This window comes from Seriola dumerili, unplaced genomic scaffold (genome assembly GCF_002260705.1).
Source record: "Seriola dumerili isolate Sdu_G_001 unplaced genomic scaffold, Sdu_1.0 BDQW01001168.1, whole genome shotgun sequence".
NCBI classification, from domain to species: Eukaryota; Metazoa; Chordata; class Actinopteri; order Carangiformes; family Carangidae; genus Seriola; species Seriola dumerili.
Genome location: NW_019175423.1, coordinates 382,418 through 454,506, shown reverse-complemented (window position 1 = coordinate 454,506; position 72,089 = coordinate 382,418). Strand labels below are relative to the sequence as shown.

Here is a 72,089-nt window from a genome sequence, read left to right as displayed (position 1 = left end):
GACGGTGTTCCCCTTCTCCAAAACTCCCTCCCAGTCAGCAAAGTCCCAGTACACCTGCTTATGTCCAGATGGGGTACATTAAAGATGGGCACCAGCATCCAAGGTGTCCACCATCATCTCTCCTATCCTCTTGCCCTTCTCCATCCCTCCTCCAGTTACCCCCTCCCTCTCTTTCACACTGCTCACCTTCCCCATCTATGAGTCTGGCCCATCATCAACCTTCCCACTCTCACTCCTCCTCTCATCCTTCATTCCTTCACTCATCGCAGAATGCAAACAACAACAACAACAACAACAACAACTTTAACTTAGCTGGTTTACCAACAGCGGTCAGCAGTGGAAGTAATATCAGCAGCTGTAGCATTAACGGTGCTGTCAATAATGGGGGTTGGTCAGGAAGTCCTCAGAAGACACCGCTAGCTAATGGTAGCACTAATGCTACAGTAATGCAACAAACCCATGATCCTCTGTGGTTGGGGTCACACAACCGTGTAGCTCGGCCTTTTTCTGCATCCGAACCCAACTCACGAGTTCAGTCCCCAACTCCCTCCCCGACCCCTGCTTCGTTTGCTCGACTCTGCTCTCCACCTCCTCAACATAAGTTCTCCACCCCCATGGCAAACAAACCTCCCCACCCCCTGAGCACACGGGCAGGAGATGCAAGTTCCCATAATCCACTAGGCCTCACTTTGGAGCTTCCCAGGGCCTCTTCAGCAAGTTCGGCATTAGTACAGTCATCGTCGTGCCTGAGCCCTCGTATCCTCTCCCCTCCTCCCATTGGCGTGTCAGTGAATGTTTGGACAAATAATGTTGCAACACCTCAACCAAGAAACCCCAGATTATCTTCCTCTTCTCCTTTGTCTCCCTTTTTTTCCACCTCAGGCTCAGCAACTTTTCCCACTTCCTCTTCTACTTCAGTCCCACTGCATAGCTGTAGAGCCTCTTCCCCGTCTCGACCCTGTCCTCCTGCGGTCCAAACACTCCACAGGTCTTTCTCCTCCAACTTGGCAGACAGACCCCCTAGTCCAGCCTGGAGCAACCCGAGCAGACTCCGCTGCTCCTGGGCAGAGAGTAGCCATAGGTCCCTTTGTTTCAGTGGAAGTGGTCGAGGGTCTTTCAACCAGCAGGAGTCCTATCCAACCAGCCCACTGAGCGGATGGTCCTCATACAACACCTCGCAGTCCTGCCTCAGCCCCCGACCCAGGCTTCAGTCCTCACTCTCAGCTAGCAGGCTTACCCCAAGGAAGGGCACCCTTGGTGGCCAGCATTTCACCAGCGTGCCATGGCCAGATGTTCGAGAGCTTTCAAACAAATATAACGGGGCTGACTGTCTCGATACAATTGGTACTTCCACTATCATCGCCACCTCTCCTTCTCTCTGCTCCCTCTCTCAGTCCTTCCTCTCCTCTCCGGCTCCATCAGACAGTCAGACAGAATGGGGAGACCCAGAGCTAGAAGAGGGTAGCTGTCGTAGCCAGCTCATCTGTGCCTATGTTGCCCACCCCTTCCGTGAACAAAACCTCCCCTCATGTCTGGCCCTGTCCTCCTCAGGCACCACCTCCCCTCCAAACAACTACCCATCCGAAGTCAAACCACACCCTCAGGCCCAAATCACCACCAGAACATCTCCTGTACCCTCTGTCCACTCCCCCTTGCCCTCAAACTCATCACCCCTACCTTTTGTCCATTCCTCTCCTACCAAGCCTGGGAACCAGAAGACCAGTTATGCCACCACAGTCAACCTCCAGATCGCTGGAAGTGGCCGAATAACCTCCTTCAGCACCGCCCAAGTTAGCCTGACCCAAACCCTTCAAGGTGGAGCAGGAGCTGGAGGACCGGGACAGGGGCAGATGGTGAGGAGAGTGAGCATCAACGGACTTTCACACCTTCCTCCCCCTCTTCCTCAGAATTGCAACAGGCTTTAAAGAAAGCGAGAACTCTTCCTTCATGGTCTTATAAGGGCCAAAAGACAAGATGGTGGTGGAAGTAAAAAAGGCATTAGACAATGTGTGTATTTTGCTTTCTGTGCAGAGGAAGCAACACAGGTTAGTGTGTAACCCTTAGTCAGTGGTCCAGACCTTCACAAATATCCCCTGGCTGGACCTGAACCATGAACCACTCTGCTTGCCACCATGTTGGAAATGAAAGAGCAAAGCGTGGGGTCCTTTGACCTGGGAATAAGTTGTTCACATCTAAGGGACAGAATGAATGTTTTCAACTCAATGTGGCACAGATTTGAAGACACAGTGTGAAGGGGATGCGTATTGGGTCTTGGCTTCTGCAAACGCTTCATACCTGAACATTAAACATGATCTTTCAAGAATGGAAATTCTACCTGCACGTGGTTCGTATATTGCAACCTGGGCTAATGACTTTGAGTGGATGCAGATGGAATTGCTTTAAAGATCCTAATATGGTAAAGAGTAATGACCATGTCTCCATCCATGGAAATGTATCACTCAGCTCTGATCTCGTAGGCTGAGCACCAAAACCCCTGACTGTCCACAGCTGTCCGATCACTGGTCAAACGGCTGGACCAGTCTGAAGTCTGTTCATTGGACAGAACAGCTCTGGACTCTGTCTGGTGATGTGACGACTTCTCACATGGAACTTTTCACTTTAGACATTTCTGTAAAAGCCAGTTAACTCAGTAAGATTTAATGAGTGGGAGTTAATCCATTCTAACACATCCTGCAAACACATACACGTTGAAGGTCCAGTGTCCACATTGCTGTATGCAATCTTTGTTACTTAAAGTTTGTTTTCCTATTTTCTTTTATATATTCTGTTGAACAAACATCAGTGTTTGGCTGTCTGAGGTCAGTGTTGAGGATGGGTAATAACTGTGGTTATTATTAATTCATCATTTTAACCATTTTTATAATTCTTTTTATTTTATTGTTTATTTATAAAGTTAGTCTTTTTCTCTTTGGCACTTAATATCCTTCAAGTAATGTTGGTATTTTGCACAGTGTCCTCACCGCTTGGGTGCATGCTTTGAAGTTTGTTAGTGTACATGTTAGTGTGATAGTGCGCTGTGTGTGTGATGTAGTTTGTGATTGTGATGGTGTGTTGTGTGTGCTGTGTGATTATTGTGTCGTGTCGATGTGCAACGAGTGTTCTGATGTCTTACTTGAAATGACGTGTCTTTAACTTCAGACCAAGCTGATACCTGTGTGTTTTAATGCTTTGTTTGTTTCTGTAGTGGTGTACTCAGATGGTTCATTGACTTTATACTCCCTCCTGTTGTCAGTGCTCTTCAGAAACCTCGTATCTTCAAGCTTCACCTGGTTTTGCTACATGAACTTTGTATTAAACCAAACACTGGTCATGCATCAAGTGTCACAGCAGACTCAGGTTTCACTTCCCAGTAACACACAGAGATGTATTGAAGTATACTTTAACGTACTTTATGCTAAATGCCAGATGTGTTTTGTTTTTAATTATTTTTATGCATCTGCGCAGGCTTTATATTTTCAGGTTGTCTGTTAGTTCGTCCCATTCTCATGAACAAACTCAATAACAAGTGAATTTCTTCAAATTTGGTGCAAACAGTCACTTGGACTCAACGGTGAACCGATTAGAATTTGGAGGTCAATGGTCATAGTCATTGTGACCTCACAAAACATGTTTTCAGCCATAACTCATGAAGGAGGAGGATAAAATGAAGTGATGACATTTTATATCCAAAAGGTCAAAGTTCAACTTCACTGTGACATTATAATGTTCAGCAAAATCACCTCTGGCCATTATTCAACACCGTCACTCAGTAAGAGTGAGTGTGACTAAATGTCATACAACTTGGCTGGTTGGTGGAGGAAACAATCACAAGGTCGTACTTCTAGTTTTTCCAAATTCCTTTATAGATCATGTCACTCAGATTGAATGTCCCCACACATTCAGAAGTTGTTAAGAAAAAAAAAGTTTTCAAACAGTTTATAGTTCCTTTTGTGATGAGAAATCACTTGACAGAAGCTGGAGAGAAAATTATATTAATCTGTATTTTAAAAAGTTAAAGTAGTGTGGATCTGAAAATGACATTTTTTAAATTTTAATGTTCAACAGTTCCTTCTTTTAAACAAGTCCTCCAACCTAAACAACTATACAGGTCGTTGGTTCTTACCCTACAGCGGCAGGAGAGATGCCTCAGATAAATTGTTAAAAATCACTCTTCAAAAGAAATAACTGGCCCTTTTATGTTGTGACAACGCTGTGGTGAAAGTTAGGTTAGGGAAAGATTCTGGTTTGGGTTAAAATAAGTACTTTGTTAAGGATAGAGGATGTTTGTTGTTATGGTTACAGTAAAAACACGTGGTTAAGTTTAAAGAAAAAACGTTGACTGGAACAGGAAATGAACAGCAGTATTCATGTTGAACCTCCTCCCTACACAGAAACCTGTCGCTATATTGTAACATTATAATATATGTTTTATACAGTCTCCTTTCAAAAACAAAAAGCAAAACTAATTCTGTGAAATTCAACATTTGAAATTGTTCTGGAGGTGAAATATAAAGGTCACTTGGTAAGATGTGAGGTTTCTGCAAAGTGCAGGGAACTGGAGAGAACTTAATGTTTTTAGGACCTGGTGAAAAGGAATATATTAAGTAATTCTTCATCCAGTAATGCAATCAGTGAGATGTATGAAAAATAAAAGGTGTGTGGTGTAAAACCAAAACAAAGTGTGCTTTTCATTGACTAGTTGCTCTATTGTGGGCCAAACTGTACGTTCTGTGTCGATCTGTGCTTCAGCTGACAGAGCTGAGACAAATCCAACATCCGAAGAAATACTGTTTTCAAGTAGAGATACAATCTGCATTGTGGATTGAGTGTGTGCATGTCATCTCTACTCGTGTGTACCTTGCTTTATCTTTCACATGATCTTCTCCACCCTTGACTCACACCCTGCTTGCCAGGTTACCTACAGACCTGAATCAGTGAATTACAGCCACAAACCTCACTTTCCAGTAGGTCTGTCCTTATTTTGCACAGATTAACCAAACCTGCCATACATACAGATGGGCGTGCAACCTTTCTGTTTTTAGTGGAACATATAAAGACATGTCTGATTATGACTTCCTTGTTTTTCTGAAATCAGATACATCGCTTTGTGCAGCAGTGTGAATGCCTGTGTGTTGATAAATGATCAGTTAGATCGCGGAGGAGTGCAACTCAGTTTCCCTTTTGTTCTGCACCTGACATGTAGACTTTGACCCCTGCTTTTATTTCTTCCTCTGACACGTCTGCTGTCCTCATGCGGTAGCTTTTTCTGGGTAAGAGATTTAATCAACATTATTTCTTAGTTTTGATTAGACCTCCTGCTGCTTCATATATGTATAAAATGTGCAGAATTTCTATTAGCAGACATGCCTGTGGATAAAGGTGCTCTAGTAGTTGAGACGAAATCCTTAAAGGTTGAGGAGAAAATCAATCTATAGTCATGCTACCAGCTCTGTGAGGCTGAATTAGACACAGCGTTTCCTTGAGCTAAAAGAGCTAACACCTGCATGCTAACATGCTCACAATGACAATGCTAAAATGCTGATGGTTAGTAGGTATAATGTTTACCAGATTTCATCAGTCATTGCAAAAACTGAACTGAATTTTCTGAAATGTGCAGTATGACTTTTTTACTAACTTTATTTATAACACTTGGATGATGAATCCTCCTTTCCTAACCACAGAATAAACAGGATTGATATATTGAAATAAGATCAAATGAAAGAAAAATACAAATAGAGAAAGTTGAGCCATTAAAATAATAATTAAGAGAAATAGTAGAGATATAATAATAGAGAAAACAAAGTTTTAGTGTTTTCCACAATGGGAGGGGATTTAGTAAAACAACATTTATGTATAGGCTATAGTATTTTGTTATGATGATGATATTGTTAATTAGAAATACAATCTGCTTGTTCTTCATAATGACTCCTAACTGGATTTAAAGAGAAGAAATCTATATGTATGGATTTGGGCTTCAGTCGATCAGACAAGGATTTCCATCAGTTCTGGATCGTGTCACAAAAATAAAACAGCAGCTCTGTTGTTTCTACATTCATGTGGGTCTCAGGGTTCGAATTACACTATAGCTTTCGGGGGAGCTCTATTTTCCGTTGTGCACCACTACTTCACATGTCATATACACATGCATACATATAAGTAGTGCGGTCAATAACAGGGTTACTGCGAAAGACATTTTACTATTACCAGGTTCAGGCCCAGGTTCGCTGCTGCAGGTGGTGGCGGTGATGGAGAATGGCAGGTCTGGGGAAAAACCATGGACTGAAGACAGCAGCTGAGGGGGACTGAGGAACACATCATGACACACCACTCTCATGACTATACAGTAAATACGAAGCCACAGCCAGCAACTGATTAAACTGCATTCATTTACATAATATATCTCTTTTGTTTTCTCCGTACAAACATGAAAACGTTTGCAGTCCACCACAGAACAGTTTTACATGTTACGCATTGAACACACAAGGTATAAGGTGTTAATCAGTGATCTTCAGAGGTTGGTAGATGGACTTTGTTTCCTTTGGACAGAGCCAGTCCAGCTGTTCCCCCCAGTCTTTAAGCTAAGAGAAGCCAACCAGCTGATGTCTGTGGCTTCATATTTACTGTACAGATGTGAGAACAGGATCAATCTCTTGGCAAGAAAGCGATGAAGTTTATTTCTGATAATGTGCAACTGTTCATTTAAAACCAGATGGAGATGTAATACACCTGCAGAGCGAGTATAAAGTTGAACTAAGATATCTTTTAATTGTACCTGTTCAGTGATTGTTTAACATTAACATTTAACATTTGACTTGTATACACACATCCATAAAATCTAGTACATGATAAATTACAATTTATTTATTGTGACCTGTAAGCTATATATTTTATCACACTGTAGAGCATAGCAATTATTTCCTTAAAGCTGCTAGTCAGTATATTTATATTGATAATGGGTCAAATGACTAGGTCCATGTGAAAAGTGTCACTTGTAGTAACAACTGAACAGAGAGATCAGGTCTGCAGTTCCCCTCAGCTCAATGGCTTCTCTGTCATTACACTGTCAGTGTTCCCAGCAGCAGCAGCTGTCTCTGTCAAACAAGCTCTGCTAAGCTACTGAGCCGCTAAACAGCACCAGACATGGTCCACACAGTGGTGCTAACGCAGACGCTTTGAGCTGCACAGGATTGACTTCACGCAACGCTGAGTTCTGGAGTGTGTCACCTGAAAAATCTTGCTGCAACGCAAGCACAAGTTATAGCATGAAACAACAAGAGCTTTTCCACTGTCACTCAAAACGTCTGTGGCTGGGCAGATTGACAAAGCTGTAAATGTACATGTTCATGTGCATCGGCAATATCTATGACACTCATTCATTCAGACAGGAGTACAACTGAAGCTGTATGTAGGGGAAACTGGGGACTGATTCATTCAGGCAAAAGATCAGGGCTGTATGACAAAACCACAGCTCATGGGAAAATACGTTTATTCCTTCAAAACAACAAATCACTAAACTCAATAAAGAAGCAGATGTTGAATGTGTTTTCCTAGTGGTGGTGATGGGGGTGGGAGAGGGGTTTAGCTGAGCATGTGCAGTATGAGTGTCATCACTCCTGCATGTTTCTGATTGGAGAAATAAGACTTGTTGGAAGTGTCCCTTGTTGCAACCGTCCCCAGTCTCCCCTACTGTGGTTATGGGAGTGCTCTGATTAGCTTCGAGGACTGAGGTTTATCACCTCCTCTGGTGCATAAGACTGCATGTTGAGTATGTTCACTGGGGTTTGTCTTCACAACTGCTGGATGGATTAAATTTGATGTAGACATTCATTTAGCTGTAAGCAGTAGTGGTTTTAAAGCTCCATATTGTCCTCTTCTGCTGTGTTTTATTTGAAATGTTGATCCATAAGATGATATATTTGTGGTTTTAAGAACCAAAAACCATCTCAATGTGGTTTTACTTCTCTTCTCTCAGGCTTCTCTCTGGAGCGCTAGTAACAACAGGTCAGTGAGCCAGAAGAAGAGAGGAGCTGTTGGTTTGTGTACATTGGAGCACCACAGTGTCAAGCGACAATCCGCATAGCATGGCTAAAACCATCATTCTGACAGTACCATAATTCTGTCAGTAGTATTAGGAAGTATTTGCTGCTATAAATCAGTAGTTTATAAAATTTTACCACATATGAACCACACCTTCCTCTGTGAGTAACACCTTCTACACAGTGAGTAACTGAGACTGAAGTAAACTATAAACACTTAATGCAGAGTTTTTAAACAGGCATTATTTATGGGCTGTTCTCTGACCACACACAAACACAAATTCACAGGAATGTCTTTGTAATTTCTGCTTTTATGAGGAAAAATAACAAATGCGGGAGAAGCTGGAGAGGTAGAGAACAAGATAGATGATGGAAGGAGGAGGGAGTGTGATCCCGGAGGAGGAGGAGGAGGAATGGGAGGAGTGAAGAAGTGAAATCACGAGGGCAAGAAAGACAAACGTGACAGAGGGGAGACAGAGAGGAGAAGGAAGAGTAAAGCTGCGGGTTGGCTCTCGGGTGGAAGCTTGTCTCCACGCTTCCCTTCATCCATCTATCTGTCCATTCCCCCGTCCCACAGCCTGAGAGCAGACTGTTTCAACCACGTGGAGATGAAATCAGCTGCTAGTTGAGAGAAACTTTTCTTCATTTTCCAAAGCTCTAGAATTTACTGCTCTGATTTGCTCTGGGGCTTTTTGAAGTTAAACAAGTGAACTGGAGTGAAAACTCACTTGTTGATACTATGATATAATCTGTCCTTTCTTTAATGGAATTTGGTGTTGGATGCTGTTCAGATTTCAGCTGTTTTTTTTTCCAGGTTTTCTGAGCTGGTCTGGGATCAGCAACAGGACTCTTGCAGGATTACAAGAACATTTGCTCGTTGCGTCTGTCAGTGACATTTTACATGGATTTCTCCCAGCTGTGACGGATTTGAACTTTCAGGCTGAATCCTGGAAAAAACAAAGCTGTTTTTCTCCACAAGGATGTCATTGTGTGAGACGCAATGTGACACAGATGATGCTATTGTGGCCCTTGCCATGTTGAGAGGGAGGCCAGCTCTCGAGGTTGTATTTCTGTGTTTTGTCTGTGTGCTCTCCCTGAAACCACAACCGGATGCCAGAATCTGTTCCCGAGACATCATCCTCAGGGTGGAGTTTCTCATCAAGAAAGCCCCCAACTTGGTATGAGTTTCGTTTCTTTCTTTTTTTTAAATCAGCAAATTCTTTTTCACAAAATGTCATATTCTGTCCTGATCAGATAACACACCTAGGCTGCATCTGCAGGTTTTAATATTAGTTAAAATTGTCTTAATTTTGTGGATTTTACACTAGAAGATGTCTTTAGATTTAAAACCAAGAGCAACTAAGAGGTGCAGTCACTTTTCATCACTGTCCTGAAGTCATCTGTTAGTGAGATTCTTTCTCATGTTTTAAATTCAAGCTTCAATAATTCCAGGCTTTTATTATGTTATGATAAAAATAATTACCCCACAATCATGTTTAATGATTTACCATCTTTACTGAAGGTGACTAATATAAATCAGTTGCAAAAAAAAAACAAAAACAAATAACAACCATAACTTCAGGCTATGGAATGAGTCCTGCTTGAATAAAAGACATAAATGCAGTTTTGCTGTTGTATAGTTTGAAAGTGGTAAAAGGCTGGTAAACACCTGAAACGGGTAATGCTACACCCGAGGAGTCAGACAGACAGACAGATAGAAAGACAGATAGCAGGGCCACATGTACCGGCAGGAAGAGAGCTGATATCTGTCAGGTCTGTGGTTTTTGTTACAAATGTCATAAAGATAAATTCAAATTCAATGCAAGTTTAATTCTACCACCTTCTTAGAAAAATACAGAGAATATAGATTAAATAATTTTTTAAGCTAAAACAACACTGTACGCAGCTCTGAGTCAAAAGCCTCTAAGAACAATCAAAACCCTGAACCTATCCCTAAACAATCTGGAAATGGGCATTTTTAAAGTAAAATGGGTTGGGCAGGGCAGCCTGTATATAGAGTCCTGAAAAAGGTAAGATCTTATCAATCAATCAAACTTTATTTGTAGAGCACTTTTCCTACAGGTTAGAACTGTAAAAGAGCTTCATAGATGACCGATGAAGTAAGAAATGTGACAATGAGATAAAATAAAATACATGTAAAAAGCTATAATAACATTAGCAACCAAAAAAACATAAGAAAACGAATAATAAAAGAACCAATAAAATAGAATAAAATGCAATTGCAGCATAATTACAATAAAATAAAGTAACTAATGACTATAACCAAATTCAATTAAAAGCCAGTCAGGACTCGGGAAACAGATTCTTTAAAACATTTTTGGGTAGACCAGATAGGAGAGCATTACAATAGTCAGGTCTGCTGGATATGAAAGCATGCACTAGTTTCTCCATGTCACTCAGAGAAAGAAATGAAATATTTTTGATATATATAGCATATTATTGATAAAAAGCAGATTTGGAAAGAAGCCCCACATGAGCTTTAAATTTTAGTTCTGAATCAAAGATCACAACAAGGTTTTTATCTCAAGTGGACTGTGTTGGATGATGGGGATCATGTCTCCTACAATATGAAAGTGAAAACTCAGGTCTGTAGGTCTGGGAACTAAATGTCCAACATGCAGCTGCTGGTAAAAGAGATAAAATACAGAGAAATAGTGTTATGAAAAGTGTTTCTTTGCTTTTACTCATAAACAGACGGTGTCAAGTATTTTCATTTGGATTTATTAAAGGCACAGCCTCATTTCCCAATCAGAAACAATGAGCAGTCATACAGTCATACTTAACCGTGACACACACACACACACTGCATTGAACTGAAAGCTGATAGCTTAACAGTTGAGAATTTATATTCATAGTCAAACCTACAGTGGCAGACAATGCGCTGCAACGGCCCAAAACACTTCCTTTAGAAGAAACAAGCTGCAAATTCAGAAACGATGCATATTCAAAAACATATACGAAAATACGAACAAATACAAGAACAGAAACATGCTGCAAATGAAAAAAAAACAAGCTACAGGAAGACAAAACAAAAATATGAGCAAACACGCTGCAAATACAGAAACGGTGCAACATAAACACATGAACTCCCAAAACAAATGCAACAGAAAAAATGCTGCACATCCAGACATCACAATAGAAGAGCTCCAGGCCTCTAGGGGGAGCTCTAAGTGGAACACCTGTAGACTGTATATATGCACGCTAACGCTTGCTAAGTTATCTGTTGCTCTTTTATAATATTTTATACAACAGGTAGTTCAAAACAAGTAATTTCATTGGAGAAGAGTCATTCCATGAGTGCTGATATAGAGTGCAACAGCACTGGGAATTTTAACTACATGTATCACTCCGCTTCAAAGGTGTCCTATTAACCATTAATGAGCATTACATTAACGGTCCTTATCTATCTTAGATAATAACAAACTTTGCAAAGATGAAAATTCTTTCCAGAAATAACAGAATTAAATGATGTCTTGTTGTCAGAGGATGAAGAGAAGAAGCATGGATACTTCAGCACACACCTGAGCTAACGTATAGACAAAGTAGCAAGCTAGTGCAGTTTGCGGGTCAGGAAAATGTTTATGTGTTGCTTAGCAACAGTCCAATATCAGTCCAGTTACGGAACTATTTGTGTTGGCATAGCCAAATAAATGACAAATAACCAAACACATCATTATCTGTTGTTTCTTATTTAACTAATATGGCGCTCGTAGAACTGTTGTTTAAAAGCCATATCACACTCAACGTCATGATGTTGCACTCATTATCAGCACAGCTGTGATTCTCTGCAGTACTTGGCCTGTGGCCTTGTGCCTATGACCAAATCACAGCTGTACTGATATTCAGTACAACATCATGACCTCGAGTGTCATATGGCTTAAGAACTACGGCCAAATGTAAACAAGTACACAAACCTTTCTATCGCCTTTTATCACCTTTATATGTCACTGCCTCTCTCTTCCCTCATACTCTCTTGTTTGGTCAAATGTTCAGCCATAGGTCTGGTCTTCTGGGTTGAAGCTCACGCTTATGCTCAAGGTGTTCCACTTAGAGCTCCCCCTAGAGGCCTGGAGCTCTTCCATCGTTTTGTCTGGATGTGCAGCGTTTTTCTGTTGCATTCGTGTTTGCTGTTCATGTGTTTGGTTTGTCTTCCTGTCAGACTTTTTGTCATTTGCAGCACATTTCCGTTCTTGCGGGTTTTTTTGCATTTTCATATGTGTTTTTGAATCTGCATTGTTTCTAAATTTGCAGCTATTTACTCCTGATGGAAGTAATTTGGGCCATTGGAGTACCTTTGCTACTTTCGGCCACACTACAAACCTGTATTACCTTTTAGACTTTATTACAATTATAATTCTACTATACGTATATAATGTGACTGTGCACATCCAAAGATAACTTTCTCTTTCCCCTCAGAAGTGGTTGAACAGCAGACTGTACACGCCCAATCTCACAGACTACCAGGTATGAGCTTCCTCAAAGCCCTGAGTCATTACTCACTCTGCTGTCTTCCTCTCCTGTTTATCTTATCTTCTCCTGATATTTGACTCTTCTGTACACACACTCAAAAAGACAAAGGTCATCATCTGTGTAACTGTAATCTATCTTTGGTTTATCCACAGCACAAACAAAAAAAATCACTTACTTTTCTCAATCTGTTTTTTAAGAACAATAACAAATAATAAAGTGAATATAACTTACATTACCTACATCACCTGCTGTTTACAAACAGAAGAAAAAAACACCTTTTCACACCGGACCAGGAGCTGGATGCATAAATGATGCATATGCACAAAAACCATGTTTCCTGCACATAAACTGGTATTTATAGACACAGAATGTGTCACCTGACTAATTCCTTTGAACATGTGAACACACAGTTTTCCAAAGTGATCCAAGTTACAGTGAAGTGAAAATACAAAATAAGCCGAGACAAGTAATTTAATATAAAATAAAAACAACTTTACAGAGCTTGAATTCATTATCGTCATTATAAATTTTGCTCTTTACACATCAGTAATAATTTTACATTCATAGACAGAAATAATTGTGTTTGTACTCAGTTTCACAATTGGTGAAATTGTGCTTTCTCGTCTTTCTTCTATGTCTGATCACTTGGTGGAGACATTGTTTTTTTTTTATAGAAACTGATTAATTAAGGGAGTGTATTCATCCATTTATGGTTAATTGTGGGACTGGAAACAAGGCTTGTACAGATGAGCCCAATTTCTATCTGAGTGAGATTTATAAAGCAGAACCATGCGAACGCACGGCTTTAGATAGATAGATAGATAGATAGATAGATAGATAGATAGATAGATAGATAGATAGATAGATAGACACATACTTTATCTATCTCTTAGGGGAAATTCATGTGTCCATTAGCTCATTGCTGATAATATTAATAATAATAAAATCAGTTAATAACAAATGAACAATAATAATTAGATTAGTCCACTTCCTTTGGCTGAGGTGTTGCCTGATGGCAGTGGGAACAAAGGATTTCCTGAACCTCTCTGTTCTGCAGCGCAGTAAAATGAGATGCTTGCTGCAGCTGTAGCTGCTTCTCTGTCCTGCCAGAATGTTGTGGAGAGGATGGTTGGTATTGTACAAGATGGCTTCCATCTTACATTGCATGTTACATTATAATTCTGATGAAAAGAATGTGTATCAATATTTCTGGTTTTGTGCGTCACATAGTTTAAGTCATGAATCTACACAGAGCTTTATGCATCTGGCCCCTGGAGTCCAGGTCACCTCCATGTGAACTCTGGTGCATTTTTTTTTTATTTAAACCTCTATTGGTTTTTCTAACAGATATTAGGCAGTAAAAATTACTACTGGGATTATACAGTATGTAGTTTAGAGCAATGTCGATTATGACCTTTCACAATTGCTCCTCATTATAAACTTGATAAACTCATCCTGCCAGTTTGCTGCTATCAGTCTGTTAGCTCTCATGCACCCGGTTGTTAGAATTAGTTTGTTGTGTTTGGAACCAGTTCCTGTGACAGTGTATTTAAAAAGGCAAATTGAAGCCAATGACCTTTCCCAAAGATTGTGTAACATTTTCCCTGGAGGTTTTATTTAGTGCAAGCCCACATGATTCACCCATCTTGTGAAATCAAACAGGAGTGAAATATGTTCTATGCACACAATTATAATTGACCATATTTAGATACCTTGTGAAGTGTTTTCCAGCCACGATCCCATTCTTCAGTTTACAAGGATATCCTAAAGTCGGTTTCCCAGTTTCTTTGATCTGCATCCCAATTTCCTCCTGGTATTTTCTTCATCAATGTGTATAATTTCGATGCAGTTTTGACCTTCTGTTTGACCATTGATTCTGGTTTAGACTCAATATTTGTCAACCTGGGTATGACATAGAGATATTTGGCCAATTGTGATCTTATTTGTATATATTTTCAGAAATCTAGCTATATTCAATAACTTATGCAGTTTTAAGATTAGCAAAAGTTTTCAATTTTCTCTCATGTGGGTTTCTCATATCTTCTAAACTTCTAATACCTTTGGATTCCTTCCCCTCACACTCACACATCCATTTCTATTTCTATTCTAGTTTCCTCATCACCTCATCATCAGTCAGTATTTAAACCTGCCTCTGTCACCAGCTCCTTGTGTTCATCTGTTTATGTTCCCTTGTGTTTTCCTATGTTCCCCCCATGTATTTACTAATCTGTTGTCTGTGCCTGTCTGCCTGCTTGTACACCCATCTGTAAGCCTGAATCGTCACTGAACTTCCCTGCATGTGTCTGTGTTTGAGTCCCTCTTGCCTGTGCTGCTGCCAGCAGTGTCTGCACTCCGGAGCAGGTTTTCTTTAAGAACCTCTCTGAATTTGGCTGCATTCATCCTTCCCTAAATCCTGAACAGTCTCACAGTGTCTAGCCACTGAGAAGGCCCCCCATAGCATGATGCTGCCACCCCACTACCTTGCTTCACCGTAGGCAGGTGATGAGCAGTACCTGGTGTTCACCAGGCAAAGTGTTTGGAACTCTGTCTAAAGGGTTCATTTTTTTGTCTCATCAGACCCCAGAATCTTTTTTCTCATACTCTCAGAGTACTTTAAATGTTGTTTGACAACCTCCAGCAGGCTGTCATGTACCTTTAACTCAAAGTCATCTCTCCACCATAAAGACCTGACTGATGGAGAGCTACTGAGATGGCCGTCCTTCCTCCAGGTTATCCATCTCTGCAGAGGACTTATGAAACTCTATTAGTGGGAACATTGGGTTCTTGGTCACCTCCCTCACCAAGGCCCCTTTTGTTTCTCAAATTTGCTGGATGGCCAACTCTAGAAGAGTTCCAGTTCCAGACTTCTTCCATGTCACAATGATTGACACCACTGTTCTCCTGGGAACAGGAAGGTGGATTTATACTCTTGACATGATCTTTGTCTCACTACAGTTTTATCACAGAGGTCTACAGAGACTTGTTTGGACTTGAATGGTTTTTGTCTTGACCAAGCCGCAAGTACCAAAAACTGCAGTTTCTCTAATGACCACTAGAGCCTGGCTCCAACAGTGAGTAAATCCCCACAGACCCATGTTGAAATGTCCAACTTTACAGCAGAAATAAACATGTTTACAGCCTGGTACAAAAAACAGTTTGGGTGTTTACATTTTATTAAGACTTCAGAGTTATGTATAATTGAGAGGCCTCTTTGAGTGACAGGTGGGTGAGCGTATGCTTGCCACATACCAGCATGCACCAAAGTCTCTGCTCCACACATGCCCCACCTCTTTGATCATTTTTGGATTAGCCAGTAGTTAGGGGTGGAGTCAGACATTGCCAAGATGCTGACAGTGGAGCAGCTCACTCTGAGCTTCAAAACTTTCAGAACTCTTCAGAAACCTGTGGGTGACGTCACAGAGGCTACATCCATTTTTATTTACAGTCTATGGTCCTGACAAGCAGTGTGAACTCTGGGACCTTATACACACAGCTGTGAACCTTTCTAAACTGTCCAATCAGCTCAGTTCACCACAGGTGGACTCCAGACTTCTAAACACATCTCAAGTACAATTAAAGTAAACAGGAAGCAGCTGACCACAGCCTGGAGGCACAGCAAAGAGTCTGAATACTTTTGTAAATGAGAGATTTCATTTTTTTATTTTCATAAATTTGTAGAAATTTCTAAAACCACGTTTTCACATTGTCATGATGGATTATCTGGCAATAGGGCTGGGAAATAAAAGCAAAGCCAAATGTATGGCTAGAGACAGATACAGGTAAGGGAGGAGTTGTTTTGTTTGATTTGGGTGAACGGAGCCGACTGTATGAAATAAGTCTCCAACTTTATAAAACACTATGGTTCATTAAGAAGAACAAACTTTGTGCAGTGAGGTTGTGGTTGTTGTCTTGATGCCATCAAATCTCTCTCTCTCTCTCTCTTTCTCTCTCTCTGTCTCCAGCAGAAGTGCCCCAGCTCCACCTTCAAATGTTTTGCTGCTGAAATTAAAGTCCTCACCGATGAGTGGAAAACCTTCGATAGTATTCCCAAATTCAAACTGAACATCTTGCTTGGGGAACTTGCAACGTCCTTCAACCAGGTTAGAAGGGAGGAGGTTGGATGTGTGTCATTGTGGGTGATCAAGAGTGAGCACTTCAAAATGAATTAAAACTATTCAAATTACAACTCATTTCGTCATATTTTTTATATTAAGATATAGAGCGATTTAATAGTTTTTATGTAAATCCACTTATAAAGAAATTGTACAGCTTCAGATTTGAGTCAATACTCACCAAATCATATTCACCAAATTTGATGAGAACTTGTTTACCAGGTTTTGAGGTACACATTTTTGGTATTTGTGACACCCCCTATGGTTCAGGCTCAAAATGCTTTGTGGGCCTATTCCCAAACTCCGCCTGAAGATATCTAGCAAGATTCATGATGATTGGACAAATCTTTAATGAGTTATGGCCAATTCACTGCAAAGCCCTGCCCCTTGTGATGTTTACTGGTCAGTATCTTGAAAACTAACTAACTAACTATAAGATATAAACAAGCTTTACGCAGTGTTTGACAAGCAGGGTCCAATGATGACCTACATAAAATTTCATAGCAATCGGATCTACGGTTTAAGAAGAGATGTCAAAAATGTGTTTTTCAAGAAATTTGAAATGATGAAAAACCCATTATGGCAGCCTTTTATGAACCAAGGCTTTTTTTGTAGAGCACACTGAGCAAATGAATCACACAAACAATGTGATGGGACCTTTCCAAAACTGCATTTTTCAGTCTTAATTATAGCGCCACCATCTGGCCAATTGGGCTCATATTTCTTGGGAAGCACATGCACATTTGTAGTTATTGGGCCAAGTTTTGTGTTTCTGAACCATTTCAGCTCATGAGAATTTGAGTTGCGGCAGATAAGGATTAAATGATTAAATGATATTAATAATAAATTGAGGCAAAAAGAATAGTTCTACCCCTTTGCGTTTAGACCTCTAATAAGATGGCAAAAAAATACATTTTGATACTTAAACGATAAGGTTCGCAATAATATGTATTTTTCTTAATTTAAACAAATCATATGTACAGAGCTAAATCAACACACAGCCAAATCCCAACCCTTTCTGACTTCACTCTGTGGCTCTCAGCTCCAAGCCCATGAATATTTAAGACATAAACACTTCACAAATACATGGTTTCATTTTAAAAGTTGAGTAATTCACCAAAACAGCTGTTCACTGTAGTTTGTATCAAACAAACAATTGGAAATTGTCATGGTTAAATTAGAGTTTTCCCACAACATGATTAACCAGCAGAGTCTAAGATGACACCAACATATTTAAGTTGGAAATCACTTGTATCTTCTCCCCAATACATAAAAAACAACATTGATGAAGGACATCACCTGCCCCCCTTGAGAAAAATGTACAGACTAATGATACAGATATTGTTACGTTATGATGCAATAAAGAAACTGCCAGCCACTTCGGTGACATTTCCCATTCCCATATGTGTGTTTAAGAGCAACTTTACTGTTTTTTAACATTCACGTCTATTACTGTATCATCTGCATACATGGGAACATCAGCTCCAACACATGCTGAATGCAGATCATTAATGTAGACGTTGAAGAGAAGAGTCTGTGGTTCACAGGGGTTAACACTATACAAATACACAACACAAAATAAATACAAAAGCCAAAACACAAATGTTGTGGCTTTGCATTTGTGTTGTGGCTTTTGCATTTGTGTCATGGCTTACCATAGAAGAGGACTTAGACCGAGAACTGCATTACTCCAACATGAAAACTAAGAGTGGGTGACACCATGTCCTTGGTGTGTAGGGTTAAAAAAAAATTGGGAGAGTTGTACGTTATGGTTATGGTTTGAACACCTTTCTTCTGTGAACAATAACACGTCTGTGTTCCTGTCTCTCTTCTCCTCCACAGACAGAGTCAGAGTGTCGGCAGTGTGAGCTGTTCAAGGAGCAAAATGCAGAAAAGTTCCTCAAAGATCTTCTTTCCACTCTTCAGTTTATAAATGAGCAGTACTGTTAACTGCTCAACAAAGCTCCCCCAAAGGACATTTCGAAGGGACCTCATGGCTACATTTCCTCTTAATAAACTCTTTATATCACCTGAACACAAATGAAGTATTGTATGCATGATGTCTGAGCTTTTCACTGGTATTTAATTTGCAGCTGGATGTTAATGGGCAATGCATAGAACATTCAGGTAGCAGCTTCTCGTTTAAAGCCAGCGCTGTCCATTCAGCTTTCTAAAATGACAAACATCTCAGGTGAAGCCAGCTGTAGATAATTATCATGAATTCTCTTATTAAAAGATCAAGAAAACTCTGTTGCTCTCTGTAGTCCAGTGTCTGTACTGACCAGGATCAAGTAACTGGTGAACAGTAAGGTAGAAAAGTCAGTAGGCTCCAGCTGGTATTTGAGATCCATAGTCAGTCAATTCATCGTTCTGTATCTATTGCTGCTTGCCTCATTTTCAGACAACATGTACATATCCCAGTTTTAAATTGTTCATAAGTTAAGTTACAAATGTTAAAGCTTAACTCAAACAGATTTGTGCCATTGTATATTATTTGAATTTGATTGAAACTCCAGCTTTAAACACAAATCATCTAAGGAACACCCCAGAAAATCTACTGAAGGTTAGACCCTGCCCTCATTTACAGACCTCACACTTCAGCTCCCCACTCATTACAGGGGACCAGTATGCCAAGTATTTGACCATTAACAGAGACGTTTGTTGGAGCAGAGACAATAAACTGCCAACAGAGTCAAGAATAACTATAAGGTCATGGAGTCAGTTTACAATAGATACAAAAGAGTGTCTGCACAATACCAAACCCAACATACTACAGCTGCTGGAACTAAACAGCTACATGGATTTTTTTTCATGAAAACATTAAGCATGTTTGGAATTTGTGGATGGATTCATTTTAAAATTGTTTTAAAGAAACAGAGGCAGCTGTCCTTATTATGGAACAGCTATTAGTCATTTCCCTGTATGCTGTCAAAATTTTGTGTTATTCTTTTTTATTATTGAAAGGAGGAGAAATGTAAATGTTGCCTTCAAACCAAGAACAGACAACAGAGCCAAGTGTCTGTCAAGTCTCACTGATGTGTATAGTTCTGTGCATTCCTCTCTGCATAGGACTGCCCATACTAGATGACTTTTGTGAGTGTGTGGTGTAGTCTTTTAGACAGACCAGTTTTTGTCTAAGTGTGTTTCTGGGTTTGAAAAACACAGAGATTTGGTGCTTGTTAAAGATCCTCCCAAGTTTCTCAGATAATCCAGACATGTATAGGGTGATGATGTTGTTTTTATTCTTTTTTTCACTACCCACAGTGTCGGTGTTCTTCCTGGATCTTGCGGCCATTTTCACAAAGGTCCGGTTAGGGTGACCCTGAGCTTAGCTGCACACCGCACAACCAGAGAAGCTTCTGTTTACATTCAGTGTTGCTCACTTAAACGCATGGGGGCTCTATTTCATTGTTCTAAAGCTCATGGCATAAATGCATTTAGGCAGTGTCCATGTCACTTTTGTAAGGTGGCCCTGAGAGCTCAACAAACTGCAATTTAAGAAAACGCATGCAAATAGACAAAACACAAACACATTCAGAAAACATCTTAATCAATTTGACAACACATTAGCTGCAAAACATTACAACACATGAAAATAAACAAATGTGCTGCAAATTCAGTCCTACAACACAACGGAAGTGTTTCTGGGGGACACAATTGTAATCCTAACCACAGCCATCCGGGTTCGAGCTATCAGCCGTATAATCCTCTCTCTCTCTCTCTCTCTCTCTCTCTCACTCCCTGACTTCTCTCTATCTCTCTCTCACTCCCTGACTTCTCTTTTGCTCGCTCTCTCTCTCTCTCTCTCTCTCTGTCTCTCTTTCTCTCTCTCTCTCAGAATTAAGGCAAAAAATTACTTTAAAAGAAATAAGTGATCAAGTGGGGACACACTTGTTGTTCAATGCTTTTAACTTCAAAAGTCCAAGCAAGTCCCAGGCAGGTTCATCACTTTTTAGTGTACCCTGGAAACACTTCCCTTGTGTTTTGTATATTTGCAGCACATGTATGTCAAATTGATAGCACGTTTGTGTATTTGCATATGTTTTCTTAAGTTGCAGTGTGTTGAGCTTTCAGGGCCACTATAACCTTTGCTATTTCAGTGGTGGAAAAAAAACAGTCATTGCTCCAGGAGCATGGTTCAAAAAGGTTGTACTTAAATGTCTTAATTATTCATGGGAGTGTTTTGGGTGTAACATCCAATAAACAAATCAGTGCCATCTCCCATTCCCTTCAAAAAGCCAGGCATACTTGCACCTTGGTGTATTGCTATTATAACAGTGCAGTGTTTCACACAGAGTTCAATTCTATTTGTGGTCAGTTGACACATATTGTGACTGACCAGTGAGCCTAGTCCTGACCAGTGAGTCCAGTCCTGACACAGGCTCAAGCTCTGTGCACTCTGAGGGGCAAAGAAGGGTTGAGTGAATCAGTGTTCTGAGTGAAACAAATCACAATGTTAGAAATATTTGATGTTACATGATGTGAATAAAGTGAAGAGTGAATAAATCTTCATTTCATTATGAAACTGTGGTGACATATTTAGGTTTGGAAATTTATGGGAAACTGGGGGATTTACCAGGTACCAGAAAGAAAGCTTCTCTGCAGAGCCTCATTTATGTCCAAGAGACATCTATGTCACAAAGAATGCTCTGACATTCTGAGGCTGTATTGCAATGTTACAGACTTTCAGGTGTGTTTGACCAGGTGGTCTTGTTCCATGCACAGAAACTTTTGTGGAGCAGACTCAACAGAAGGAAGTTTTTGCGGTCAGCTGCAGACACATGGCTCTTCAGAGACAGTTTCTGTGGAGGAGACTGTGAAAGAATTTCTTCCTTGAAGTCTGTTCTTTCTCAGTTAGTTTGTATTCTTTTATTCAGTTTGTGGCTACACACAAGGTCAGCCACAGGTCACCATAGTTGACAGAAGTAGCCATAGTAACCATAGTTACAGCAGCCTTACTGATAGCAAGTGTAGGGAGAGCATGAGGTCCATATGTCCACACCAACATATTTCCACTTTAAAATGCTGTTTGAAAACGACCTCTGTCCAGACAAGCTCTGTATCAGAAATAATCTCTGTCAATACTTACACACCTTATTTTGCTTTTTGGGCAAAGACAACAAGGTCAGTAACACCTGTAATTCATTATTCATGTTGTATTAATTCAGGTGAGGTGTGTTTCCTAAAGTCTCTGTTTCTGTCCATCCACACAACAATGTAACCCTGGAGTTTCCAAACTAGAACAGGGTCAACAACGTTTTAGGCTTGAAAACTCTGGAGTAGTTTGGATACCAGGAGTAAATATAGCCAAAAAGATGTCTTTTAAAACTAAAACATATTAGAGTGGATGTAGATGTAGTGTGATAGTATACATCATTCCTCTTAACACAAAAGTGAGTTAGGTAAGACACTAGAGCGTCTCTAGGTTTAGGTATCCAGCAGAATTTCCACACATGTATGTGAGAGAGATGGAACAGCCTTATTTGGGAATATAGTAGGTGACACATGAGCTTGAGACGTGAAAACCTATGGGTTTTTATAGGACTTTTCCAGAGGAAAGCTTCACATTAAGTGTCGCATTACACTAGTTTAAGTGATAGTTTGGGTTATTTTTGACGTGGGGGTGGAATGAGGTACTCATAAATAGTCCTAGTCCCAGTTTAGAGAAGCAGCCGGGAGCACCAGCACATAAACTGAGCACTGTATTATTTGACAGATCAGCTGTTTGAGTAAGACAGAGCTAAGCATAGTTGCATTTGTGTGTAGGAATAGAGTAGTTAAACAGTTAAGAAAATGTAGTTCCAAAGGAAAGGGCTGTTTGTTTAAGTGGTTAAAATATTTAAAATAAAATATACACTTCACACTGATAGCTGTTAGCTTTTTTTCGTGGGTATTTTTTAAAAGTGGATCAAATATTTTTCTGCTGACCCTCTCCATAGCAGCTTATCATCATTCAGCTTCTATACCAGTGCCCCTGCTGCTTCTCTAAACTGGAAGCTGATCTGAGTCTACTGCAGGTAATACACTGGCTCTAGATAAGTACTTCACACAACCCCATGCCAAATAACCTGAACTTTAAACTGTCTGCCCAGGGGCTGATGGCAGGTCCGTTGCCCAGCCTCTCACATAAAACATTTTGAAATGACGTCCAGGTTTTCACTAAACCACAAAACAACCAGACTTGCAAAAAAGTTGAATGTTATTGAGAATAAAATTCATCCTCTAACAATGTTATAGAGACTCTTATATGCAACCTGAAAGTTATGTTTGCATAATAAAAGATATAAAGTTACGTAGTTACGTGGTGTCTACTGTACATGCCAATTTTGCTCAATCTCCAACTCCTGAATTCCTTCAGTCCTTCTTTTTTACTTTTATAACTATGCAACTTGGAATTGTCTTTGTATATAATCATTGTCCAAGCAGAATTCAGTCACAGAGTGGACTCGAGGAGCAGGAAGAGTTCAGGCTTCTTTATGCATTTATCAGCATTAGAGGATTTTTGTTTGTTCTTATCAACTTTCAGAAGTCGTATTTAGTTTCTGTGATGTTTTAAATAAATGCATTTCAGTTATACTTCCATGTTAGTTCATCAGTATAAAATGTTATATATACATATATATATATATATATATATATATATATAATACAATGTAATGCATTATATCAGTTAATGTAAGCTTCATGTTTACCACCTCCATCCTCTGTTCAGGTGGTTGTGATGCTTCCATCATTGTCCAATCCAACCAGGTCATATGACTGAATAGTTGTTTTGCATTTGAACTTTTTGTTACTTATTTATGTAACTGACTATTGATTTTCTTTTATCCTGCTTTTTTCATATTTTCATTGGACTTAGTCAAGGTGCCATCCAGACGGTTAGGGTAGGGGAGAGGTTGTAACATAGGTCAGTTGTAACACTTCCAATTTCTCTAATCAGGAACAAGTTAGGAATCACCTGATTTACTCTCTGCCTGCTCAGTTCAGTCTCTTATCTACATGTGAGGAAGTGGCTCCCTGTGGCAAACACAGTTTCAGAAGGAAAAAACTCATTTTGAGGTAAGAAAGTTTTATTTTGTACAGCACTGTCTGCTCTGTAGTTCAACTCTTCAAACTTACGTCATGTTTATTGGGTGTCTATGCAGATATTTTTCATGCTAGTTGTCAGTGCTAATGTTTAAGCTGTTAGCTGTAAGGTAAATAAGTTCATGGCTACAAGAATCGGGGGTTAGTTGTAACAACAATACACACACACACACACACACACACACACACACACACACACACACACACACCCACACCCACCAATTATGTTAAAAAGTCTTTTAAGTGTTTCAAGCTTTCAACATCAAGGGTATGTTACAACTAACCCTGGCTGTGAGGTGAATTGTAACATTTCACTCCTTTTGTTTGAGACTAAACCACAGACATGTTCTGTTTGTGTTACAGAGATAACACTTACACCATTTAAAAGCAGACACATGGAACTAGTTTGTATTCAGATTTGAACACACTGACTTAAAAGTGATACAAACTTGAAGATACAGATGGCAATATGAAAAGTGTTACAACCAACATTGCAGGCAGGCGGAACGTAGATTGAAGAAGGACAAACTGCATGTGTCTCTGGAAATGTTAAGGGACTGTCTCACTGATTATCAGAGAGCCATACGCGAAGCAAAATCTCAGTACCTCTCTAATATTATTTCTAGCAGCAGTCATTGTCCTAAGGTGTTATTTGATACAATTAACGCTGTTGTTAACCCATGCACTTCTGCTGTGACTGATGTATCAATAGCCACTTGTTGACAAAGTGGAGTCTGTCAGAAAGGACACTAGTGAGAGTGTTATTATGAGTACAAATAAGGATCTACCTGTTGCCCCAGCTCATTCTGCCGTGTTTGATCAGTTTGAGCTGGTTTCCTTTTCTTCTCTCTGTGACGTAGTGAAATCTCTGAAACCTACAAATTGCCCATTGGATATTGTCCCTGCCAAAGTGTTGAAAATGGTTTTTAATACTGTGTTTCCCAGTCTCATGGTTTTTATTAACTCCTGCCTTAGATTAGGAACTGTCCCAGCTGCTTTTAAACATGCTGTGGTCAGGCCCCTTCTTAAAAAGCCTAATCTTGACCCCTCAGTTTTATCAAACTTTAGAACTGTTTCCAATTTGCCCTTTCTTTCTAAGGTTTTAGAAAAAGTTGTTTTTATACAATTACAATCCTTTCTTGAGGATAATTCTGTTCTTGAGAAGTTCCAATCTGGGTTTAGGTCTCGGCACAGCACCGAGTCTGCACTGTTAAAGGTGCACAACGACATTGCTCTGTCTGTGGATGCCAAGTGCCCTGTTGTCTTAGTGCTGCTTGATCTCACAGCAGCCTTTGACACGGTGCACCATGCAGTCCTCCTGTCATGTCTGAGTAACTATGTTGGCATCCACGGCACTGCATTGAAGTGGTTTACATCTTACTTGTCCAGTAGAACCTTCTCTGTTATGGTTGGTGACCTGTCCTCTTCCAGTGCTCCTCTCTTCTATGGAGTCCCACAAGGATCTATTATTTGCCCTATCCTCTTCTCATTGAACATGCTACCACTTGGGTCAGTTATAGCCAGGCACAACCTTTCTTTTCACTGTTATGCAGACGATTTACAAATCTATCTGCCAGTGAAGCCAAATAGTAACAGTGCTCAATGTTCTCTGTTTGATTGTATTGCTGATATTAAGCAGTGGTTGGCCCAAAATTTTCTTCATTTAAATGATGATAAAACTGAATGTATTGTGTTTGGTGATACTGTGACGGCTGGCTTTGGCACCTTGTCTTCAAAGCTCAGTTCAACTGTCAGAAATCTGGGAGTGACCTTTGACAGTCATCTGAGGTTTGACAAACAAATTAACAATGTTGTCAGGACTAGTTTTTTCCAGTTGCGTCTCCTGGCCAAAGTTAAAATGTTTTTAAGCCGTCACGACCTTGAGAAAGCCATCCATGCCCTAATAAATTCAAGGTTAGACTACTGCAATGCACTTTATGCCAGTCTTTTCTCGGTCGCCTTCAACTTGTGCAAAACGCTGCTGCCCGTCTTTTAATCAACACTAACAGATGGGTGCACATCACTCCTGTTCTTAACTCTCTTCATTGGCTTCCTGTCCTTTATAGAATTGATTTTAAACTTTTAATGTTTGTTTTTAAAGCTCTTAACGGCCTTGCCCCATCGTATTTATCTGAGCTTTTAACTGTCCGAAATCCTGGTAGACCTCTGAGGTCAACAAATCAACTTTTGCTGGAAGTGCCCAGCTCAAAATACAAACACTGGGGTGACCGAGCCTTTTCCGTTGCTGCCCCCAGGCTCTGGAATAAGCTCCCTGCTGAGATGCGTCTTATTTCTGACCTGGGCCTCTTCAAATCTAGGCTAAAAACCCACCTATTTAGGATGGCCTTTAATATCCAGTAGTATGATAACACTTTTATCTTATTTTATCTTAATTGATTTTGTTGTATTTTATTGCTCTCATTGTTCTTTTATTAGTTTTTTAATTGTTTTTCACTTATTTTTCTCTTTATTTATTACCTGTTGTAAAGCACTTTGGTACGCCGAAAGGATTGTTGTAAAGGGCTGTATAAATAAAGTACATTTACATAAAGTACATTTACAACCATCCCCAGTCTCCCCTATTCCAGCACATCAGCAGTGCTGACTATTAGATTTTGAAAATTAATTCATATATTGTTACATGTGTATTGTTAATATACATATTAATATATAATAATTACATTATATTGTAATTGATTATTTTACATGGAAAATTAATCTGAACAGATGCTGAGCACTGAGCCTTGATGTGAACATGAACACTGATGAAATTCTTGTAAGACAGTTTTTCAGAACATGTCAAAATGTAGAATTTAATGATTATTAAAAGTTGAAGACGTCACGTTGAGGTAACATCTACAGTGCGATGACGCCAGTTCACTTTTCTCTTTAGGTACATATTTCCACCCCCTGACGACAATTAGGTTTAGGCATTGTTTCAATGTCCAGGTGTTTGCTTTGTCTGTTGGAAACATCTGTGTCTCCGTCATTCAGCGTCTTTTCAAGTGTCTGTAAGTGTGGTCACTGACTTTTACACAGACTGCAATGTTTCAGTATTGATCTCAGGTTTGCAACATTTACAGATTAAGACCATAATCTGAATAAAGTCATTGAATGAACTGAATTAAGATGTGATCAAAAACTTCAATAAAATTTCATTAATCAAGGATGAGGATGAGGTAATCTGTTTCAGAAACACTTTTTGTGATATTTCTTTAAATTCTGTTAATATCCCGATAGCAATGAGCAAATTAAATGCTATGACAATAAAAAGAAAAAATCTGTCCTCTGTGTCAGTCACAGGGCTGTACATAGATAGCTCCTTCATAAGCTGTTTCAGCTCCCCAACGTGTGTTTTATGTATAAGCCAAAGCTAACGTTAGGTAACACTCGGTGTAAGCAACATCAGCTATGCTAGTAGACAGTGTAGCTAACTTTATGTTTACACATAATGTTGTCCTTTATGTAATTTAAGTAGCCTTAATGTTTGCCGATGTCTGCACTGTAGTTGTGAACGGATGTTGTTTGATAGTATTCTCTATATCTTATGTCTGTCATGGCCAGAGGTGGAAAGTAACGAAATACATTTACTCACGTTACTGTATTTTTTGTGAATTTTGTATTTTTTAAGTACAATTTAAAATCGGTATTTTGTATTTTACTTGAGTACGTTTTGACTCAAGTATTGTACTTAGTTACTTTATAAATCCTATCTGTTACTGAGTAAAAATAAAAATAAACATAACAATTATAATTATAAATTATAAATTATAATTTTTGGATCTAGCAAATGCGTTTGGTTCAGTGCCACATAGCCTTATTTGGGAGGCGTTTGATTATTTTAGAGTGCCTGGAGTAGTGGTTAATTTAGTAAGGTTGTATTTCCAAGACATTAAACTATGCGTAAGTACAGCAGGCTTTACGACAGGGTGGCAGAGGCTAGAAATAGGCATTATGGCAGGGTGCACAATTTCTCCATTGGCATTCACAATGGTGATGGAGGTAATCATTAGGGCTTCTAAGTGGGTTGTAGGTGGAGAAAGGCGGCAGGATGGGATGCGCCTTACACCACTTAGGGCCTACATGGATGACATGACGTTGATAACTACAACGGTGCCATGTATGAAAAGAGTACTTGAGAGACTTAATAAAAACTTAAAGTGGGCTAGTATGAAAATTAAGCCTAGTAAGTCTAGAAGTATCTCATTAAGTAGAGGGAAGCTAAGTGATAGGAAGTTTGTAATAGACGAAGAGGAAATTCCAATAATTAGGGAAAAATCAGTAAAGAGTCTAGGTAGGTGGTACAAGGCAGACTTGAAGGACGGAGAACAGGTAGTGCAGTTTCGGAAAGATGTTGCCGAGGGACTGGATAGAATAGATAAATCAGGGCTTCCAGGAAAATTGAAGTTGTGGTGTTTGCAGTTCGGATTATTTCCCAGACTGATGTGGCCAATGTCTGTTTATGAGATTCCATTATCTGCTGCAGAAAAAATGGAAAGATTAGTTAGCTTTTACATTAGGAAGTGGCTAGGTGTTCCTAGATGCTTAAGTACGGTGGCACTGTATGGGAAAGGCATACTTCAGCTCCCAGTAACTAGTCTAGTGGAGGAGTTTAAATGTACTAAGGTTAGGACAGAGCTCCTGTTATCTGGGAGTAAAGATGTGGTAGTCAGTAAGGTGGTTCCAAACCCAATCAAGGGGAGAAAGTGGAATCCAAGAATGGCAGTGCAGGAGGCAGAAGCAACGCTCAGGCATACAGAGATTGTGGGTAATGTCCAAATAGGCCGGGGAGGCTTGGGGCTTGGCCCAGGCAAACCGGTGTGGAGTAGAGCAGGTCCCAAGGAAAAGAGAAAGCTAGTGGTGGAACAGGTTCGTAGACAGGAGGAGATATTAAGGGGTGCAAAGGCAGTGGCTCAGGCTAAGCAGGGACAGTGGTTAAATTGGGAAGGTGTAGATAAGAAAAAGCTTAGCTGGAAAGAGCTGTGGAGTATGGAGGAAAGTAGCATTAGATTCTTGATAGGGGCAACATATGATGTATTGCCAACTCCCCAGAACCTAAAACTCTGGGTAAATGGAGACCCGCTATGTGCATTGTGTTCAGGTACTGCAACTCTAAAGCACATTTTGTCAGGCTGTAAGGTTAGTCTGTCGCAAGGCCGGTACACGTGGCGACATAACCAGGTTTTAAAAAGCTTAGCTGCAGGAATAGAAGACCTACGGAGGCAGGCAAATTTAGGAGGGTCTAAAACAAAGAGAGTTGCAATAAAGTTTGTTCAAGAGGGAGAGAAAGTTGGTAAGACAGCAAGGAGGCAAGGCAGCTTAGAGGATGCTTGTGATTGGGAAATGCAGGTAGATTTAGGAGGAAAGCTTGTTGTTCCCCAGGAAATAGCCAGTACAAAGTTAAGGCCTGACATAGTCTTGTGGTCTAGGAGTAGAATGAAAGTATATTTCATAGAGCTGACTGTTCCATGGGAGGCTTCAGTTGAAGAAGCATATGAAAGGAAAAAGCTCAGGTATGTAGAGTTAGGGGCAGAAGCAGAGCAGCGAGGATGGAAAGTTAGGATTTGTCCAGTAGAAGTAGGATGTAGAGGATTTGTAGCAAGGTCTGTTGTCTCTTTGGTAAGGGAGCTAGGAGCAAGTGGACAGAGTGTGAGGAAAATAGTAAAAGACATGTCAGATGAGGCAGCAAGATCCAGTCAGTGGATTTGGATTAGAAGAAGTAATGGTAGCTGGGGGCCCAGCAGGGGGAGCACTTAGGATAGACAGGCTCTTAGGAGAAGCAAGGAAGAAAATCCAGGAAGAGGAAGTGTTTTTAAGTGGAGGGTGTGGCCTGTGTGAGCCTCTTTGAGACCATGCGGTTAGTTCAGGTGAGTTGGTTTGTTTGTATTGCTCTGAATTGGTCTGTAGTGTGTCTCTGACTGTCTAGGCGAGTTTGTTTGTTTTAGGTGAGTTGTTGGAGAGTGGGGGAGTAGGGGGAGGTAGAGCACAGCCTAACCCGGCGGGGGAGAGCTAGCCCAAACAGGCACCTCTCCCTGACTCTACCTCCCTCATTCAAAATGGCCGCCATTTTCTCCAACTGGTTAGGGGAGTTTGTTTGCTGAATCTGCTGGTGTGTTTTGTCCTAGTTGATAATGTTGTGTGTGGTAGCATAGGCAAGGTAAAGGAGAAAATAGTTGTGGTGTGAGGAGCAGTGATGGCTGGCATTAGGGGAGTGACTCTGGGACGCCAGTGATCACTGTCTAGCCTCCTGGAGGTGTCGTGGGACCAACTAGACGAAACACTGGTGAAAGGAGGTTCCCACCTGATGACCCCAAAGACATGTTAGTTATCACTGCTCATTAGTCTGTGTAGCTGAATTAATAGTTATCATAGGGCTTAGGGAGTTATTCACTGAGTCTGGTCCAGTTTTTACAGCACAAGCTTCTTGTGTTTATCCTAAAAACAATTCAACCTACAGGGGAAAAACACGCGCCAGAACCATAGACAGTAAACCAATGGCCAGAACCAACAGTGACAAATAATGATGTGATTAGCACTGGCGTGTGAACATAGAGGGCGCGCGCGGACAACACTTGTTCTTTAATTAAAAACAAAATAGTTTTGGATTTCTGACCCCTTGTCCTATTTTTACTACCCACACACCCCACACAAAGAAAGTAACTAAGTAACTTTTACTTAAAGTACATTTCAAATGAACTATTTTTTACTTTTACTTGAGTACATTTTCAGATGAGTACGTTTACTTCTACCTGAGTAATATTTCATCAAAGAATTGGTACTTTTACTTGAGTACAATATTTTTGTACTTTTTCCACCTCTGGTCATGGCTACGAATGGGACTTTGTGTTTTGTGTTTTTTTAGTTGTGAGAAAGACTCCTCAACTTCCATACCTGTAAAGCACAAACTGATAAGACCACCACCATTTCATCAGACTTTCTCTCTCACCGGTGAGTCCAACTTTATGTGATAGAGAAGTAGCTTAGTTCTTCAGACCTCTAAAAATCAGGTTACTGGTGACGTGTTTACAAATGTACAAAGTTTTTAAGACCACTGTTATTCATATAAATGCATCCTTCTTTCATGTGTAGCTCTTTTGTTTTACATACATGATGGTGCTCCTCACAATATTGGTTCTAGCAGTTGAGACCAGTTCTCATATTGGTATTATATTTCTCATGAAAATAATTGAAATAATTATTGTTGGTCTGCCACAGAAAAATATGGGAAACACTGTCCATAACTACTGCACTTAATGCACTGACCAACCCTCTCAAATAAGTATTTTATACCATAAAACAATCTTCCCCTCAGCAAAATAACCTGAGACTTGATAGAATAATAGATAGAATAGAATGTTAGAATTTTTATTTTCCAACAGGCAGGTTAACAGAAAGGTACATTCTTCCACTCAAAATCAAGGCCTGTGACTCAACTTAAAAAGGTCTCAATGGGGAGAAGGGCGATTTTAACCTGAACAGAATTTCCAATAAAAATCCAACATAAAGTGTCCTCTTTCCTTTAAAGGTGGGTCCTTTCACAATCCTTTCCGGTGTGGCTTCAATCACGTTCCTTCCAGCCTTGTGCTCTCTGTCCCCCCTGCCCTCTTTGTTCTGCTCCACATGTTTCTCAGTCCTGCTGCAATCAGGTGACTTAAGCACCTGCACTGCACCTGTCTGAGCAGTGAGGCACTCTGGGAGTTGGAGTGTTTGCTGCGGTGGCCATTTTAGGATGGAGCAGCTGCAATCTGGGAGAGGTAGTTGTTGCCCCGGTGGCCATTTTGTGATGTGGCAGCTGTTCCTGTATGGGAATGTAGCGTCCCTCTACTACCTGTCCCCTTGTGATGCCACAATAGCTAATTTCCTCCTTCATGACAACTGTGCACGGGGTAAATTTTTATATAACTCACCTTTTTACATTTTATTAAGGCTTAAAGTTATGGAGAATTGAGGGTGTGCTGCTTTGAGTGACAGGTGGGTAAGCATATGCCTGCCACAAGCCGGCATGCACCGAATCTCGGCTCAACATGCGCCCCTCCTCTTTGCCCACTTTTGTATTAGCCAGGTGATTGGCAGAGTCAGTTTCTGGAAAAATGGTGACGACGGAACGACCCTAAATATCAGCATCGGCCATTGAAAAACCCATATTGGGGCGTTGCATAGCGCAGTGGGTTACGCAGGCGCCCCATATATAGAGGCTACAGTCCTCACTGCAGCTGGCCCCTGGTTCGACTCCCTTTCCTGCGTGTCATTCCCCCTCTCTCTGCCTCCCCATTTCCTGTCTCTCTACTGTCCTGTACATTAAAGGCACAAAAAGCCCCAAAAAAAGAAAAACCCATATTGATCGATCATTACTGAACGCGGCCATTGAGTTTAACTTGTTCTACAACAGGTTTGACAGAGCCTCACCTGTTCTCTCTCCCACTGCTTCAGCTGCAGCTTCTCCTACAACATCTCCTTCACAACCTGACACTGCAGCTGCAACTCCCTTCACACTGGGGTCAAGTCTCCCGTCCTTTACAGCGGGAGGTGAGGGTGGAGCTCAAGAGGCTACGTCCTGGAATAGCAAAAGGCCAGGATGGTGTGTGTCCAAGGCTGTTAAAGGACTGTGCAGCCCAGCTGGCTAAGCCTCTCCAGAGGATCTTTAACTTAAGTCTACGAACAGGGAGGGTCCTGGTCCTGGTCCTGTGGAAAACATCATGTCTTGTTCTGGTACCTAAAGTAGGATGACCAGCTGAGATAAATGACTACAGACATCACACATCATGAAGACCCTGGAGCAGCTGCTTCTCCACCTTCTGGTTGAACATGCACTAGACCCCGTACAGTTCGCCTACAAGGAACACATTGGAGTGGATGATGCCGTCCATTACATGCTCCACCCATTCTTACTTGGATGAGCCAGGTGGTTACATGAGGATTATATCCCTGCCTCATGTCCTGGATTGTGGATTACCTGACAAGACGACCACAGTACGTCAGGCTGGGTAACTGTGTCTCAGGGAAAGTGATGAGCAGCACTGGAGCTCCACAGGGGACTGTTCTGATTCCATTCCAGTTCACCCTGTATACAGCGGACTTTAAATACAACTCTGAGTCCTGCCACGTCCAGAAATACTTGGGTGACACAGCTAATGTGGCGTGTATCAGGAATGGGCAGGAAGAGGAGTACAGGGATCTGACGATGGCCTTCAGTGAATGGAGCGACAAGAACTGCCTCCTTCTCAACACCTCTAAGACGAAGGAGATGGTCATCAACTTTCGGAGGTCTAGGCCCACCCTTCAGCCAGTCAACATTCGAGAGAAGGACATTGAGGTGGTGCACACTTATAAATACCTAGGTGTGCACCTGGACAGTAAACTGGACTGGTCCCTGAACACGGATGCTATCTACCAAAAGGGGCAGAGCCGGCTCTTTTTCTTCAGGAGGCTCAGGTCCTTTGACAATGGCAGTGAAATGCTACACGTTTTATCAGTGGTGGACAGTTTACTCTTTTATGCTGCAGTGTGCTTGTCCAACATGAACACAAGAAGACTGGACGAGTTGTTAAAAAAGGCTGGGTCTGTGCTTGGCAGGAGTCTGGAGTCACTCAGGACTGTTGTGGAGAGACACATGCAATGTAAGATGGAGGCCATCTTGGACAATACCAACCATCCTCTCCACAACATTCTGGCAGGACAGAGAAGCAGCTACAGCTGCAGCAAATGTCTCATCTCCTTGCATTTCCTGCCTGCAGTGTTGGACAGTGTTGTGTCAGTGGCCATTGAGTTTTGCCTCAAAATTCATCAAAGTCTATGACTTTATACAGCTGCTGCTCTATAATCATCGCTACATAGGATTTGAACACCCTGATCTCTGAACTGATCTAAATGTAAAGTCCACCCATTGAGCTTCAGGTTTACAGTCACACTGATGTTGTTGCAAGGATCTACAATAGTAATATGCTATAAGATTTTTATAAGGTTTTTATCAAAAAAAAAAATCCATAAAAAGGCATCCATATCGGAAATATGTGATAACCCCTCCTGTATGATCCACTCCACTGCTCATCTGTGTGATCAGTTTTCTCAAAACTTAATTTCGCTCCATATTTAGTGGAATTTTAATGGGACCATTTACTGTTAAATTTATAGACTGAAGCATTTTCTGGTATTGTTAAAAATACAGTGACAAGACATAGTCAGTGAACCCTGTGGAATGATCAGCTTTTTGGATGTTTTCAATAAGGACAAAAACTACACAATCATTTGTTGTTTTGAGTTCAAATATATTGCATTTGTTCATTACTGTAATTTAGATGAAGATCTGATCATATTTTTTTTTTTACTAAATAAGGGGTAAAATAAGGGATCACAAACTTTTTCTTGCCTCTGTACTACCATGATTTATGAGTAAACGTGAATCCTAAAGAGAATCCATGTGCACTCCATGTGGATCTCAGCAACCGCAGACTTTTGGAGAAATTCTTTGGAAGTGTTTTATCGTCCAGTCAATCTGGAAACTCTCTAACATGAGGAAGAATGAGCTGTCGGAGCCAAACCTCTATAATACTATGAGAATAAAGTTGGAATATTACAAGATAAATGCATCCTGTGAAGTTCTACTTGAGCAGGTTTCAAAAATAAGGAGAGACTTCATCTTTAGGCTCATCATCATCATCAGGACATTGAAGAGATTGCGAAGAGACCGAGTCCATTTTATTGTTAGACAGACAAACAGCAGCTGCCAGAAGCAGCTCAGGATACCTGACTGTCCTTTCACCTGCTTGATTGGTTGATGTAATATTCCTAAAAAATATGTTTTTTCCTTCAAAATGTTACATTTTAAATTCTCATATTACGACTTTTTTCTTTTAAAATTACAACTTTATTCTCGAAAATTTCAGATTCTTTTTTATCCATCAATGTGGCCCTAATACTCTGTTGTAGAAAACTGACTCAACTATGTTTCTACTCATCTTTGTGCTGCTTCCAGAGGTGAAAACCATTTCTTTCCCTTTGCAGTTTTTCTATGCTGAAACATCTCACCACAGACTTACTGTGAGAATTTTACTAAATACTTTTGTTTTAAGAAAAAAAATTGGAAATGTCATTAAGACCTTTAATATTTTTTCTTACCTGCCACAGATATCAAATTGTAGGTAAAAGTCACATTAGTAACTATTTGTATGTGACTGTGATGTGATGAATGTGATATAGATGTCAATAAATTCATAGATCTTATTGTGCCTGGAGCTGTCTGTCACTATTTCACTATTATCACAGTGAAAAAAGTAATAAACTATGCTTTGCGAAGTATTTGAACATCACAAAGGCAGTTTGATGAACGCAGTAGAACTTCTGATTATACAAGTGCAAAACTTCAATAATTGGTCTTGAAACCACTGTAGATCTCTGACCCTGACTGAGACTGCGACCCTCCCTCAGGCTATGCAGCACATTCTCAAACAGAATAAAAGCACAGTAAGGCCAGAGTGTGTGTGTCCTGGGACAGTTGTCCATGTTGTCTGGTTGGTAATTCAGTCTTTCAATATTCTGACATTTTTAAACCCACACTTCTTTCACACCTGTCTTGGTTTTAACAGTGAAGTTCTGTGTGAGATTAGCAAAAGGTCGAAGTTCAGAGCAGGTTTATTCAGTACAGTGTTTCCCTGAGTTCAGTCTGTCAGGCAGCACAGGACATCTACTGACTCAAACTTCCTGGACCAGTTGCTTTGTCTTACAGGTGGTTAATGGATTCTGCTGTTTGAGAGGTGATATGCAAGCTGCCTGTGAGACCTCACTCAGGACAAAATTAGGTTACATCACCTTGGATTACAAAAACATGTACAGGACAGTTCCACCATGATAACAGTTTATGATAATTTTTAATACTTTCACTCCTGTTCAGCTTAACTGTTCTGACCTGCATGCAGCACAATTAAAGAGTTTTCAAAATAAGAGTAAGACATATGAGCTTCAGAAAATGAAAACAAAAGCTTAAACTAAAATAGAAATGAAAGATCAAGAGTCAAAAATGACTAGGGCTGTCCCAAACGATTATTCTTTAAACGATTAATCTAGCGATTAATTTTCGATTATTCGACTAATCTAACGATTATTTTTTTTGCAGAGTCTGCAGACTACCGCACTGTTGGTGTCAAGATTAAAGTATTCCCAAACTTTGGAGGACCGTGTGCGAGCCTTTTTGCCGCGTGTTGCTCCACACGCGCCATCATACTGCTGGTAGACGCCGCCATGTTGTTCAAATAGATTACACAGACGCACACAGATCATTCACGTAGTCAATGACTTCAATTACGTCACCGCGTTGTCCCAGCCCTTGCGCTGCGCTTGTATCCGGGTAAACCAAAGACGATGGATATAAACGGTCCCATTAGAAAGTTCCGGTTTTGTTCTATGAACATTTACCCTGTGTGGTTTTACACGACGCGTTGACACTAAAATTCCACGTCGAATAATTTTTATAATCGACAACGTCGATTACGTCGGATCATCGTCCCAGCCCTAAAAATGACAAAAAGAAAAATGAATTAAAAGTCTATATTTTCAGTGGAAAATGCCAGGGTAGCACTGCTTTTCTGTACAACCTTTGACCTGGGATCTGATTCAAAAGAATAAATACTTACAGTACTTACAATACAGAGGGAAGACAAACATCAAAGTATTTTGAAAGGAAAAGAAAATTTAATAAAAAGGTAAAATTTATAATTATAGGAGAAAAGCTCAACAGTAAACCCACTGCTGCAGGGCTGTAATCATCACCATTATCTTCATTATCGGCTGATCACATAGTTACTTGTCCAGTTTGTCTGTTAGTTTATAAAATGTCCATCACAGTTCCCAGTGTCCAAGGTGACCTCTTCATATCCAAAACTCAAACAAATTTGGATTACAATGACATAAAACTGAATCCTCACACTGGAGATGCTACAACCATCAACATTGGGCAGGGGGCTGAAAATTGACTTAAACAATTAAGTGATTACCAAAATAGTTGCTGCTACTTTTCATTATTGAATATTGGCTATATTGGACTATTGGCTAGTGATTGACTGGTGATGTCAGAAAGTCCTCACATTGGAGGGGCGGGAACGAGCACTTTGTTGAAATTTTTAGCTTGAAACACTTTTCAAACTAAATGATCGTAACAGCACTTGCTGATTGATGTCCATTGTCGATCGATCAGTTATTTCAGCTCCAGCTCCAGCCCCTAAGGAGGTTAATCCCGGCATGTCCACTCCCCATGTTGAATAAACTCAAAGAAATCAAGCAGCAGCAAATTTAAAAAGAAAATCACACACATTCACACAGCCTGCTCATCTTCATTAGCTCATCCGCTATGTTTCTGCGCATGCTCAATGGGCCTCGTGGACACAGTGCCCGGTCGGTGCAGTGAATCGGTAATGGTGTCGTTACCGACGACCGTCCGGGTCTCGTCTCCATCAGCTCTCCGGTTTGTCCTTGTTGGGGCCCATGAACTCCACCCCGTCGATCGGAATGTCCTTCTCTTTGATGGCTTTCTGCACGCACCGCTGGTACTTCCTGAAGGTCTCCGTGCACGGGTCCCCACTACGGTCCCCCTTCAGGAACTTCTCGGCAAACCAGCGATTAAAGCACTGGTCGTATTCCCGCTTTAGGTCGGTGCACGCCTCCCCGACGCTGTTCATCTCCGATAACAACGTCAAGACACGATGGAAAAACGAAACACGGCGGCTTTAACCACTGTTTTCAAACCAGCAGCACCGTCAACAACACGCACTCTGTGTGACTCACCTTGAACCGCGGGATGTGATTGGCTGGTTGGAGAGTGACGAGTCACGACGGATCAGAGATTGTGTGTAAAGAGTAAGAAGTTATTCTGCGCAATCCCCGAAGGATCACTAACTCGCTTTCGGTTTTGAAATTTTTCTTCATGTGCAGCTTTTAGAAAAACGTGCTGCAAAGTGAGAAAACACGACAAAATACAGAAACACAACACAATACAGAAAACAACAAAATGCAGACAACAACCAAATATAGAAAACAACCAAATGGGTGAAGTTCACTGATAAATAAAACTATTCATGGCTTTATTTTGAAACCATCCCCACTTAAGTTTTCTGCCTAAATCGTCTATACAGTGCTGTAAATCAGTATAAACTACTTTATCTGTAACTTGAAACAGAGGCGGAGTGAGACCTTCTGTTGTCTTGACCTACCGCCGTGCAAAAAAAAAAAACTCGCGAGAGTATTGCGCAGCTTTCCGAAAACTCGCGGTTCTCCGAGAGTACGTGGGAGTCATTGGAGTAACCAAAATAAGCTGATATTTACATCTGTTTATAAACTAACGAGATATAGACCGCTGCAGGAATTGAGGGTAGGTAAGTAACAGTCGCTGAACTCATTGGCTAACATTCGATTGCAGCTCTTTTGGAGATATTTAGAACGTTACATCCATGCTAACTGCATTAGCGTGCTTTGCTAGGCCGGATGCCTCTGGCTGCTAGCTTAACATTAGCTGCTCAGGTTCCGTTTAATTCAAACTCCAGTAAGATGTTTTTGCTTTCTTTGCGCTGCCCCAGTCTTTCCAGAGAAACGAGATGTCTGACAGCGAGGACAGCGACTTCTCCGACAACCAGAGTGAGCGCAGCAGTGATGGAGAGGCCGAGGAAGTGGAAGAGAATGAGGTTTGCTAACTACTAGCTTTGTGTACTAACCGCTCAGTGGAGTCACGTAAACATTGTGAGTCAGTGAAGCGAGTTCAACTGCTGCAAGTGGTTAACTACACGGATATTATCTTTGAGAGGTCAAGACAAATACCAGAGATTTTATTGTTAGTTTGATCCCATAATCCATATCTATCTATTTCCGTTTTCAGGAGGAGGCGAACAGCCCCGTGGGCAGCGACAAGGTAGCCGAAGAGGAAGGGGAGGACCTGGAGGATGAGGAGGAGTATGATGAAGAGGAGGAGGAAGACGATGATGACCGTCCCAGGAAGAAGCCAAGACATGGAGGGTTCATCCTGGATGAAGCCGGTATGAACAGATGACACCCTCCTCACCTCTGTCCTCCCTCCTTGTTCCTGTCCTCAGCTCCTCACATTTGTCCTTCCTCTCACTACTGTCTCTGTTCTGTCCCCCTTCCTGCTTTTGTCTTTGTCCTCCCTCAACACTTCATTCCTCCCTCTCACTCCTGTTTCTGTTATTTCCTCTCTCCTCCCCTCTTTTCTCCCTCCTGCTCCTTTCTCTGTCCTCAGCTCCCTCACCTCTGTCCTCCCTACCGCTCCTGTGTCTGTTCTGTTCTCCCTCCTCCTCCTGTCTCTGTCCTCAGCTCCCTTACCTTTTCCGTAAGATACCTGTTGCCTCTCAGGGACGAAAGGAGCTTTAATGCATCTGTTCCTCTGTTTCTCTCCTCTCTGTCTAGATGTGGATGACGAGTATGAAGATGAGGAGGATCAGTGGGAGGAAGGAGCTGAAGATATTTTGGAGAAAGGTGAGAAACTATAACTGTACAGATATCTGTGTCAACAGCATTTTCATTTTACTCTTCAGGTGTCGTTGATTGTTTCCATCCACCCTGCTGAGACAAGCAGCCCCATAAACAGGTTTTGGCAGGTTTAGAAAACCTCAGAGTTTTGTTTTAAATCAATTGTGAAAACCCAACAATTCCAAAAATTTTTTCTTCTTTTTTTGTAACAATATAAGTTTGTAATACAAACACATGTCGTTTTAGAACCATGTGGACCACATTTGTGACCTGTAGTTTCATTTATATAAAATAATAGCAATTAAAAAGGTTACTGTAATCATTGCAATTAAATGTTTTTCCCAAATTGTGCAGCAGATATAAACACTGTTAGGGATGATTGGCTCTAATTAACAGACCATGCCATTGTTCTTGCATGTTTTGAACCATTTACTATACAAACAACATTTAACTGCTGCCCATTTTCCAATCATTTTTTTTTCTCAGGCAGCCACTGGTTTTAGTTCATTGACTCAGTTCAGTTAAAGAAAAATCCACTGGAAGAAACACATATGAGGTTCAAGGCACCTTTTTCTTTATGTTTAGAATAAACAGGTTTATTTTTTAAATATATGAGAGGGATGTTATCTTTGCTTGACAATGAGATTCAGCTGTGATTAAACCTGCACCAAAACGCAAAAAGAGCACAGCTTAATTGATACTGAAATTAGATATAATGACTGTGATGGATTAAACATATCAAGCAAAAATCTAATCTCTGTAAGCACATGAACTGAAATTACCTGAAGTTGCCCGTAAAGGGAGAAACATTACAAATGAAAACAGCTGAAACATTTTTTTGTAAACATTTAGCTGTGGTTCACCATTAATAGTTAATGAGCTAAAACATGAAAAACACCACTGTGTTCATTAAAGTTCAGCCTGCGTTTCCAAACTGTTTACAGTCTGATAACAGTCTGATTACATGTCAACACACTGCTCAGTTTACCAGCTGTCACAGTTCGGATGTGAGGAGTCTGTCTGGGAAAGAATTAGTGCCTCATATGTTGTTTCTTATCTGATCAGTCTGTGTTTGACCTCTGACCTTTGCCTTGCAGCAAAACAGCATCACATTCACAAGCTAATGGCTAATGTTAGAGGTCAGACTCTGTGATTGCTTATGAATGCAAATGGCTAATTCATTTCAATTGGCCTGTATTTTCATCTGAATTTTTAAGGGATATGTTTGGTGGGGAGTATGGTTGCCACACTTGTCTGTGTTACCAGGGTTACATGTTGTTCAGGTACACAATGATTACATAACAGATATGAAACCTGTTTGGGTCATTTTTGCGTTTCAGCAGCAGAGCCCACATTCATCAAGTCAAAATACTAGTTTTCACTACTTAAATGCATCTGCTCTGTGCAATGGCAGAGCGGAATCTCATCAGTTGACAGTGGTGGAGGATTTGGTGTCAAAACGAAAAGCAAAAGCACCTGTTTGACAATATTCCAGATTTAAACCCTATTGCAGAAAGGAACCTTGAGACGATGCGTCTTGTAAAATGTTCAGTGTAATCAGTAACAAAGGTGTTGTCACAAGCTTATTACCCAGTGAGAAAATTTCCACATTCTAACCCAACCTACAAATCATATTCTCCAGATGTAAAAGACCATGTTTGTTTGGTACAAGACCAACAAAAATCACATCATCATTTAAAAAAAAATAAAATGCAAAAATGACCATTCCAACTGAGATCGCAATATCTGCCAAAATAATTGAAATATGATTTTCTTTGCATATCATGCAGCCCTATAATATACAGATATTAAGATGACACATCTTATAAAATGTCTAGTTTAATCAGTAGCACCAGTGTTTTCACAAGTTTATGTGATCACACATGGTCACTGGAGACGCATTTTAAAGCATGTGTGAACTGATGAACTTAGAGCTGACCACTTGTGTCAGATCACAGAAGACGCATGTTATTGCAGGTCTGAACTACATGATATTCACCCTGTCACATGGCTCGACAGTCACAGGTCATTAGGAGCAAAACAGCAAAAAAGTTTTCCTCATGGCATCCTGTCTCCTCTCACTTAGAAAATCACAGTTATGATCAAACTGAAACATGGAAAGTCGTCCGATTTCTAGTTTTCTTTCACTGCATAACAAATGATTTTTGTTTGTATAAAGGTTCTAAACTCATCTTTTAAATCATTGAATTTGTACAGCGATGTGTTGAGTCTAGTGTCGACATATTAACTGTTAGCTGTTGGCGATGTATTCTGAACGTCAGTGTTGTCTGACTGAACTCTCTCTGTCTTATTGGTGTTCCTCTCTGTCATGCATGTCCTCTTCAGTTAACGGTAATTCTACTCCGCATCCTCTCTTGCTCCGATGTTTTCATTTATATCCATGTGTATCTGAAGTAATTGGAAAAATCAGTTTCATTCATATGATAAAATCCATGTCCCAGAATGTATTAACCCCACCTCATCTCAGCACAGCTGTATTTGTGAGTGTGTAGCGTAACAGGAGGAGGAAGCACAGAGGGCAAATCCATTATTGGCTTCTTGAACAGCAGCAGCAGCTCATTACACACAGTCAGTACAAATGGTTATTGTCCATTTTTACAGTCAATTGGCGAAGAAAAACATTCACTTTAACTAATAGTTACAGTTGTACTGATGTTTTTAAAATAATCAGCTAATTGAAGATAAATTGTAACACAGGACAATTTACACTAAGATCTTGGCATTTCTTGTTGGATAAAACATCAGTTCGTTCTTTGGTCTGGAGCAAATCCAGCCACATGAATAAAAAAAATACTATTTTAAGTTGTAATTCAAAATCTTTAACATGTCAAGTGTAGTTCTGCACCCAGATGCTTGATGTTAAGCAAAAGGGTTGTGGAAAATATTTCAGCGAGTATCAGTATTAATCTGGACATTTGGTAAGTAATTCCACCTCCAGAGAACCAAGGGTGATCATTTGCCTGACCCTGCTGCCTAGTAGAAGACTGTCATGTCTCTATTTATTTTTGACTAACGGTCGTGGTTGAAGCTTCTCATTTGGCACATGGTAATACCTAGCCTCACTTAAGGTAGATGTACAGTACAAACAAAATGGAGAGGCAGTGGCTCAGCTCTGAGCTCTGCAGTGTGCTAACCCCCCACCCACCACCACCACTGGTCCCAGTTACACCATCGCTTACACCATGACCTGAAATGGTTGGGTAATATCAGATGATTAGTTGGTTAGTTTGCCTGCCTGTCACCATTACATCAAGTTTCATGCATCTTTAGTGAAGGGAACCAGTTTATAAGAGCCACAGCACAGTTTGTAAACTGTTTTCAAAGTGGTTTTCCAATTTTATTTCAGTGTCTTTTCGGGCTGCAACTAATTTCTCAAATGTCCGTAAATAGTGAAAAATGCCTGCTGACATTTCCAAGCAGTCGCAGATATATGTGTCTAGTTTTGTCCAACCAACAGCCCCAAACCCAAAGCTGCTCAGTTTACTGTCATGAGAAGCAGGAAGAGGGTATTTGACATTTTTGCTTAAAATGACTGAACCGATTATTCGATGATCAAAATTAATTTTCTTTTCGTCAACTAATCGATCAATTGTTGCAGCTCTGCTCATTGTTTGACATGACATTTGACATGTAAGGAGAAGACGAGCATTAATGATCAGCTGTAGAAAAGCAAAACGTCCTCTTCAAGGTAAATCTGAGCTGAACTTTGAAAGTGTGAAGCAGAGTGTGAACAGTCTTAGATGATAAACCCTCCAGTTTGGTCCTTTTCTAAACAAAGTCACAGTGAGCCCAGCGTTGTGGAGTTTTGTTTCTACTGTACTGTCTCCTTGAACCACATTGAACCCCTCACTGGCCTCATGCTTCTCTGTGCTGTACAGTCACCATTAATCTGTCTGTTTTCTGTTGTTTTTTCTCCCATCATGCTTTGTGTTGCTGCTGCCTGACTCTGCTCCTGTGTGCTCTGCCCTGATGACAATGTCTGTTGGCAATCTGTCTGTCTTCACCTCCTCCTGCTCTTGTATGTCTGTCCTGCTGCTGCTCTTAAATCTTCTCTTCTCTTCCACTTTTTCTTCTCTACTTCCCTTTTCCCACTCCTGCTCTTTGCTTTCTTTCTCCACTACACCTTCTTGCTTTTCTTCTACACTTGCTTTTTGTCTTTTCTTTCTTATCCTTTTCCTCTTTTCTACAATTATTACTTTTCCTCCTCCTCTGCTCTTTGATGCTTCACTCCAAATATTCACTCCTCTTCCTCGCTTTTTCTCCATTTTCTTTAATCTCTTTAACCTTCCTCATTTTCCTTAATCTTTTATTTCCTCTTTCTCCTCACTGCTTCTCTCTGTTGTCTGTATTTCTGTTCTCCACCCCCCTCCTTTATTTTCGTCTTCTCTTCTTTCTGTCACTGGTCGGCCCTGAGCAGAGGAGGCTGAAGGTGAGTCTGTTTTTCCCTTTAACAGTCACAGTCTTTAAGTTTTTAACTTCAATTAAATTTGCTTGTATTAACCATTAATCTCCAGCCTGTTCTTTCCCACGCAGTGTCTAACATGGACCACGTGGTTCTGGATGAGGATCACTCTGGATCCAGAAGGCTGCAAAACCTCTGGAGGTGACATCTCCAACATCTCTGTTAACGTCACACACCAACAGTCAATAAGGCTTTTTAACCACAGAGAAACTGAAAGTCAAGAACTTCTACTGTAGGTCTTTGTAGAAAGGGTCTACATTTAGTTCCTGTCCCCTGAAAGTTCCCTCTGCCTGTGATAACAGTCCTCATGAGAGAGGAAAGTCTGGCCTGGAAGGTGCAGTGTCATGGACTAGTCAAACACAAACCTCCAGGCTGCAAAAGCTTGTGTTCAGCTTATTCACACAGACAGAAACACTGGTTATCACTACAATCAATAAAAGCACTTAAGTACTATTAGACAAAAGTAGTTTCCTGTTTATTCCTGAACTTGCTGATGTTTGAGATCAGACAGGAAGTCTCTCATTAATTTGGACATTTCCCAGTAGTACTGGATGATGCAGAGGTATACGGAAGTGTAATGCATTCACTTGAGAAAAAGAAAATTCAACACATTTGCAGTTAAACATGTTGTGTGGTGTTGGCTGAGAAACCTTTTCATATTGTTGGCCACATAAATATCTTCACCTTGAGGCTCATTAGTTCAGCCTCAGTGATGTTGTCCTTACACCTGCATCACTGGTGTCTATTTATACAGAAATTCTTTATCTGCCGAGCTGATATGAGGCTTTTCTTGTTAAAACTACGCTTGCAAAATGATTACATTTTATACACATGTTGTGGCAGCTCATGTTGAACCAGTCAGTCAGTGTGTTTCCTCAGAGGTGTAAAAGTTTGTGGATAAAAAGAAAAGTGAAACAGACTTGAAACGCTGAATAAACTCTGATGGTGACCTCATCGGACACTTCCAGTGAATAGAGGAAAAACATCAGTTATGTGTGGAGTGATGATGAGGAGGCTGGAACCTTCTTCACAATAACACAAACAGATGTCAGATCTCCTTCGTGTTCTCCACCTGGTTTACCATCGTCTGAGCTTTGACTGGATCTCTTAATGTCCTCTTATTCTGCAGTGGTTTAATGGCAGCGACTGGAGAATCAGTTATGATTAGTTCATATCCATCATCTGATAAACTCCAGGAGTAGATAAAGACGCATGTGGCTGCAGTTGAGGGAAAAGCGCACAAACAGCTTTTTCTGCAACACAATATTAGGAAGTTAACAGCTGATTCATTTTTCTACACACACTTCAGCTCATAAACCAACACAAAAGTGTGTTTGACTGTGTGTGTGTGTGTGTGTGTGTGTGTGTGTGTGTGTGTGTGTGTGTGTGTGTGTGTGTGTGTGTGTGTGTGTGTGTGTGTGTGTGTGTGTGTGTGTGTGTGTGTGTGTGTGTCTGTGTGTGTGTCTGTGTGTGTGTCTGTGTGTGTGTCTGTGTGTGTGTGTGTGTGTGTCTGTGTCTTACAGAGACTCCAGAGAGGAGGCGCTGGGTGAATACTACATGAGGAAGTATGCCAAGTCCTCAGCAGGGGAGCAGTGAGTATCTGTCTTCTAATATCAACTATTCTTTTAGAAATTGCTGTTAGATCTCCCCGGTGTTCACACTGCAGTGTTTAATAAATATATCTATAAAATGTTATTTAATGTTCTTTTTGCATGTGCAGTTATGACATAAGAAATTAATTAATAAAGAATATAACTTCTCAAATGCACAAATGTAAATTAACCTCAGCTGTGAAGAGAACCAGGCCTGTGTTGAACAGACATCAAGCCTGACTGACTGACTCTTAAACATGTGTAACTGTAACATGCATGAACTGATGTGTTTGTGTACCAGTCAACAGTGGTTAATCATGAACCTTACATTAACTACAAACCTTGTAGTCTGCTGTAGGTTAATTGTTTTATTATTGTTAGGATAATTCTCAAGATTCAGACCCAGTCGACTGTAAAGTGGCGACTGATTCAAATGATTTCTGTGCTTGAAAATCAAACACGATTTTGATTACCAGTTTCTGAGGACTCTAAACATGCCAGACTGAACTGCAGAGGAATGTGTATAAAATAGTTGTTGTTGTAAGATTACATTTGATATAAAGCAGCACCACAGACTGAATGTTGAAATGTTTTTTTTTCGGTTTTTCAACACAAACAGCTGAAAAACTTGAGCAGGAAGTTTCAAATCTAAAAATTAAAGAAAAATAAAGTGACAAATCCAAAACTGTCTTGTTTGTCTTCTTCTTTGGTGTGCAGTTACTCAGGAGGGTCAGAGGAGCTCTCTGATGACATCACCCAGCAGCAGCTACTTCCTGGAGTCAAGTATGTCCACATTCATTCACCAATCAGCATCGAGACACCTGCAGAGATCGTGATGAGTTGCTTAATGTTAATATGTGTTTGTTTGTTGTCATTAGGGATCCCAATCTGTGGACAGTTAAGTGCAAGGTGTGTATCTTATCTATCTGTGTTTTCACTCAAATACACACGTCATCTCAACTACAAAACACACACACACACACTTCCTGATGTGTCCTGTCTCATCAGATTGGAGAGGAGAGGGCAACAGCCATTGCGTTGATGAGGAAGTTCATTGCCTACCAGTTCACCGACACAGTAAGAAACAGCTCTGTATTTTACTACATGACCCCTATTTGGATGCTCTACTTCTATTGGCCGGTGAGGTTGAACCTGAGTTTATTTATTTCTGCATGAGAAGCTTCGTTTTACACTAAACTGAATCTCTACAGCAGCCTTTCTCAAAGTGACTGCTGGTGGTCCACGACTAGATTAGTGAATTCATGTTTCTTAAACCATCTGCTGTGGGAGACCACTAGTGAGTGGTGTATATGTGTTTTCAATATTAATTCAACTCATATGTAAATTCAAACATTATTATTTGAATAGTTGTATAGTGTTGTTGGACATCCTGTAACTGATTGTTTTGCGACTCTATCTACTCACGTAGCTTCGCTAGTTTACAGTTAATATTTTACGATTTATGTCAAAAATGATCAGTTTGACATTTGAATGGAGATGTGGATAAAATTAATGGTTAGCCTGACCTGAGATTGTGCAAAATTCGCCAGTTATTAGCCCGTTACCTATCAAACATGGACAACCGACAAGATCATGGAGCAGTGGATTAAGACTCGATCAATTAAAAGAAAAACAAATAAAACCTCAGACACAACAGGCAATATGCAATGACCTGATGCAGGTTGGCAATATTTAAAACTCTGTCCCAGCTTACATTCTTCCGGCAAGATTGCCACAATACTACTGAAGTAGTAGCTCTATTGGTTTTGTGGATGTTTAGGGAATTAGGTGGTCTGTGGGTTTTATTTTAATGGTGAAGTCAGTGGTCTGAAAACACGCTTATCTAGAAGAAAGATTTCTGATCAAGTAATATTTGGACACATACTTTAAAGAGTCTGCATTGAGTTGAATTTAGTTCCGTTTTGGACTTGAATCAGTTATATCTGATGTTTTTATGTGTGTTGTCTGGAGAAGGGTTAACTTGAAAACACTTCACCTCCATTAACCAGTTTACTGGGGAAACCCTGAACTGTTGTTTCTCGCTCTTCCCCGTTAATGTTTGATTAGATGATTTCTGTTGTCAGATCTGTCTGTTCTCAGTCCAGTTTTGTTTTCTTCTTGTCATTGCGAGCCACATCATATTTTCCATCTCCACTGATGAACTGAATTAAACAGGAAAGATCCAAGTCTTGTGTGAAAAACCTCTGTTAGACAATAGAGTGTGGGCAGAGCAGAGGGAGATGGAAATATGCAGTCACTGCCCATGTCCAGAACTGAGTACAACTGCCTTACATTAATCATGCAGTCAAACCATGTCAGCAGAATGAGGAGAAGCTGAAAACACCCTTTTACTACAACTTGGAAATGTTCCTGCATTACACCAGTTTGGACAAAGGCTTCCACCACATAAAAGTAATGTGACCTTTTCAAGTTTCCTGTCATGTAGTCACATACATTGAATGAAGCACATAAATGGAAAGGTAGCCTGAAGGAGCAGGTTGTATCTGTATCTGTAGACTTTCATGAACAAGTTAAACCAGATGTAAACAAACTGTGGAGCACCTGTTTCATCAGCTGAGTTGAGTGTAGTTTATTGAACTGAGTATAGAATAGTTTTTTAATTCACACTGATTTTAGCTTCAGGTTGTGGACATTTCTCTAGTTATACTGTAGATGGTACAGTTGTATAAAATACCCCATATCACCCAAGGATGGATTATCCAGTGGGCAAAGTGGGCAACTGCTCAGGGGCTCCAGACTCTTAAGTGTCCTGACGTCCCAAGATATCCTGTGCAGCAGTAATTTGAGTAATTGCTAATTTGTTTGCTAATATGGGTTTAATAATATGGGTTTGTCCAGGCCTGATATCGCCTATCTCCCCACTTGACTGCTTATATTTTTACAGTAAGATGTGAATGTGGCATTGCTCAGCAGTTTTTCTCGTGAATGAGTTGTAGTTACATCTCTTGCATAACAATAATTTCCTCCGACAGGGTTTTATTTTCTTAAATCATAGGTCCTTGCATGACTTCATCTGCTGAGAGACAAGATAACTGAGGGTCAAACTGAAATCAACTAAAAGATTGGTTAAAGAAATCCTGTGACACGTTGATGGACTGAGAATTGAGGAGAGCTGTATTTGTTTCTATGGATACAGTTCTGTTAGGTTCATTTTATTTATTAGCTTTAGTATAAAGATAGAATAAATAATATAAAAAGATGGCACTGACACTGTCTCAGGCTAAACTCAGTTAGATTAGATAAACTATGGAAAGCATGGAGGTCTCCCTGCTTTTATAATCTGAGTGTCAACACTGTTGTAACTGTACCACCACCTTCCACCCCACAGCCTCTGCAAATCAAGTCTGTGGTCGCCCCGGATCACGTTAAAGGCTACATCTATGTGGAGTCATACAAGCAGACACATGTGAAGGCGGCCATAGAGGGCATCGGCAACCTGAGGATGGGCTTCTGGAACCAGCAGATGGTTCCGATCAAAGAGATGACGGACGTCCTCAAAGTCGTCAAAGAGGTCACGAACCTGAAGCCCAAGTCCTGGGTCAGACTGAAGAGAGGCCTATACAAAGACGACATCGCTCAGGTACTGAAAAACAAAAAGTCTCTCCAAATAGAGTTAAACATGTTCAGTTTTTGGTTAAATGTAATGGTTTGACATGCTGCTTGTTTAAATGACAAATAGAGATAACACATTAAACATTATATTTCAGGGCTGAATGATTATTTGGTTAATTTATTAGTAAGTCAAGTAATCTTTTATGTAATTTATCTCAGAAAAAAGTAATTCTCTGGTTGCTGCTTCTCCACTGTCATTATTTGCTGCTTGTTTACAATAATTCATTTGAAGGCATCACAGATTGTAGGACTCTGGGAGACTTGACAAGTAATTCAAAAATAATTCATTTGAGTTAAGATTTGAAAAAATAATCTTTATTCATGTTCCTCATACTCACTGACCAAATACAGTTAAAAGTCCTGGACAAAGCTAGTAAACTGACTTGAGTAAAGATTATTTGGTCAAACTTTCAGAACAGATTAACTGGTGAGCGAAACCAGCTCTGTTTTGATGTCTGTGGTGTTGTTTTCTTGCTCTCCAGGTCGACTATGTGGAGCCAAGTCAGAATACTATCTCCCTGAAGATGATCCCCCGAATAGACCTGGACCGTATCAAGGCCAAGATGAGTCTGGTAGGGCAAACACTCGTTAACCCACTCTTTACCCACCTGTTATTGTGTATTTTATAGTTGACTCACACCAGTGTGTGTCCGTCTGTGCGACCTGCAGAAAGACTGGTTTGCTAAGAGGAAGAAGTTCAAGAGACCTGCTCAGAGGCTGTTTGATGCTGAAAAGATCAGGTGCGCACACACACATACACACACACACACACCCACACACCCACACCCACACCCACACCCACACCCACACCAGTGTCTATAAAGGGAATTGAAATTCATACCAAAATAACACAATGAAGGTTCCTGATGATACTGATGTAGTTCATGTACAATATAATCAGTTACACAACGTACGTCACTGTGACTAAACATTTCACATGAACATCAACAAAAAAAAAAAAATTGTTTGGTGTATTTCTGGTAAAGATTTGGTGTCAAATATCATGTCGATTAACCAAATGGCCTCTAACATTTTGTTAATCGACATGATAATAAGACCCCAAACACACACATATACCTATACACAGCTCAAGTCCTGCACCCTTTCCAAACCAGGTTTTGGAGGCTGTAGGTGCATATATGACTGACAGATGATAATGTGATTGACAGGTCCCTGGGCGGGGAAGTCAGCCATGATGGAGACTTCATGATCTTTGAGGGGAACCGTTACAGCCGCAAAGGATTCCTTTTCAAGAGTTTTGCCATGTCTGCTGTGGTGAGGAGGAAGTTTCAGTTTCATTTGGATCCCACCTATCTCCTCTTTTGTTAGTCTGGAAACTAAAGAGGCCTCAAGGAACCTTTTTAGGCTCCTTCAGGAACCAGGGAACCTCGGAACACTTGAGCTGCACAATGAAATAATGGTCTGTGAGGGATTTCAGCAGGCTTTTGGTTTCTCTCTGACAGATCACAGATGGAGTGAAGCCCACTCTGTCAGAGCTGGAGAAGTTTGAAGACCAGCCTGAAGGAATCGACTTGGAGGTGGTCACAGAGTCAGGTACGCTGTGTATGTTGGTGTGTGTGCTGTTTAAGCCTTAACTGAAGGTTTATTTTAGGCTGAAGATGATTAGGTTAAGGTGAAGCTGAGAATGTGCTGGAAACATAAATAACTTAATTCCATAGGCAGGTAAATAGTGAAGTGAAGGTTGTTACTTATAAAAATGAATAAATAAATATAAACTGAGAAAACAGTGTGAAATTAGAGTAACAGTTGAAGTCACTCAAAATCAAATAGAATTTTGAGCTTTAAACTGTTTTAGTTTGAATTGTTGACTTCATGAAAACATTCCTTTACACTCTGCACTTATTTTCATGATGTGAATTGGTCTCACTTCCTCTTTTACTGCTTACTTTTATTTATTCAGCTGTTTTTAATAGGGCTGCCACTAAGAACTGTTTTTCTAATGATTAATCAATTGACTATTTTATCAATTAGTTGATTAATCTAAACAATTCATTTTCCTCCAGAAAATCTAAATGACACTGGCATGATCAATAAGTCATGTTAGATATTTTCTCAAACCCTTATTCAGTGTAAATACTCAGGCAGCAGCAGCAGACGACTTTACGATTTTATGAGAGTATTTATCAGCTACAAGGACCAAAGATATTAAAAAGCTCTGTCTACTAATGAACAGACAACACTTGCATGAAGTTATCCTTTACATGTTTGTGACTGATCTCGCTGTGTGTCCGTGTCTGTGTGCACATACAGGTAAGGAGCGTGAACACAACCTGCAGGCCGGTGACAATGTGGAAGTGTGTGAGGGAGAGTTGATCAACCTGCAGGGAAAAATCCTGAGTGTGGATGGCAACAAGATCACCATCATGCCCAAACATGAAGACTTGAAGGTACACACACACACACACACTGCTTCTACTTCTATCTTTGTGAGGACACTCATTGACATAATGCATTCCCTAGCCCCTAACCCTAACCATGACAACTGAATGTCTAATCTTAACCCTAAAACTGAGTCTTAACCCTCAAAATGCCATTTGAAGGTGTTTCAGAAAATGAGGGCTGGCCAAAATGTCCTCCCTTTCCCAAAATACTTTTTTTATTTACAAATACAACTACACACACACGCAAAGCCGGTATAATGCCCACCTACATAACATGCAGCTCAAACACTCCACAAAATCCTGACCTATTCATAACTCATATTCATCTTTGTCTTTGTTTTAATGTAGGACCCCCTGGAGTTCCCGGCCCATGAGTTAAGAAAATATTTCCGAATGGGCGACCACGTGAAGGTGATCGCTGGGCGTTACGAAGGAGACACCGGCCTCATCGTCAGAGTGGAGGAGAATTTTGTCATTCTCTTCTCTGACCTCACCATGCACGAGGTGCCTGCTCTGTCGATTCATATCATCATACTGTGGTTAAGTTGCCACCTCTCCTACAGTTGAACTCACCGAACAGTGCACAAAGATTAATGATGTTCTGTTGTGCAGTGAAATCACATAGACCAACACAAAGGTTACAAGGCACAACCTGGATCCAAAGCTTTACAGGCTCTTAAAAGTTGGTCCTTAATTCCTCTAGTGGAATATAACCAGAGATCAATGAACAGAAGTGGAGAGTGATTAGTATTGGATTTTTATGCATGAAACAGCTTGATTTTTTTCAGCATTATATTTACTGGATTAGATAAAAGGACTCTTCTGTGTTCAGGTTATTTCATCTCTGACCACCCCTGAATTCAATTCAAAACGAGGTCAATAGACAAAAGCCATTTCTTTTGAAATATATTATGAAAAATTGCAAATATGATTGACAATTTAGAAAAAGAATTTGGAAAATAACAGACAGAGGAAGAAAACAGATGTTCAATGAGCTTCACAAAACCACAGTCCCTTTCTTTGGAGAGAACCTTCCAGGAAAAAAAAAAGATATTTTCATGCCAGAAGTTGTTTCTAAATAGAAATGAGGGCTGAGCTCTCAGTGCTGGAGGAACTGTTGCGAAAGTCATGTTAATTGTTTACATTTCTTTTAGTCATGCAAGTCCATTACAAGTGTTTCATTTTGCAGACCTCACACAGCACTGAAGCACAAGAGGATGGAAAAGAAGATTTGATTGTTAATTGATTGAGTGATTGATTGAAGTCGGTTTTCCATAGTAGAGTCTCTGAATCATGATACACTGAACATAAACCTCTCCTCTCTCGTCCTGTGTCTGATTGTGTGTGCATGTACACAGTTGAAGGTTTTGCCCAGAGACCTGCAGCTGTGCTCGGAGACTGCGTCTGGCGTTGATGCAGGAGGGCAGCATGAGTGGGGGGAGCTGGTTCAGCTGGACCCACAGACCGTCGGGGTCATTGTCCGACTGGAGAGAGAGACCTTCCAGGTGCTAGACTGCTCCCGGATACAATTGACAGCATGTCTGCCGTATCCACGCAGCAAACACAAACAAAGTTTTTGCTAAGAGTGAACAGAAGGTAAAAACAAATTTGTGTCCCTCAGGTGCTGAACATGCATGGAAAGGTGCTGACAGTGCGTCACCAGGCAGTGAACCGCAGGAAGGACAACCGCTTTGCCGTGGCATTGGACTCTGAGCAGAACAACATCCATGTCAAGGACATCGTGAAGGTCATTGACGGGCCACACTCTGTAAGGACTGAGTTCATTTATCTTTGGCTGCTGTGTTACATCTGTGACTAAATATTTACATCTGCATCAAATACTTCCTGTTTGAATAAGATGATGCTGCTCATAAAATGTTCACTTTGGATTCACTTCAGAGTGAAGAGTCATTTCATTTCATTTCTTTGTTGACACTGTAGAGTGTTTGAGGACTGAATCATTTTGTGGTTTTCATCAAATTCTGTGGTTTATCAGTTCTCACCATGGGCAAGCTTTAACAGGAGCAAACCTCAGACTGAGGGTTAGAGGTTCTGTTCAGACTAGGGATGGGCACACAGAATTGTCCTTGATCGATCATCAGGAAAATTAATGATCCATTATCGATTCATTATCGATTCTTTATATTAAAAAATGCCTGTCAGAAAATACTAAAGAAAGTGCCTTTTTCCTCAATTAAATATTTATTCCAAGAAGAAATTATAGTTCAACAACAATCCTCTTAAACACAGCAGTTAAAGTTTAATTGTTTAACTAATAAACAGAACAAAAAAGATATGCGGTGCTCCTAAAGGCAGCGGAGCCCAAGGCTCTGAGCCAAACGTCTTCACAAACAACAAGCCAAAGCTACGGTACCACATTGCAATGTTTACAATGAGCCTTGTTATTTTTGAGCTCGAAATGCTCTACCACCAAACTTCGCCTTGCTCTCTTCATGTTTACCTGCGATGCCTACGCATCCTGGCTGGTTGCTGCCACGTAGTGAAATTCATTGCATTGCTTCAAGACACACTACACAACACAACCTCGTTGATACACACGTTAGATCGATCAGATTCCACGCGATCGACAAAATTCTTAACGATCAATTATTGATCATCAATTAATCATGCCCACCCCTAGTTCAGACCTGCATTAACATGAGTCTTCAGTGATCCGGAAATGATCCGATCAAGTGGTCAGTTCACACCTGCTTTAAAATGTGTCTGTGACCACTTATGATCAGATCGTACTTCCTGCTTTAAATGCAAATAAGCAGGTATATAATGTTGTTTTTTCAACCAGAGAGATGGGTCCGTGTGTGTGTGTGTGTGTGTGTGTGTGTGTGTGTGTGTGCGTGCGCGCGTGCGTGCGTTTGTGAGTGTGAGACAGAGAGAGAGTGGTATGGAGGGGTTGAGCGAATCATTGCGCTGTGCACAGCTATAATGAAATCAGGTTTGATTAATTTAAAATAATAAAATATTTTGTTTCATTATAAACTGTGTTGGGACTAATCAGACTGTGTCAGAGGACGTCAGTAGAGCAGTTGGTCCTTCAGTGTGGCCAGGATGCATTTGCGTTCACACTGCTAAAAGAACATGGCCACAATGTGGTCCAGACGGGCTCTGAATGTGGTCTGAGTGATCGGATCTCAGATGTGTCCTCAATGTGTCACACCTGTACTTAGAGCTGACCACTTTTGATTGGATCACCTGAGACATATGTTAATAACAGGTCTGAACTGGTCAGAACAAGTCTGAACAGGGCCAGAGAGGCAAGAGACCAGGAACAGCTGTCATGGTGTTTTTTGGAGTGAATTTGTCAAACAGAAAGCTTCAATTCAGAGAGGAATGTGACAAAATGGACAGGAGATTGACCTCCTGGATGTCCAGACATCAAGGTTGCAAGGAATTAGCAGCATTTGTCTTTTACAATGTTTACATGAACACTTAGGCTCATGATCTTTGTTTTCATCAGCACATATTTGCAGACAAGCGGCTGCCACATGAGAATCACTGTTCACTGTCTTGTGTGCTTATGTTGTGTGTACTGGCATGATCAAAAGTTCATCTAGCAGGACAAATCGCCCCTGGATTACAAGTAGGGCCGAATAATGTGTCCTGTCCTGTGTCCTAAGTCCTGAACCCTCACAGACATAATTGACATCACCTGGTGAGTGTTTGAGTGTGAGAGGCTGCCAGGGTTTAAAATAGTATAAAGAGGAATGGGACAGCACTTTGTGACATATCACATAAAACTGTTTTTTTTTTTTTTTTTTTTACAATTGTGGGTTTAGGACTAATGATTTTCCATTCTTTATTCCCTTCCTTCGCTCCTTGTTTGTAAACAAAATACTAATGTTGAATCAGATCAGAAAGACTTATAGAAAGTGTGCATAAAGGGCTCAAAATGTCTGCTAGAGAGCCCTCATGCCCTCAATGTTTTGACAGTGGGACAGTCCTAAGCCTTCATGGACTTACTGGGAACGTACCTCAAAGTCTTTTAGTCTGTGAGGGTGGACATTGGGATTGGGCCAAAAACACTTTTGGCCAATACTCAAGAATTGACCATTAACCCTGGACTGGTTGGAGGAGGCAGACAGCCACGAGGCAGTACTTCTAGTTGATGTTGTTTTAGTTTAGACTAAACTTCATGTCCTGAGACACTGCCACCGATTGTGATCGATGTCATGTGGACATTTCTTAGAATGTGCACAGCCAACACACAGAAGAAATGGAAAAAAAAAAAAAAAGGGTATCAACACAGGAACTTGTATTTTTACACGGTATGTGTTTGTGTGTTTGTGTGTTTCTCCTGCAGGGCCGCGAAGGTGAGATCCGACACCTCTTCAGAGGCTTCGCCTTCCTCCACTGCAAGAAGCTGGTGGAGAATGGAGGCATGTTCGTCTGCAAGACCAGACACCTGGTGTTAGCCGGTGGATCCAAGGTCAGCACCTCATTGGCTGCTTGCAGTTACACATTTATGTTAAATAATTTCAGGTTGTTTAAATGTAGAATTAATGTCAGTTTGGAATGTTGTAACCGCTCGAGGGCCCTGACAGACTGAATGACTCATGACTGCATGTTCAGCAGCAGATGCAACATGTTGCTGTTAGTTTATTTTGTGCCTGGTGTATCAGGTTCCTAAAACACTAGACACTTTGATGCAGGCAGTGAGTTTTTACTGCGAAAGGAACTTGCGAAAGGAACTTGTAAAATGCCACATTTCTCTCTCTCTCTGTGTGTGTGTGCGTGTGTGTGTGTGTGTGCGCGCGCGCGTGTGTGTGTGTGTTTGTTTGTTCTTTAAGCCCAGAGACGTCACCAACTTCACTGTGGGAGGATTTGCTCCAATGAGCCCTCGCATCAGTAGCCCCATGCACCACGGTGGAGGAGGTGAGTGTTGAAAACAAATACCTCAGACACTCAGGATGAATTGTAATCACTTCCTCTGTCTTTTCATCTTGCTCCACTATCAGGGTTACATTTTAGTTTGTCCAGTCCTTTGATCAGTTCCCATCAGCCTCAGTTGGACTTTAGGTTTAGTGCTAATTAGCAAATGTTACCAAGCCAACACACTTAACTAATGTGGTTAAAATGGTAAGTGTAACATATAAGAATGGTAGCTTGGTCATTGCAAGCATGTTAACATGCTGACATTAGCATTTGCTTTGTTCATGCCTGGTATTACAAATAAGCTTTCGGCCATTTGAAATAGTAAAATATTTTGGTTCATTATAAACTGTGTTGGGACTAGTCGGACTGTTTCAGAGGACGTCAGTAGAGTAGTTGGTCCTTCAGTGTGGCTCAGGACGCATTTGCGTTCACACTGCTAAAAGAACATGGCCACATGTGGTCCAGACCAACTCTGAATGTGGTCTGAGTGATCGGATCTCAGATGCGTCCTCAATGCGTCTTGTGTGTGTTCACATCTGAACTTAGAGCTGTTAGGTTGTGATCAGATCACCTGAGACAGATGTTAATACCGGGAGTGAACAGAGTCTCAGTACATCCTCACAGAGCTAGCATACCTGTATAACACTTAGTCTGGTTCACATGCAGCAGGGAACCTGTTCATTACTGTGTGTTTGTTGTGGCCCTCCTTACCAGGAGGTGGAAGATGTATTCAAATCCTCTACTTAAGTAAAAGCACCAATTACAGCAAATAAAAATACTACATTACAAGTAAAAGTCCTTTGTGAAAAATCCTACTTAAGTGAAAGTACATAGGCATCAGCAGCAAAATGTACTATTAAAGTAAAAGTCCTGGTTTGGTCCCACTGACTGATTTATTATTATATAAGACATCATTAGATGATGAATACTGACACATTAGTGTGTGATCAGCATGTTACTGTTGTAGCTGCTACAGGTGGAGCTGGTTTGAACTACTTCATATACAGTTTCATAAACAGAGCACCAGATAAGTCTGAGAGGTCATCAGATGATTCATTAGAGAGGAAAGAAGAAAAAACAAAGTTCTGATTCACAGTTTTTCTCTGATCTTTGATTGTTGCCGAGATATTGGATCATTTAAACATTTACTGACATGAAACCATGAGAGAAGTTTAGAGGTCTGTCAACTCAGACATCTGAAATGTGACGCTGACTTTACACTGCTATTTGTATGATGTCATCATCCAAAAACGTCAGAAACCACTGGTTGAATTTTTAACAATATGTTGTATTTTAAAAGTTTTAGAGGAAAGGGACCATTTGGTTGCTCATTTCTCTGCTTCCTTCGTATTTGGCTTCAGCTGGAAAATATAAACAGTCTATAAATCAGAGGCAAGCGGACGTTGCCAAATCTCCCATTAGCATTGGTGTAGTGTTTATAAGATTCTGTGTTTCTGCTTGGTAGAAAACAAGGGAAACAGAAAATGTTGAGACAGAACACATTTGCAAAGATCCTGCTGTGTTTGAGCTCTCGGAGACATTTATAGGGACACAGTAACAAAAACTTTATGGTGCAAAAACTTTGGACAGAATTACTGTGAAATACGGTAACTCATCCACTCTGTTTTCTCATTGAAATGACAAATGCCATGAAATATACATTTAGCCCAAAGTTTTACCCCTAACCCCTAACCCTAATCCTACTTTTTCATTTTAAAACAGCATTTTAAAACAATCGCCATCCAGATGACTGTTTTAGCTCCATATCAGAAACGATCTCTGTCCAGACTAACACACCTGAAAACATGTCACATGAACAATCACATACACTGGGCATAGACGAGCTGGTGTAAACAGGAAGCAGATTGTCTACTCTGCAGTTTATTGGTTGCAGAAAATACTCAGCTGCAGTGTTAATAGTTAATAGAATTTAACTGAGCAACAGCTGCTAGCAATGACAACAAGGTCAGTAACACTAGTAATTCAGTAATTCATTATCATGTTGTATTCACCACCAGTAGTCGAGGCTGATGAAACCTAATCAGGAGCGACCGTGGGTGTGTATATCATCGTTTCCAAAGGTCTCGGTTTCTGTCTCAGCCCAGAGTTTTCAAAAGTCTCTGTTTTAGGGACTTGAAAACTCTGGAGTCGTGCGGATGCCAGGAGTAAAGCAAAAGAGATGCGTTTTAAAAATAAAATGTATTAGTGTGGATGGAGCCTCAGGGATAAATCTGTCACTGTGGGAAGAATTGTTTGATGGAGCTGTTGCTGTGCTCCTGTAGGTGCTCAGCAGAGAGGAGGAGGAGGTGGAGGAGGAATGGGGCGGGGCCGAGGACGAAGGGACAATGAGCTGATTGGTCAGACAGTCCGCATCTCCCAGGGTCCATACAAAGGTGAGACTGAGGAGATCTGCTTCAGCAACATGTTATCAGTGTCAAAAACTCTGTAGTGAAGTTATTTCTTTTAGTGTCTTCACAATGTCTGGTAAAACACTAAAAAGAAATGTTACTGATGAATTTGCCTTCATTTCCCAGGGTACATTGGTGTGGTGAAGGATGCAACAGAGTCTACAGCCAGAGTGGAGCTGCACTCCACCTGTCAGACCATCTCTGTGGACAGACAGCGATTGACTACCATGTATGTACTGACAAACACTCACACAGTTTCCTTATGTCGTACGTCACAGTGTTTTTACTGCTGTAGATTGTTTCAGAAAGAATGAACATCAGTCACTTTGCTATGACACTTGAAATTTAGCTCAGGTTCCTCATTGTGTCTGAGATGTTTGTACACCTTGATTGGAGTCCACCTGTGGTAAATTCAGCTGATTGGACACAACTGTCTATATAAGGTTTCACAGCTGATAATGAATCAGAGCAAAAACCAGGAACTGCCTGCAGAGCTCATCGACAGGATTGTGTTCAGGCTCAGATCTGGTGAGGGATACAAAAATAATCTGCTGCATTGAAGGTTCCCAAGAGAACAGTGGACTGTGTGGCGAAACCCTCTAAACCCTGTTGTTTCTTTGTCTATATGAGTTACTGAGATTGTAGATTGATGAGGAATATAATATATCTGTTCCATTTTAGCATAAAGCTGCAATGTAACAAAATGTGAAAAAATTGAAGGGTCTGAACTTACTAATGAGTTACTAAAACTGCTTTAATGCCCCCCTTCTCTGTGTCTACAGTGTGTTTCTTTCCCTCAAGATTTCTTTACCTCTATTAGTCCTTTTCAATAACTTAGTACAGTACACAAACTTTCAGTGGAATCACATTGTAACTATAGTAACAGCTCTCACTGCTGTCAGTCTCTCTGATAAAACCCAGTATATGATGATGATGAGTGTCTATTGGTTTCCCACCTCCACCTTTCTCTTTCTCCTCTCCAGGGGAGCAAAGAGACACGGTGGAATGACCTCCACCCACGGACGTACTCCGATGTACGGCCCCCAGACTCCCATGTACGGAACCGGCTCCAGAACGCCCATGTATGGTTCTCAGACACCACTTCATGATGGTGAGACACTGTCAGATATATCTGACTCTATTTTTTCTTTTTCAGTTAGTTTTTTTTTTTTTTTTTGTTCCAGTACCGGATTGCACATTTGACGCACAAGCTGCTTGTTTCTAAGGTTATGTAACCACTGTTCCTACGGTGACAGTAGGTTTACATAGACATGGATACATGGATGTAGCAGGTTGTAATTAGCATAGCATTAAGCAGCAGGTGAATGAACACAAGTAGTTTGTGCTTTCAATGATTTAATTTACTGGCTTGTATCAAGCAAATGAAGCCACATTGGAAACATCCATTCAGAGGAGAAGCTGCAGTGCAAGCAGAGGTCAAGCTACCTCAAGTGACCACAGTGATGAAGCATCTCCTCTCTGGTTTCATTGCCTCTCACATTCATGCCAGGAGTAACTAATGATTATTTTCATAAATTATTTATCTATTGATTATATTACTCACAGTAAGTTTAACAATTATTAACTTTATATCAACTTTCATACATAAGATGCAGCAAAGACTGCTTAATGTAAAAGACCTTTCAAACTGTTGTGACTGTGTGGTTGTGCGTGAATGAACAGGAAGCCGTACGCCTCATTATGGCTCTCAGACCCCACTGCATGATGGGAGCAGGACGCCGGGTCAGAGTGGAGCCTGGGACCCCAACAACCCCAACACACCATCTAGGTAACACACAGTATTAATGTGTTTATTTAAAACAAAATTTCAGTTTTATTTCCTTTATTATTTAATCTTATTGAAATTCTGTCTCCTCTTTGCAGAAATGAGGAAGAGTATGACTTTGGCTACGATGATGAGCCCTCCCCGTCCCCTCAGGGATATGGGGGAACCCCCAACCCCCAGACCCCGGGTTATCCAGAAGTTCCCTCTCCACAGGTCAACCCTCAGTACAACCCTCAGACACCTGGCACGCCTGCTATGTGAGTATTAACCCACCCACACACACAGTTGACCACAAATATGAAACCACACGCACAGAGTTGATATAAATATTTTTAAGTGTTGTGTTGGGTCACTCAAAGAGCAGGCAAACACAATTTTCTCCTATTTTGGCACAAAAATGTTTAAAATTCAACATGTGAACGTCTGTCGGCTGCATCAGCTCCTGGCAGCTCACTGTTTAGATTCAGTTAGATGGATGGATATTTGGAATGAGCATAAATACCCAGTTCACATTGTGCAAGAGAATTTTCACTTTCCTCAAACAAAAGAGTTTGAACTTGACAATCCCAGGCTGTGTCAGACCTGGTATTAACATTTGTCTCGGGTAATCCGATCACAAGTGCTCAGCTCTAAATACAGGTGTGAATGCATTGAGTAATGATCACTCAGACCACATTCAGAGTTGGTCTGGACCACATGTGGCCCTGTTCTTTCAGCAGTGTGAATGCAAATGCATCCTGGCCACATTGAAGGACCAACTACTCCACTGACGTCCTCTGTCTGATTAGTCCCAGCACAGTTTATAATGAACCAAAATATTTTACCATTTCAAATGGATCAAACGTAATTTTATTGTAAGAGCTGCGCACAGTGCATTGATTCGCTTGACCCGTCTGTGCCTCGCTCACTCTCTCTCTTGCTCTCTCTCTTGCTCACTCTCTTTAATTCTCACTCACACACACAAGCACATTGACAATGGACCCATCTGTCGATTGACTAACAACAACAACACATACCTGTTTATATGCATATAAATCAGGAAGTGAGATCCGATCACAAGTGGTCAATGGATTTGAAAGCCAGGTGTGCAATGACGTAGTTATAGCTGACCACTTGTGATCGGATCACTGAAGACGCATGTTAATACCAGGGCTGAACAGGGCCCCAGAGGCTCAGTCCATCAAGTAAGAGACTCAGTCTGACCTGCCTATACTTCTGTGTGTGTTTATGTGCAGGTATAACACAGAGCAGTATTCTCCCTATGCAGCCCCATCCCCTCAGGGCTCCTATCAGCCCAGTCCAAGTCCTCAGAGCTACCACCAGGTGGCGCCCTCACCAGTCGGCTACCAGAACACGCACTCTCCAGCCAGCTACCATCCAACGCCCTCCCCCATGGCGTACCAGGTAGGTGATGGTTGTGTGTTTTAAATGTGATGCGAATAATCTGAGAAAAAAGTCTCAAGGTTCGACCTGAATTGTCATGACTTCTTACATGTTTCCTCATGCTTTACCAAAACACATGCATGCATTGTTTTTCACCACAGATTTTTACATTTTTTCAGTTTGTTCAACTCAAATCTGTAAATTTAGGTAGTGTATTAAAAGCAGATACAGAGCAGGGTGATGAATTCCACGTCAGAGCTTGACCGATATATTGACCAGTAATTATAATGTTACCTTACTACATATAAAATATCAGATTGCTGTGTATGTGTAGCTGCTCTACTCCTCTATCAATATTCTATCTCAAACTTCTCAAACTTACAGCAGATCTCCTACAGAGATGATAAATTAGTGTTATTTGGTCGATTACTTGCTGCTGCTGCTGCCTCTTAATGTGCAAGTTTAGTTTCCACACATGTCAGCGTATAATGCTGCAACATCATAACTGATCTCAGAACAGTAGAAGCTGAGTCAAGGACAAGTTCCAGTCCTTTACAGCAGGACATGGTCACACCCACAATAATGGCAGAAATTATAGATACAATATTTAACTTTTAATAGCTTTACTGTGAAAAATGATATATGTGAGTTTGATACTTGAAGACTGTTCTTACATTCATCTGCTGAAAGTGATACATTTCTCTGAAATGAAATATATTTACATATTTATAGAGTCTGGTTAATATATACGTTACATGATGTATCTTAATTGATACATGATAATGGAAACACTTTTTTATTTATATTAAAAAGTGAATAATTTTATAATTTTTCATGTTATTTGTGTTGTTTTCTTGTTCTTTCTTATTAGAAACTTAAGTTATTTATTTGTATGCATCAAATCACTTAATGGCCTTTGTGCGCTAAAAATTTTTGAGTCACCGAAGGCACCCCTAAAATTACAAAATTCCTGGCCCTGTAACACAAGTGTTTCCATGGGACACTAAAAAGTGATACACTGGGACAAACTTATTGTTCATTCCTTTTAAATTCAAAAGCCACAAAGTAACAAGTGCTGGCCCAAGGTTCAGCACTTTTTAGTTTCCCCCTGGAAGCACTGGTTGTGTTGTGAGTATTTGCAGCACACATTGTCAAACTGATGAAGATGTTTTTATGTCTCTGCGCCGGCAACAGTCAGTGCCAGAGGCATATCGTTTTTGAGTTGTCCATCCGTCCCATTTTCGTGGACACGTTGTCTTAGTAACGCCCTTAGCGGAACCTCGTCACTTTGGCACAAACATTCACTAGGACTCGAGGATGAACGGATTACATTTTGGGGGTCAATGGTCAAGGTAACGGTGAACTCACAAAACACGGTTTTGGCCTCGTGAACATAATATCTCTGTGTCGCCTTGAGGGAATTTCTATAAATTTGGTAAAATGTTCACCTGGACTCAAGGACGAACTGATTTGAATTCGGTGGCTAAAGGTCGAAGTTCAAAGGTCACGGTCACGAGTGAAACATCTGTGGATTCACTGCCTTTTATTTTCTGTCATATCTTTTTGTTATATGTGTTATGGATAAAATCTTAAATAATAAAAAGAAAAAATGTCTAAGCAACACATCTTGTGATACAGTAAATATTCTTACATTTCCATTAGTAACTGATTATAAATCAAATAAACAAAAGTGTTTTTTTGACTGTTCCAGTGAACTTAACTTCTGTCAAGTTCAAGTACCTCATCACATCACAGTCCCATACCAAATTCATGTTCTGCCAAGAAGAAGTCATGGTAAAATATAACCAGAGATTATGAAGGGATAGATGCCTCAGAAAAAACGTAATGGTGGAGGCCAAAGGCAGTAGAGATTTCCACTAACAGTCCCTTCTGCCATCTCCACAGGCCAGTCCTAGCCCGAGTCCTGTGGGATACAGTCCCATGACGCCCGGAGCACCCTCTCCTGGAGGCTACAACCCTCACACCCCGGGCTCCAACATTGAGCAGGGCAGCAGCGACTGGGTGACCACCGACATCTTGGTCCGAGTGAAGGACTCCTTCATGGACCTGATGGGACAGACCGGGGTCATCAGGAGCATCACGGTAACAAACGCACACAAACACAAGCAGATTAACAGTCTCAATAAATCCACTATATCATCCAATCAGGGTTTATACAGGGCCAGGTACTTACAGTGGTAAGAAATAGTAAGTGAACCCTTTGTAATTACCTCCAATTATGTATAAATTTGTATTTAAATATGGTCTGATCTTCATCAAAGTTATAATTATGAACAAACACAATCTGTTTTAACTAACATCATCCCTATATTGTTCTTGTCCATATCGAAAACAAAGTCAAACTATCACAGTGTAGGCTGAAAAGTATGTGAAGCCCTGAGCTAATGCCATCAACAGAAGCTAACTGGATCCAGGAGTTATGAACCTGGAGTCCAGAGGAAGCTGTTTCTCTCCAAAAAAAAATATTGATGCATTCCTGAATAGGGATGTTAATAATTTACCATTTAACGGTTAATCGCCAATAAGAATTTTGACCAATTAATACTCAGTTAAACAAATAAAAAATATATAGGCCTATATATATTAGAGACAATCCCCCCCTCATTGGATACTAATTTCAGATGTGCTTCCCGAGGCTGGCAACTCTGGCAGACGCTATCTCTGCATTCCTGGGACATCGGTACCATTTGAGTGGGTATTCTCCGCCACAGGTCTCACAGTTATCAGACTGTGCACCATACTAACCCCACAGCATGTCCACATGTTGCTATTTCTGAGCAAAAACCAGTAGTTTAGTATTGTTCACCTCTTAGCTGTTTTGATCATTAATTTGCCAAGAGTAGGGGAGAAGGAGGGGGTTTTCCTTACAGCGCTCTCGGCGCTGGAGGATTCAATTAGTGTTTTCATTTTGTTAAACTGTTTATACATTTGAAAGTCTAGCTACTGTTTGCTATTTATTTTAAGTTATAAAATATTTTCCAACACGGGAGATCTAGACTATTATGCTGGTTCTGCACATGTAAAAATAATTTTCTTATGAAAGAAAAAAAGCATTTGTTGTGCTTTTATTTTTTTCATGGGTCAGAGACACTCGTCTATTCTAAATAGATCCTTTAAATGTACTATTTAGGGTTCACTTACTTTTTCTTGCCACTGTATCTGTTTGAGGCAGGCAGGCAACAGCTTGAGGCAGGCAACAACATAGATTCTTGAGACTCAGATGTTTCTGTTTGCTGACCAGAGAGGAGGTAGACATGTTCTGCTCTTGGCCAGAAACCTCCAAAACCCTGCATCAGTGAATGTCCTGCCATCAGTACAAGTGTGGAGACGGCAGGAGTCTGTGTTTAGATGTGACTGAATTTAGACATGAAACAGTGCCAGACGGTTAGTATTACCATTTAAATTTTAATTATGACTATAAGCATGGTTAATTACTATGGTTAACTATGGCTCAACTCCCATTAGGTCCTGTAGACATCAACCAGCAACAGTCTCCCAGACACATGCGGGACAGGCAATGTGGGTTTGTTGTGCCAGTCAAAACATGGCAGAAGGCAGTGACAGCTCCCCAGCAGATTTTTTCGGCCTTCCAATACCTTTTGGTTGGTGCTTCTGTCAGTATCGGAGACTTTGATCTGTGATTGTGTGTTTTTAAAACTTATCTCAGGGTTGCTGCTCACTCTTTCATCCCCGAGCACAGTGTTTGTAGTTTAACTGCTAAATGCTGGACAGGTGACAGTTGTGTTTACACTGTTCTGAAAGATGTTACAGCAGGATACAATAAATAAAAACAACCTTCAGAGCACTTGCAAGCACCTGTGACCCTCACCTCCCTCAGTACCTTCTCAGTGTGAGACATCTGTTTTAGTGAGGGAAGAAGGAAACTGACTGAAATATGTTGGTTAAGTAAAGCTTCATATGGAATAAGACCAAGTGAGTTATAAACTGAAAAATGGCTCCATTTGTGTTGCTGAAAGGTTGTGCCAAACAAAATGACTATTTGGCTCATGGTAATCTGATAAGCATTTACATTATATGTTGGTTGATTCATGTTTAGGTTTGGCTGCAGTTTAACTGAACTGACCTGAAGATATATCTGTCAAAATATTCATCTGAGATATAATAGCAGAAAGGAAAATTTCTAGATTAAATTTAAATCCAGGAAGATTATTTAAAACCCACTTTAAAAGAAACGTGTCAGATGGGTTGTAACTCTGTCGAAGTTAAAACTGTGTTGAACAGTAATGGCTAATAATAAAGCTAATCATCACCATATGGAAGCAGCCACAGCAGCTCAGACGATGATCAGAAATATATTAATATAATATGAGACCTTTTTGTGTGGATTTATCTCCTCACTGTCAGTGTGATGTGTTGCAGTGTTGCAACAGATGTTATTGCTCAGTGAGTCAGAACATCTCCCATACACACAAACTTCAGTTTATACTGGTTCTGCTTCAGGTCTGGCTAAAGGATGAGAGCTCAGCCAACTCTTACCTCCAAAAGCTTATCTCAGCGTCCGTCAACATATGATTGACTTGACAATAAGACGACTCCCATTTTTCCAACACCTGATTTTGGAAAAAGATTGATTAGTTCTGTTCGGAGAGTTTCTCAGAGATACTGGTTGTCCAAGAACAAAATAGAGGCAGTTGAGAAATTGGAAAAACCAACATAAAATGTGGCTGCACTGCTTCCTGGCTTTGATTCATTGATTCTCCTGGAGCCTGGAGAATCAACACCATTCTTCATGAAGATATTCCCTCATGTGGTGGAGAGCGCTGTCTTAACACGTCGCTCCAAACTCTCACATAGGTGCTGAACTGGTTTCGATGAGGTGACTGCAAAGATCACAGCATTTGTTTCACATCATCTTCATCACCCTCATCAGACCATTAGTGACCCCTGTGACCTGTGGATGGAGACACTGTCGTCCTGTTTCATCTGTCACTGTCTCACTCTCACTGAAGCTTTTTCTCCTCTCAAAACATGAAGAACAAGTGCAGCTTATTCTTCATCCTCCCTCATTATTAATTAATCCGACGATTATCTTCCTGATTAATCCATTTGTCTATAAATATTAAAAACTGCGAAGAATGTCTGTCACAGCCTCCTGGAGCCCACTGTGTTGCCTTCTGTCAAAAACCCTCAGATATTGAATTTACTGTTTTATGAGACAAAGAAAAGCAGTGAGGAGCTCAAACCAGAGACATTTTAGCATCAGTTAATCACTTATCAATATAGTTCAGATGAACTTTCTGTCTATGATTTTCACTTACTGTTGATCTCACTGTTATTATGTCCTTTTTTAAAACTGTTAATTTGTATGATGTGTTTGTTAAAACATGAGTATTGATTTGAGATCGTTGTCAGATTTTTATTTCTATTAAATATATATATATATATACAATACACAGCATAAATGAGTACACCCCCTCTGACCATAAAGGACCATTTTTTACCTAAATGATCAACATTCCAATTCATAAGAAGGTGACAAAAAGGAAATGTATTATACATATATATATATATATATATATATATATATATATAATAACATAGAAAGATATGTCATCAGTATCTATGAAATAAGTAAATTGGGCAGCTGCTTAAATCTAGGGTTGCCAAGATGTGTACACCCTTCATTCAGTCCAACTATGTAATATTTTAGTACTTAGAAAAAATAACTGTAAACATCTGATTTGCTAAACTCAGCTATGCATGTGGCAAAATGGATCAAATTTTAGTAGCTACAGTGAGCGAGGAGAGTGGGGCTAGTAGAAAACAGAGGAAGTACGATCTATGTTTATTTTCTACAGTGCATCCCCGCATCAACCACCTATGCATATCAAAGAATCAGGGCTCTGTTTTACACCTGGCACAAAACGTATGTGTCTTTGCTAGTTTCAGACCGACTCTTCCTGTCCAGCACCCACATTATTTAAATACCAAATACACTGGGTCTTAAAATGAGGTGTGGTCAGGTGCATTGCTGGCACATTTTTATCTTGAGGCACCAGAAAGTGTGTTATGCACAAGCAGAGTGAGCTGAAAATGAGCTCCAGATGTTTGGATAAGTCAGGTGGAACATCAGAATATAGCCTCAGAAGGTCGGAGCTTCTTTGTGGCATATTGTGTGTCCAATTTGTGCCGTTACTTCTTTGTAGAGCTGTGTGCAGCACACTGATTCACTCAGTCCTTCCTTGCCCCTGAGGGCAAAATCATTTTTTGCCAAGAGCATAAATGGAAAGGATTTACTCATGATGTTGAGACAGTGATATGAAAAGCTTGTTTGTTTGTTTGTTTGTTTGTGCACAGGGAGGGATGTGTTCAGTGTTCATGCAGGAGTCAGAGAAGGTGGTCAGTATCAGCAGTGATCACCTGGAGCCCGTCACTCCCACCAAGAACAACAAGGTAACTGTTGCTAATTAGTTTTCCTCTGAACAGCTGTAAAATAACAACAACGATGTGTTATTACTTTCATGGAAATGGAAATCAGTCTATTCTTTAAATACTGATGAATAACATAACACAGTGTGGCAAATAAAGAGTTGCCTAAATGCCCCACTGTTGAGACAAAATCTTCAATAACTCATATTATAAATTTTCAATTAAAATAATCTTTAGATCATTAGATTTCACAACAGAGTTTGGTGAGATAATTACATGATATGATCATATCCTGGCTCGGTCTAGACCCCTTTTTCAATGAAGGGAAATCTTAATCCTCCACCCAAAGGCTCATGAGATGATTACCAAGATAGGAACACAACAAAACATTGCTCACACAAAGTTGTAGATCTTTGATCATGTATTTTATCACTGCTCTGTGACCTTCAATAACCGCGTCCTCACTCATTTTCCTTTTTGCTGAAAATCGGTGTAAAGTAAAAACAACACAGTGAAAATAATATTGATTCTACTTTATCATCCAGTGAACATAATCCAAGTTAACTGCTGATGTTTTACAGCACAAAGCACAGACCATTACAGTAGGGTTGTGCTGATGGACAATGATCTCGATGATCGCCGATCATTAGAACTATTGCCGGTTGCTCATGTCTTTGCAAATGTCAAGACAAGATTTGACTTGTTTTCCCATTAATATAGTAACTTATTATTTGTGTGTTAAATTAATATTAAACTTGCCTGCCACAATTTCACATATACAACCCCATATAACATTGATTGCAGCCTGCGCACACACACTCCGATGAGCTGATTGTAATGAAGCTGCTTGTTGTGTTTAAGTGTAACAAATGAAATTAATTAAATGGTCAAAGTTGTCATATTGACATTTAAGGTGTATTGATTGATTTCCAAACGTCAATCATACATTGAGTAACATGCAAGAAAACAGTCCCCCTTAAAAGATGGTGGTAGCTGCCAGTAGCCTCTGAGCTGCTCAGTGAATTAAATGGTTAAGTAGTAAAGATGAAAAGACAGAAAACATCTTTTCATTCAACATGGGGTCGCAAAAGGAGCGACAACCCCATACACACACGAAAAGCTCTAGCCTACGTTATAAAGTCATTAATTCATCAGTATTTTATAAAGATCAACTCTACTTGAGAGAAATGCGCTTCTTGTCTGAACAGCTGTGTAGTCTGGCACAACCTCCCACCCTGATAATACAGGCAATCGGCAATTTCACAAGGTGATGATGGGACGATCAGACTATGTTTAAAATCGTGCAACCCTAACCAGCAGGCGTGTGTTACTCAGTCAAGGGTCAGCGCTGTTTGTTGAAACCGAAACTGTGAAACTGTATTCAAAATGGAACCGGCTATCAGAAGCCATTGTTGTTTTCTGTCAGTTTGAACCCAGAGGCTGATGTGATCATCTGGAATATAAACTGTGTTGTTAAAGTCGTGTTCACTGCTCCCACCTGTCCAGGTAAAGGTGATTCTGGGAGAGGACCGTGAGGCAACAGGGATCCTTTTGAGCATCGACGGAGATGACGGCATCGTTCGCATGGAGCTGGATGACCAGCTGAAGATCCTCAACCTGAGGTTTCTGGGACGCCTCGAGCACTGAGATATGGACTGACTGAAGGAGAGACACATTTGTAGACAGTCTCAAACAGACACACAGTGAGGTGGGAGTACAGAGATACAGAGATGCACACAAGACTGTAATGAGAACGCTGTTGGCTGTATTCTCACACACACACAGACATAGGCAGAGATGTTGAGAATTTTATTTATATCACTTGTTGAAAGGCCACACACACACACACACACACACACACACAGAAAATTAGGTCCCCGTGTCCAGAGACACTCAGCTCATCATTTGCTGTTACTTTACCAACACTGACCAACACTTCTCTCTCTCTCTGTAAATCAGTCTCTCTCTATGTCTCTTGCTTTTTTCCAAAACACAACATTAGTCCCTCTCACCTCTGGTTGTTTGATTTTTTTTTTTTTTTTATTATGTTTTTGTTGGCTACTCTAACTAGTGGTCTGATCTGTTTTTAGTGCTTTCTCATTGTTCTGTCAGTACTTCTGGTTTTCTGGGAGCAGGAGGGTTTAAAAACTAAATGTATCATGTCAATAAAATGTGAACCAGTCGACCTGTCTGTCTACATGTGTCTTTGGTTATTGTTTCAAAGGGGTGGGTCTCTGCTGATGGACAATGTAGTAACACAATGTGACTGCTGCTACAAACCCATCATTTCAAACCAACCGATCAGAATACGGCATGAAACACCATGAAATCCACTGGCGTGCTGGTGTATTTGCCGCAGCACAGTCTCTTGTCAACCTGCACACAGTCTCCTCTCTGAGTGTGTGCTCGTTTTATACCTGCTTCCTCTTTCTTCTGCTCATGCTGAATACACTGACTATGTGATTATGAGTGTGTTTTGGAAGGAGGAGAAAGAGTAAGTGATTTGGATGGAGTACCACAGACAAATGAGTCTGTTGACCAACAAGGCAACAGAGTCATTTTCATGTCTCCACTCCGACGACAGTCCAGAGGAATTATGTTTTTAGGTTGTCCGATGTCGTGAACAGGACATCTCTGGAACACCTTCAGGAAATCTTCATATTTGACACAAACTTTCACTTGGACTCAAGATTGAACTGATTAGAATTGGTGGTCAAAGGTCAATGTGATCTAACAAAAAAGTTTTTGGCCATAACTCAATAATTCATAGGATAATAATGACAAAATTCCACACTAATGTCAAATAAGATTAAATAATTATGTGATGACATTTTATGTTCATAAGGTTATAGGTCGACTTCACTGTGACATAATGTTCTGCCAGTACACTTAAGTGGGTGTGTGCAACTTTACAGAGCCAGGTGCAGGAAACATGAAGCAGTCTGACACTTCACACAATCAACATTTCACCTTTCTCTCTTTTCACACTATCTTCACATTCACTCAAAACTTTATTAGACCATCAGTCTGAGGATTTTCTGTACTTTATTGCCAAAAAAGCCAAACCAACGTGTTAGTTTGTGTCTCAACGCTTCCTGCTTTCCCTCCTCTGTCTGCAGCTCCCAGCTCTGAGCCCATTGGTTCCTATGGAAGATGTACAGTTGCAATCAAAATTATTCAACCCCCATTGCATTTTAGGTTTATTGGCAAAATTTTAAAATTTTCAGGTGTTTGCAATAAACAAATTACACAAGAAGAGTTTAAATAGTTAAATAAAACTAATATTACAAGGATTTTATCCAAATTCAACACTAAATCCTACTTTCAATGACTACTGCAGTCTCAAAAATATTCAACCCCCTGGATAGAATTCATCATAAGAGCACACATTTGCAAATCTCAAGCACACCTGATGCAACCAATCAAGGGCTTCATTAGTTGCATCAGGTGTGCTTGAGATAGAACACTTCAAATACCTGGACTGTTGACGGTGACGTTTCATTGCATGTTAGAAATATGGCTAAGTCAAGAGAATTGTCCAAAACGTTCAGAAGAGATAATTGCCTTGCACAAACAAGGAAAAGGATATGTAGCGTACATGCATGGCCTGGCATCAGTCACAAGCCATAAAGGAAGTTCATTATAAGGACATGCAGAGTTACGGACCCACAATTGAGACTTTGCGACTCAGAGACAAAGGACCCATCTTCCACAAACAGACCATGCTTTTAGCATGTCCAAATGACACAGAACCAGACCAAAGGTCAACGGGTCAGCTCCAGAGGATCAACCAATGGACACCAGACAACTGGAGAATATAGGCAAAATCTCCAGTTTGTAACAATAAGACTTTGTCTAATGATATTTGATTGTTTCTTGTATAGGACAAGTAACAACCAAAGGACTGATTA

At 40.5% G+C, this 72,089-nt stretch overlaps 3 protein-coding genes across 5 annotated transcripts in view; 2 read left to right on the top strand and 1 right to left on the bottom strand.

The window, feature by feature from the left end:
• Window positions 1-2,924, top strand: part of LOC111237999 (mucin-17-like) — an 8,862-nt gene extending 5,938 nt beyond the window's left edge. Inside the window, exon 4 of the mRNA XM_022767352.1 lies at window positions 1-2,924. This exon is cut by the window's left edge and continues 680 nt beyond it. Coding sequence (XP_022623073.1) covers window positions 1-1,925 — 1,925 coding nt within the window. The 3' untranslated portion in view covers window positions 1,926-2,924.
• Window positions 2,925-36,187: 33,263 nt separating this feature from the next.
• triap1 (TP53 regulated inhibitor of apoptosis 1) lies at window positions 36,188-37,520 on the bottom strand. The gene has a single exon (XM_022767355.1). The coding sequence runs from the start codon at window positions 37,390-37,392 to the stop codon at window positions 37,168-37,170; it is 225 nt and encodes a 74-aa protein (XP_022623076.1). The 5' UTR covers window positions 37,393-37,520; the 3' UTR covers window positions 36,188-37,167.
• Window positions 37,521-37,973: 453 nt separating this feature from the next.
• Window positions 37,974-70,021, top strand: supt5h (SPT5 homolog, DSIF elongation factor subunit). 3 transcript variants are annotated; one of them, XM_022767357.1, is made up of 31 exons: window positions 37,974-38,081; window positions 38,287-38,391; window positions 38,583-38,739; window positions 39,128-39,196; window positions 41,537-41,542; window positions 43,629-43,640; window positions 43,745-43,814; window positions 45,197-45,265; window positions 45,983-46,048; window positions 46,144-46,174; window positions 46,274-46,342; window positions 48,615-48,866; window positions 49,381-49,470; window positions 49,568-49,638; window positions 50,068-50,173; window positions 50,362-50,452; window positions 51,170-51,306; window positions 51,649-51,804; window positions 52,659-52,805; window positions 52,922-53,068; window positions 55,619-55,744; window positions 56,106-56,190; window positions 58,473-58,583; window positions 58,725-58,827; window positions 59,582-59,709; window positions 60,282-60,387; window positions 60,483-60,641; window positions 61,620-61,788; window positions 63,673-63,870; window positions 68,107-68,202; window positions 69,685-70,021. In XM_022767357.1, the coding sequence occupies exons 2-31, from the start codon at window positions 38,305-38,307 to the stop codon at window positions 69,823-69,825; spliced, it is 3,255 nt and encodes a 1,084-aa protein (XP_022623078.1). In that variant the 5' UTR covers window positions 37,974-38,081; window positions 38,287-38,304; the 3' UTR covers window positions 69,826-70,021. The 3 variants fall into 3 exon arrangements, with proteins under 3 accessions (XP_022623078.1, XP_022623077.1, XP_022623079.1); XM_022767356.1 differs by having other exon boundaries at window positions 37,974-38,085; XM_022767358.1 differs by lacking the exon at window positions 41,537-41,542 and having other exon boundaries at window positions 37,974-38,085.
• The last annotated feature ends 2,068 nt before the right edge of the window (window positions 70,022-72,089 follow it).

Coding starts and splice junctions, on each gene's coding strand:
- triap1 (XM_022767355.1), bottom strand. CDS start 37,392: ATGAACAGCGTCGGGGAGGCGTGCACCGACCTAAAGCGGGAATACGAC.
- supt5h (XM_022767357.1), top strand. CDS start 38,305: ATGTCTGACAGCGAGGACAGCGACTTCTCCGACAACCAGAGTGAGCGC. Junction 51,307..51,648: donor CCAAACATGAAGACTTGAAG/GTACACACACAC, acceptor GTTTTAATGTAG/GACCCCCTGGAGTTCCCGGC. Junction 59,710..60,281: donor TCAGACACCACTTCATGATG/GTGAGACACTGT, acceptor GTGAATGAACAG/GAAGCCGTACGCCTCATTAT.